This window comes from Euleptes europaea, chromosome 20, assembly GCF_029931775.1.
Source record: "Euleptes europaea isolate rEulEur1 chromosome 20, rEulEur1.hap1, whole genome shotgun sequence".
In the NCBI taxonomy this organism is placed as follows: domain Eukaryota; kingdom Metazoa; phylum Chordata; class Lepidosauria; order Squamata; family Sphaerodactylidae; genus Euleptes; species Euleptes europaea.
The window spans coordinates 8763088-8833556 of record NC_079331.1 but is presented as its reverse complement, the minus strand read 5'-3'; the positions used below and the strand labels follow the sequence as shown (position 1 = coordinate 8833556).

Genomic DNA, 70469 nt, shown 5'->3' with positions numbered 1-70469 from the left:
CCTTACAACAGTCCTGAAGTGCAGGCTAGTATGATCTCGGGTGGGGGAGGACTGAAAGAGCCTCATGCCCTCTTGGAATGCCGCTTTTATGGGGAACTCCGATCATGTTATATCTCTCCCCTTTTAACATATAAATCTAATGCCTCTGACATGATGCCTTTTCTATTAAGTGGCAGGGATCCCAAGGCTACATTGTCAGTGGCAAAGATTTGTTTCAGTCCTTATATCCCTCAAACATTAGATTTACGCTGCTCATGATCAATGGATCAAGGAGCTTCTAAGGGATAAAGGAAAGGAAACTGAAAGAGAGGCAGTGGCTTGCCTACTAAGTCATTCCCTGAGTTTGTGACTGGGATGAGATTTGAACCTGGGGCCTCTAGAATGCATCTTCTTCCTTTGCCTCTACTATACACCAGCTGCCCTTAGGGTAGGATCCAGAAGTCAATGCCTTAAAAATCCCTGGAAAGTAAAGTAGTTCTTAAAAAGGTAAAGGTCCCCTGTGCAAGCACCGGGTCATTCCTGACCTATGGGGTGACGTCACATCCCGACATTTCCTAGGCAGACTTTGTTTACGGGGTGGTTTGCCAGTGCCTTCCCCAGTCGTCTTCCCTTTACACCCAGCAAGCTGGGTCCTCATTTTACCGACCTCGGAAGGATGGAAGGCTGAGTCGACTTTGAGCTGGCTACCTGAACCCGACTTCCATCGGGATCGAACTCAGGTCGTGGGCAGAGCTTGGGCTGCAGTGGAGCAGCTTACCACTCTGTGCCGCGGGGCTCTTAAAGTAGTTCTTAGACACTGGTTAAATATTAAATAAATATTAAAGGACAAAACTTAATCACTGGAGAAGGGGGATGCTCAGTACAAAAAACAATCAGTTGTTGGGAGAAGGTTTTGACCACTCTGCCATTAAATCGATTGCCACTAACTCAACCAAGATACTTGCCCAAACTTTCCTAGCAAACATCCAGGGAAGATAGTTCCAGAGGGCAGCCGTGTTGGACTGCAGTGGAGCAGCTAGATTCAAACCCAGTGCCATTTTAGAGACCAACCAGATTTTTGGGGTATGAGCTTTCAAGGGTCAAAGGTATCAGACAAAGGGAACTTTGTTGAAAGCTCATAACCTGAAAATATTGTTGGTCTCTGGGGTGCTACTGGACTCGGATCTAGCTATTCAAGGAAGATGAATCCACCACCTTTCAAGGCAGCTTATTCCATTGCTAAATAGTTCTAGACGTTTTTCTCCTCCCCCCCACAAAAAAATCTAGGTCCCTCTAGAGTACCAGCCAATAGCGCCATTCCCCTATTGTCTCAAGAGAACCAGCCCTTTAATGAACAGTAAATATAGCTAGTTACTTAATTAATGGCTGTGTAAAAATGTTGAAGAGCTATCACTCTCTCTCTCTGCCTTGCAGAATGCGCTTCTGCCAGCAGGATTCCGGCAAAAGGACCAGACCGTCAAAAAGGCCTCCGGTCCTTATGACCGAGAGAAACTCCTTGCGTATCTGGAGAAACAAGCCCTGGAGCTTGAAGACAGGGAAGACGTCGTCCCGTACACCGGAGAAAAGAAAGGTAATTGTCAGTGCGAGGGTACAACGCAGTTCTTCCCACCATGCGCAAAATGTCACTTGCAGTGTAGGCCCTCTGTATGGATGAAAGAACCATGTTCGTGCGTAATCTCCCACAGTCATGCAAACGTGGTGCCCACCCAGCTGGACATGGAAGAGGGAACACTTGGTTCATAAGTGATACTGCGTGCTCCTGCGCCACACAAGCTGAGTCTTAACTATGTATTTCTGTTTCAAAAACCATCTGTACATTGCATTGTTCCATATGCACGTTGTTGTTTTGTTAAAATGATAGTGAAGCGTTGGTTGCTTGGCTCAAGGGGAACTGAGCTAAATATGTTTTCCGAGCCGCACACACCTGGCTGGATCCAAGCCACGCCTTTCGAGGCAGCTTACCGCGCTCTTCGAACAATGGAAACCACTTGTCATACAAAAATGAAGCAGGGAAGCGGATGCTGGTCCCGTGTCTTCGTGCCGGTCCTCCAGGTTTTCCTGCCATGGCTGTTCTGACTGAGGTTCTTCCTCTGTCAGCCAGCATGGTGTAGTGGTTAAGAGCGGTGGTTTGGAGCGGCGGAGTCTGATCTGGAGAACCGGGTTTGATTCCCCGCTCCTCCACATGAGCGGCGGAGGCTAATCTGGTGAACTGGATTGGTTTCCCCGCTCCTACACACGAAGTCAGCTGGGTGACCGTGGGCAAGTCACATTCTCTCAGCCCCACCCACCTCACAGGGTGTCTGTTTTGGGGAGGGAAAGGGAAGGTGATTGTAAGCCGGTTTGATTCTCCCTTAAGTGGTAGAGAAAGCCGGCATTTTTTTTAAAAAAAAAAACCAACTCAACCCATCTAGGCTCAGATGGGGGAGGCAGCCAAAGCAGGGCCTCTGGAGTGGACAGGTGGTTTCACGTGGGAGAAGGTGGTCCTTATTTATACAGCGCCGAGAGGCTCAGCTAAATTCAGAGAGCTGTGCCTTCCTTCTCGTTGATGCAAACCGTCGACGTGGCCAGGGCAGCTCACACCGCGTCTCTCCCGACCCACACCAGCAGCCAGACTGGTTTGCAACGGTGTTTGATGTCAGTCTGCAATTACCTGCCCAATTACTTTTCCTACAAAGAGGAAATTAAAGACCGGGCAATAATTGGAATGGTGATTAGTAGGAAGGGATTGCTTTTTCAGAGGAGGCTGAGCTATCCGCCCAATTCATACATTGCTTTCGTGGAGTAGTTTTCTCTGGAAATTGCACTGCTGTTGTTAGTCTCCCACGGTGCTTTGCTAACCTCTGGAAACGTTAGTGTCTTGTGGCTCTGAAAACCGGGTGGTTTAGAGAAGTATTTCATATATCTTTGCTTCTGTAGTGTGGAAGAACTGCAAAAAAAGAAAGGAAACATGTTCAAGGAGTATAGCAGGGTGTTTCTAGTTCTTGGCCACGCTTCCTCTAGAGTAAAAAAGCCCATCTTTGTGATTAACTAGTTGCAATAACTGGAACGGCCCCAGTTGTTGATTGAAAAAGACAATCGGGCATTGTTGTCCAAGAGAGAACTGATGTAACTTACTTCCTTTCATGCAATGACATTTACAAATATAAATTTCATTAATTCAACAATGGTAGCCTTGTGGCTTTTAGGTCAGCAAATATCAGGGTAGCATGTGAATTTAATTGCAAGCTAGGACCAAGAGTTTGCAGCCCTCGCCTCTCCGTTCACATCTGCTTGGAAGCGAGTCCCACAAAATTCACTGGGACATAGTCCTGTGTAAGTCAGCAGAAGATGGCCAGCCAAAGAAACCTGTAGCCACAACTGCCTGGGCTTAGGAACTGAAGAGTTCTGTATTTTTAGACCGTCCATCTCCACATGAACACATGAAGCTGCCTTATACTGAATCAGACCCTTGGTCCATCAAAGTCAGTATTGTCTACTCAGACCGGCGGCGGCTCTCTAGGGTCTCAGGCAGGGGTCTTTCACATCACCTCCTTGCCTGGTCCCTTTAACTGGAGAGGCCGGGGATTGAACCCGGGACCTTCTGCATGCCAGGCTCTACCACTGAGGCCGGGGATTGAACCCAGGACCTTCTGCATGCAAGGCTCTACCACTGAGCCTCAGCCCCTCCCCCAAACATTACAATCTGCAAGTTGTGTTTGCTCAGTGGTTTCATTGCTTTTAGTGATTCATTTCTTCCCCACAACACAGTTTATAGGATTTGCTGCCCCAAGATGTGCCGGCATTAGTCCAGGCCCCAACTGTGTATCACGTTTGTAACTCATAGGGTCAAGTTTCCCCCCAGTCTGAGTCTGGCAGCTTCAGGAGTGAGGGGAACTGTTTTATTTGGAGGGGGTCTATGTTGTGAGGGCAGAAGGGGTTTCAGTCTCCTTCCTGCCCCCTTTTCATGATCCAGGACAGCCCCAGGGGGCATTATATACGCCACTGATAGACTGCACATGTACTGATGGACTGCACATGTACATGCAGCCCTACCAGTAGGGCAAATAACTGCTTCCTGGGGCCTTTTCAGTTCGGAAAGTGCCAGGAAGGGAGACAGAAGTCCGTCCACCCCAGCCATGGTTCTGATCTGAATCAGGGCCCTAGGAACTTGAAAAAGAATAAAGAGAGTTGGGTTTTATAACCCGCTTTTGTCTACCTTTAAGGAGTCTCAAACTGGCTTACAATTGCCTTCCTTTCCCCACAACAGACACCCTGTGAGGTAGGTGGGGCTGAGAGAGTTCAGAGAGAACTGAGACTGGCCCAAGGTCACCCAACAGGCTTCATGCGGAGGAGTGGGGAAACCATCTCGGTTCACCCGATTAGAGTCTGCCATTCATGTGGAGGAGTGGGGAATCAAACCTGGTTCTCCAGATTAGAGTCCGCTGCTCTTAACCACTGCACCACGCTAGCTCTCAAAACAAGTCTCCCCACTCCTGACTTCTGGTGGCAAAGTCAGGTTGGGAAAACACATTACAAATACTAACTTGTAGTTTGGGCCTTAGGTGGCTTTCAAAGGGGAATGGATGAATTTATTGAGGCTAGAGCTAGCAGTGGCTGTTAGCCACAATGGCTAAAAGGAGGGGCCATAGCTCAGTGGTAGAGCATCTGCGTGGCATGCAGAAGGCCCCAGGTTCAATTCCCAGCATCTCCAGTTAAAGGGACCAGGCAAGTAGGTGATGTGAAAGACCTCTGCCTGAGACCCTGGAGAGCCGCTGCTGGTTTGAGTAGGCAATACTGACTTTGATGGACCGAGGGTCTGATTCAGTAGAAGACAGCTTCATGTGTTCATGTGACTCTTCTGGTTCAGCATCAGAGTCTCTCTGAATGCCAGTTACTGGGGTGGGAGGGATGCTACCTTCATGCATCTGATTGGCTGTTGAGGAAACTGAGGTTGGACGAGAGCGTTATAAAGCTGTAGGTGTTAATGATTGTGAAACGTTGACTTCTTGAAAGGGGCTATTCCGCTTCTTCTCCTAACTCTTCGGCCTTGCTTCAAACGCGTCTAGATCCCGTTTATTTTTCTGAGCCTCGCTTCTCAGTACTCTTAAAAAACTTTAGCACATGAAGTTGAAAGCCGTCCTCGTGTATGTTTGCATATCTGGGGTGACCCCGTGTCAGCTGGCTTAGCGTTCGGTCCGTTTTTAAATGTTTTAAGCATTAGGAATTGTTCTTTTGGAAAATCCCCAGCTGGCGACCACAGCCAAATTTCCACTTCATCCGTGTGGGTCTGTTTTATATTTGTTTTAAACAAAGCTTTCAGGTAACTTGCGAAATCAGAAGAGGACTGTATACCTCTCAAAAATTCCTTTTGAAGATTCGTTTAAGTGCCTACAGGTGTTTCAGGATAGACCATCTCTGGCGTGGTGTAATGGTTAAGAGTGGTGGTTTGGACCGGCGGAGTCTGATCTGGAGAACCGGGTTTGATCCCCTTCTCCTCCACATGAGCGGCGGAGGCTAAACTGGTGAACCTGGTTCGTTTCCCCACTCCTACCCATGAAGTCAGCCAGGTGACCTTGGGCTAGTCACAGCTCTCTCAGCCACACCTACCTCCCAGGGTGACTGTTGTGGGGAAGGGGAGGGAAGGTGATTGTAAGCTGGTTTGATTCTCCCTTAAGTGGCAGAGAAAGTCGGCATATAAAAACCAAGTCTTCTTCTTCTTCTTCTTTTGGGCTTCAAGCTCCCACCCTTCCACAGGGCAGGTGAGGGGCAGCTCAGAGCAGGCTCCTGCGTCGGGGAGGGTAGGTGGCCAAAAAACCCCATCCTTGCTGTAGGGACTGCTTGAATGGGGCCAGCACCAAGGTGAAGGAAGGCCCCGCACCTCCTTTTGCAGAGTTGGTAATTTATTTGGGAGGGGGGGGCAGGTTGCCTCTTGTCATTTCCATTGTGATGTCTACACAAGACACTGTTCCTCCAGATGGAATGGATTAACTCTGTGGTTTTTAAAGTGTTTGGTTTTTTTTCTGCAAACCTGCATTCACTGGGGGAGCCCTGCTGTCTAATTTTTTGGGAGGGAAGGTAGATGGATTCTTCTCATAGCTCCCTCAACTTTGTTCAGGCACCCACTTAAAGTTGTATTTGTTTTCCAGATGTTCGTAGCCTTCCTGGCCCTCCAAAGCTCTTACGAGAAGTTGTTAGACTCAGAAGTGTTTTGCCGGTTTCGAACAAAATAGCCAGTCATGTGTCCCTATGTGATCTCCTCTCGAAGTAAATGCAATGTTCTGAAATAATCTGGAAAAGTGACTTCTGCGGCCCTTTCTGAGCTCATGTACAGATATGTCCTTTTTGAAAATGCTTTTACTGGCATGTGTTGGGGCGGGGGGGAAGAGGGCTCTCCCAGAGTGATCTTGGCCGTCCGCCCAAAAGTTAGGTCATTGTTTCCAAAGACTAAAGAGATCTTACCCGTCAAACTGCTGAACAAAAAATTGAAGTTTAGCTATCTGCTCATCACCTGGAAAGGAGGATGGTTGAGTTTGAATGCTGTGTGGGTTGAGCCATCAGAAGGAAGTAGTGAAGGTAGCTCATAATAGGTTCTATTGCAGCATATATTTATCATTTGGATTGTTTATAGTCCACCTTTCTCATTTGGACTTAAGGTAGATTACACAGAGTCAATATAATAGACAGGATGGGACATTCAGTAAACAATACAATAGGATTATGGTTGTAGAACCAATCAAATAAAAAAACCCAGAACTGAAGCAAAGCACATGAACACATGAAGCTGCCTTATACTGAATCAGACCCTTGGTCTATCAAAGTCAGTATTGTCTACTCAGACTGGCAGCGGCTCTCCAGCATCTCAGGCAGAGGTCTTTCGCATCACCTCTTTGCCTAGTCCCTTTAACTGGAGCTGCTGGGGACTGAACCTGGAACCTTCTGCATGCCAAGCAGATGCTCTGCCACTGAGCCATGGCCTGTCCCCATGAAGCTGCCTTATACTGAATCAGATCCTTGGTCCATCACAGTCAGTATTGTCCACTCAGACCGGCAGTGGCTCTCCAGGGTCTCAGGCAGAGGTCTTTTGCATCACCTACCTGCATAGTCCCTTTAACTGGAGATGCCGGGGACTGAACCTGGGACCTTCTGCATGCCAAGCAGATGCTCTACCACTGAGCCACGGTCCCTCCCCAAGGCATAAGGTTTAACATGACACATTAAATGATGCAAAAATTACTTAGAAGGATCCCAGTTTCAGCAGGGTACACACAGTAGTATAGACCACAGTCCCTAACTATTTATCCAAGTAACTTTGTGAATCATCTAGGGCAGTGCAAGACCGTCTGCCAACGTTTAAAATTCCCGGACGGGCATCATCGATAGGACTTTTCAGAGGACACTGATTCATAGGTTCGCCCTGAATCGGAAGCGACTTGACAGCACTTAACACACACACACACTCTGGGAGGGAAAGCTGGCAGCACATTGATGCTGTTTATGCGCTGGCCTAGCCCGCACAACGCTACTTGGACTATAGGATTTGGAGTCGTTCACAGAACCTGGAATACTTTGGCAGGGGGAAAGCCAGAAAGGGTGCAGTAATCGGTTGTGAAACTTCCGTTCTTAGGGAGCAGTTAGCGCGGTGCCAAGTTAAATAATGGAAAGGAATCAACAGGAAAAGCTCAGGCCTGGGCGCTGGCAGTTACTCCTGGGGGAAAAACTTCCCGTGCCCGACTGCACAGTTGCCATTCTGTTGTTGAGGGGTGGCAGCTTTTGTGGGTGTGTGAGAGAGAGTGTGTGTGTGTATCCGAAAAATTACCACGGAGCGATCCTTTCCTTAAGCCAATTCTGTTTTAATAATGGAATGCATCCTATTGCATATCATATCAACTCCAATCAGAAAAGCAATTGTAAAGGCAGTTGCACACAGAAAAGAGAGTGGGAGAGGGGAAAAAGAGCAAATGTACAATCTTGTTGAGCAAATATACAATCTTGTTGCAACTGCACACAGAAAAGGGAGAGGGAGATGAAAACGCCTTACGCTGAAAGGGTCTGCGGATGTGGTGCAGGATGTCCTGACTCCCTGTCTCATATTCTTTTGGACTGCCATCTTTATGATTCCCAAAGAGGAAATCTAATAAAACCCATAGTTTTGAACTCATCAAATAATACCACAATACTTTACAATCTATTAGTTGATAAGGATCCTGAGATAACCAGAAATGTGGCAAAAATTTTGACAATAGTAGTCAACCGATGGGAATCTAGTCGGAAGTAGAATCACAGCATTAAGGAATGATTTATTTTAATTTTATTTTACTCTAACTTTTATCCTTTTCTATAATGCAGATTGTACTATGCCAATAAAGGTATTTGAAATTTGGAGAGGGAGAAAAGAGCAAATGCACAATCTTGTTGAGCAAATATACAATCTTGTTGCAATTGCGCACAGAAAAGGGAGTGGGAGAGGAAGAAAAGAGCAAGTGTACAATCTCGTTGAGTTCACTCATGTATATCCCTGGAGCAAGTGGCAGTATGTTTCTATATGACATGTAGCAGATTTATTTATTTACTTACTTCATTTATACCCTGCCTTTCTGCCCAGTTGGCGACTCAGAGCACCTTCCATTGCTCTCCTCTCCTCTGTTTGAGCCTCACAACAACCCTGCGATGTAGGTTAGGGTGAATGTGTGTGACTGGCCCAAGGTCTCCCAACCCAGCTTCCATGGCACAGTGGGGATTCCAACCTGTGTCTCCCAGGTTGTAGCCTATCACTCTAACCCAGGGGTCCCCAATATGGTGTCTGTGGGCGCCACAGTGCCCCCCAACACCTTTTCCGGTGCCCACCAAGTGTTTGTAGGAAGTGGGTGGGGCCAGGTAGGGCTTTTGCCCAGCGAAGTTTCTGATTGACTATCGGAGATCTGATTAGCTGCACAGATTTATTTAAATGTTGCTTTGGCAGCAGCTGCCGCCACAGCACCAGGATCTATTCTACACTGTGTTGCTGAAGTTAAGCTGTGGCATTCATTTTGCGGCTGGCTCCGCCTCCTGTGGCAGCCATTTTGTTGTTGCGCCCACCCTGCTGTGGCAGAATTCCAAATGTGCCCGCAGGCTCATAAAGGTTGGGGGACGTCTGCTCTAACCACTACACCACACTGGCTGTCTTTTATTGTAGAAGGTGTTTCAGAAGAAGAAGAAGAGTTGGTTTTTATATGCCGACTTTCTCTACCACTTAAGGGAGACTCAAACCGGCTTACAATCCCCTTCCCTTCCCCTCCCCACAACAGACACCCTGTGAGGTAGGTGGGGCTGAGAGAGCTCTAAAGAGCTGTGACTTGCCCAAGGTCACCCAGCTGGCTTCATGTGCAGGAGTGGGGAAACCAACCCGGTTCTCCAGATCAGAGTCCACCGCTCCAAACCACCGCTCTTAACTACTACACCACCCAGTCTTTATGTGCTATTGGTAGTTCTTTTGCAAGCCATGTTCAGGATGGAAGTCATGAACGTATTATAATGATTCAGGCCATTGGTCTATCCAGTTCACTCTTATCTCCCAAGATAAGAGTGGGAGAGGGGCCGTGGCTCAGTGGTAGAGCCTCTACTTGGCATTCAGAAGGTCCCAGGCTCAGTCCCTGGCATCTCCAGTTAAAAGGACTAGGCTGGTAGGTGATGTGAAAGACCTGTGCCTGAGACCCTGGAGAGCCGCTGCCAGTCTGAGCAGACAATACTGACTTTGATGGACCAAGGGTCTGATTCAGTATAAGGTGGCTTCAAGATTGGCAGGTGTTCTCCAGGGCCTTTCCCAACCCCTGCCACCTGTGATCCTTTAACTGTAGGTGCAAAGGATTGATCCTGGGAGGTTCTGCATACAGAGAAGGGCCTTTACCCACTGATCCACAGCCTTCACGCTGACAGTTGAGAACCCCAGCTTAAGCGTATGCTTCGTCCAGGGTAGAAGTGGGTTTTTGAGTCCATTCTCCCAGGTGCAAGTCCAGCTCCTCTAGCTCATCAGCCACCAGTTCCAGCACCAAGTATTCTGCTGGCTTCCAGTGCTGTAAAATTGCCAGGAGGGGTCCAGACATTTTGGATGCTTTTTATCTTTGCGTTGAAAGATGAGGGCTAATTTCTTGCCAAGGTATGTTACATGCAAGAAGTAAATATCTAACAAACCAAACCAGATGGTGGACAGCCGGAAAGCAGGCTAGAAAGTTGTGTTTGCCGTTTCCCCCTTTTTTGTGGTAGGAAGATAATTCTTCCAAAATTGAGGTCCATTCTGAGTCTGAAACGCAAAGCCAGAGAAAGGCTATCCCCTAAAAAATTAAACCAGACTATGTTTTTGCAGAGTACATGCAAGCTGGTCTGCAAAGAAATTCCAAAAAAACACAGGGTTGTGTAATGTGTGTGTGTAAAGTGCAGTAAAGTCGCAGCCAACTTGTGGCAACCCCTTTTGGGGTTTTCATAGCAAGAGACTAAGAGAGATGGTTTGCCAGTGTCTTCCTCTGCACAGCAACCCTGGTATTCCTTGGTGGTCTCCCATCCAAATACTAACCAGGGCTTACCCTGCTGTGTAATACCAACCAAAATATCACAAAACTGTGTGACACGCAACAGTGTGCAAGGTTTCGCATTCCCACAAACTCTCCATCAGGTTGGATGTTCAGTGTGCAACAAAGAACATGGAGTGGGGGGAGAGAAATGAGGAAAAGAAAACCAAATGATTCCAGCATGCTGGCAAAGCCCCAAATCTGCACTATTAGCCTTAAAATGGAATACAAATGGACTGTGGGCTATATGGGTAGAGACGGTACTGCATATGAAACAGGTTTTCAAGTTGCACCGAAGACTGCTGTGCCAAAGGAGGGGGGGAATGATGTATCCCATTATTGAATAACCAAAGGCAGCTGTTAATCGAGTCTCTTTCCATCACTGAATGAGACATGCGGATCCATCCTAAGGCAATCAGAGAGCCAATCAGTGGTGCCAGCTTTTTCTGAATGGATGCTGTCTGCAGGCACAAAGACCTGAGTTCCTTTGAAGCGCTTCCTGCTCCAGGGAGGCAGAGGAAAGTCGGGCCTGGATGTTTGCTTCGGGGAAGAGACGCTTTAGGAAAGAAGCGAATGGGTGCTGGGAAACTCAGCAACGGATGCCGGGGTGTCGTCAGGCAATCCCTGGTGTCTTCAGGCAGTCACTGATGGCCAGCGTGGTGTAGTGGTTAAGAGCAGTGGTTTGGAGCAGTGGACTCTGATCTGGACAACCGGGTTTGATTCCCCACTCCCTCCACATGAGCAGCGGAGGCTAATCTGGTGAACTGCGTACGAAGCCAGCTGGTTGTCCTTGGGCTAGTCTCAGCTCTGTTAGAGTTCTCTTAGCCCCACCTACCTCACAGGGTGTCTGTTGTGGGGAGGGGAAGGGAGGTTGATTGTAAGCCGGTTTGAGTCTCCCTTAAGTGGTAGAGAAAGTCGGCATGTAAAAACCAACTCTTCTTCTGATCTCTGTCATCAGATGGGTGAGTGAGAGCCACTGATGGGTAACATTGGTTAGAATGCTGGACCACCAAGCTGCGCTCTTCACTGCTCATGAAAAAGGGGTTTGAGAGGGATGGGAAGAAATAACTTGGACACCAGTGATGGACCAGGGTGGCGATTGTACTTTGGAGGGGGAACCCCTTCAATTGGTTAAAGCTGAGTGTGCCATCCAAACGAGGGGGAGAAAAATGCTTTTTCTTGTTTTCTTTTTGCACAGGGAAAATATTCATCCCCAAGCAGAAGCCAGTACAGTCTTACGCAGAAGAAAAAGTGACTCTTGATCCGGAACTGGAAGAAGCGTTGACAAGCGCTACGGACACCGAGCTGTGCGACCTCGCAGGTTGGTGGAGGCATTTTTGGTTTGAGCGCGCATGCCGTGGCTGTGCGTGTCCGCGAGGCCACCTCTGGCAGAGTGTGGCATGGAACTTGGGACAGCAGGGCAAAGAAGGCATTCACCACCACTCCGTTTGAGATGTATTTTCTGTTCCTGTTCATCTTCCGTTCCCCCCACCCATCTATTTATGTTTAAGAAACCGCCTACTAAGGCTCACATGCCTAACTGCATAATTTTTCCCCACTACACACAACATGACCAGCTCCATTTTGGAATAAACTCTGCAGTAAACACATCTGCTGTGTAAAGGGCCACAAGTCACAGAATCATAGAGTTGGAAGGGGCCACCAGGGCCATCTAGTCCAACCCCCCTGCACAATGCAGGAAACCCACAACCACCTCCCCCCTACACCCCCAGTGACCCTTACTCCATGCCCAGAAGATGGCCAAGATGCCCTCCCTCTCATGATATGCCTAAGGTCGTAGAATCACAGGTGAAAGCACACCTATCTATGCATAGCCACAAAGTACACAAATTCGCATAGTGAAGCCACAAAATGACAGCCAGTGTTACAAAATATATTTAGCAAATGTGTTACAAAATATAAAACCAACTGCCTGACAAACCCTCTAGTGCACACATATAGATACAAATCCAGTAATATAGAATATTTTTTACATTTGTAGTTGGCTGTTCTGCCTAATATTTACTTGTCAATAGACCAAAATGCAAATACAAATATCCACTGATGGCATTGTGCCTATAGATAATCAGTCCAGAAATATACGCTAGCCAGTCCAAGAACGTGCACAATTCTTCAGTTGTATTTTGTTCTTTATAGTTTCTTGGGTTTCAAGTTGCATGTATTCCTATGCAAGCCTCTTACAATCTAGCTTACAACTTACAACATCTCCCTGCTTGGATACTTGTTTGCCTTATCTATAGGCACAATGCGATCAGTGGATATTTGTATTTGCATTTTGGTCTATTGACAAGTAAATATAAGGTCATAGAATCAGCACTGCTGACAGATGGCCATCTAGCCTCTGCTTAAAAACCTCCAGGGAAGGCTCACCACCTCCCGAGGAAGCCTATTCTACTGAGGAACCGCTCTGTTAGAAAAGTGCAATAGCCTCAGTTGGCCGTTGCTAGCACCGCACTAAGGAAAGCTTCATTTCCCCTCTCAAAAATATGAAGATGCCCCCCCAAAAAAAGCCCTATCGAGACCAGTTCTGAAAAAGCATGCTCGTCCTACATTTAGGTTTGGCATTTTAAGAGTTTCCACAATGGTGAGGTTTTGAAAATCCTGCTGCAAACTCTCGTCTGCCTTGTTCAAGAAACAGGAAACTGCAAAACAATTTTTCCTCTCCTTTTCCTGATAGCTATCCTAGGAATGCACAACTTGATAAGCAACGCTCAGTTGTGTGATATAATGGGAGGTAGCAACGGTGTCGGCAACGAAGGTTTCACAAGTAAGTATTCATGCTGGGGATTTAGATAAAACTCAGGGTTCTGTTTCTTCACTGTCGGATCGTTTGGGTACTATAAACTGCAAAACACTATCATGCATTGGGTTGTAACCCATACAACTTCTGTTCAAATAGCTGGGACTGAAGAGGCTTCAGCTCAAGCATTCCAGCGGATGTGGTTTTCTAATGCAATAAAGCACATGCATGCTTTAAACTTGTGCTGCGGTCATGAGAGTATGTTAAATATTTTTGGGTAATAAACAATGGCATTGTAGCTTCTGACCTGTCCTTTGAGCCAAAGATTGTGGGGAAACATTAAGAACAGACACGTTGTTTTTTGCTCCAAGGGCAGCTGTAAATTCATGGGAACATGGCTAAACCACTTGACAATCTAAAGCAGAAATTGCTGTTGAAGTAAAACATGAGCTGAGCGTTTTAAGGATTAGGTTTCTTTCTAGATTATATTGGTGTGGGTGCTACTGGTGAAAGGAAAATTTACTTTATATTCCATTTTTAGCCTGTTCGTCCTCCAAAGAGTCTGGGGCCATGCATACAGCTGTTTGAGTCGAGAAAGAAGGGATGGGGGCAAGATCACCCAGTGAATACGGCTGAGGAGATCTGGAATGGGTCTTCCCCAGTCAAATTTTCTAACCATTATGCTAGACTGGCTACATCTTATTTATCTTGCTTTATCAACTACACTTCCGTAGTACAGTCTCTTCTCCACGCTCTTTCGTCTAATTCCTGTAAAACAGTGGGAAATGTTGTTATTATGGAGAGGGGGCGTGTAATGGCAGGGTCTGTGCTTAAGAACTAGCGTTATTTGCAATTCATTCAGACGTTGTCAAAGGGGAAAAGATCATGCCCATCTTCGATGAGCCGCCCAATCCTACGAACGTGGAGGAGAGTTTGCGACGGATAAAAGAGAACAACCCTCGTCTCCTTGAGGTTAATCTGAACAATATAAAGGTAACTGTTGAGAGATTCCATTTCCACGTGCTCTTTTGGAGATAAACGGTGCGTTTTGAAGGATAACCTTGCATTTGTGGGAACATTGTTTAGAATTTTTTGACTGGAGAATATGTATAGTGACACATCCGTTTCCACGCTGAGATAAAGCTCTCGTGTTGTCACTCATCGATGCAAGAGCCTAATGCTGGGCTTCCTCCGCCCCCCTCTTTCTTCCCTTAAAAGAGATATTTGGGAAGAGCTGAAGTGGGGGGAAAGGGGACATGTCGCTATCAGTAAGATTTTCAGTGAAAAAAATACTTGCTGTGTCTTTATTCCAATTCAAGAATATCCCTATTCCAACGCTGAAAGAGTTCGCCAAGGCCCTGGAAACAAATACCCATGTGAAAAGTTTTAGTCTTGCCGCTACAAGAAGCAACGACCCCGTTGCTGTGGTAAGTAAGCCACCCGATGGTGTGGATGGACCGTGTGTTGGGAAGGGGACTTCTTAAAACATTTTAGTTAAGTTAAATGTGTTTGAAACACCTACAGAGCTGGGCTGTTTCTCCTTTGTTTGACAAGAAAATGGACATCCAGCAGGGGCTTCAAAGAAAAAAAATGGGAAATCTGTGATTGTCTTATAATTAACGTCTTCTGATATCCCTTTCGCCAAGAGCTTAGATGTTTTGTACTATTTATGAAGTGTTTTGGTCAGGGACCTACAAGCTCAACAAGAGTGGGTATTTTTACAGCCAGAAGCTTTGACCTGCTTGCAACCAATATTTATTATTATTATTATTACGGTCCTTAGACCAAACATAAAATGTTTGCAGGTACATTGCCCTACCCAAACCGGCACTATAAAACAATAAATTTTGGTTAAAACACTATACAAAATATTACTCTCTCTTTAAAAACTGGTCAGCAATATAAAATTAAACAATCCACTCTACAACTCTTCATTTCTATTTCTGTTTAGATTTCCTATAATTAAATACTATTCTACAAAACTTGGCCAATAACTTTGTTAGGTAAAGGTAGTCCCCTGTGCAAGCACCGGGTCATTCCTGACCCATGAGGTGACGTCACATCCTGACGTTTCCTAGGCAGGCTTTGTTTACGGGGTGGTTTGCCGTTGCCTTCCCCAGTCATCTTCCCTTTACCCCCAGCAAGCTGGGTACTCATTTTACTGACCTGGGAGGGATGGAAGGCTGAGTCAACCTTGAGCCGGCTACCTGAAACCAACTTCCGTTGGACTGAACTCAGGTCGTGAGCATAGCTTGGACTGCAGCACTGCGGTTTACCCTTTTGCGCCACGAGGCTAAAATTCATCCTTAAGAAGGATGTTAACTCTAACGAATTTAGGATTCTTAAAAGAGGGCCAAGAATCTTCTCAATCTCCTCCTTAGTAACTACACCTAAGAAAGACATGTTCCAGCGTATCTGGTTCACCACTGTGTTTGCAACCAATAACATACTTAAATAGAGCCCCGTGGCGCAGAGTGGTAAGCTGCAGTAAGCTTTGCTCACAACCTGAGTTCAATCTCGACGCAAGTCGGTCTCAGGTAGCCAGCTCAAGTTTGACTCAGCCTTCCGTCCTTCCAAAGTCGGTAAAACGAGTGCCCAGCTTTCTGGAGGTAAAGTGTAGACGACTGAGGAAGGCAATGGCAAACCAACCCGTAAACGCAGTCTGCCTACTCAACATCAGGATGTGCCGTCACCCCATGGGTCAGTAATGACCCAGTGCTTGCGCAGGGGACTACCTTGATCTTTTTTCCTTAAAGTACCCCTTCCTTTTCCTTGTTCACAGTCATAATAGGAAAAGGGAGACTTTGGTCAGGATAAATATAGTAAGGCTGACAGCGATCTTGCAAACACAACCCTGAACCAGGGGGAACACGTGAACACATGAAGCTGCCTTATACTGAACCAGACCCTTGGTCCATCAAAGTCAGCATTGTCTACTCAGACCGGCAGCATCTCTCCAGGGTCTCAGGCAGAGATCTTTCACATCACCTACTTGCCCAGTCCCTTTAACTGACGATTCCGGGGATTGAACCTGGGACCATCTGTATGCCAAGCAGAGTCTCTACCACTGAGCCACAGCCCCTCCCCTAATTCAGTAGATGGAAGCATTACCATTTGAGGGGCAGGAGCACCAATTGCAACCAACTTTTTAATCACAAATTTTCCTGTTTTAAAAACAAGCTCCTGTTCTTGAAATGGAAGCTGTCGTGGTCCCATATTATTTAAAGCTGGCTTAAAAAAAAGAAAGGAAAAAAAAACAACCTTTCGTGGGTGGAATGTGGTCCTTCCTGTCTATAATGCTGCTGCTGTGGATGGTCCTCTGTACACCGACCCGTGTGCGCCATGTTCCATTAGTTTTCATGGCTTCCTCTCTTGTTTCAAGGCTTTTGCAGACATGCTGAGAGTGAACAAATCCCTGAAGAGCCTCAACGTGGAATCCAACTTCATCACTGGAGCAGGCATGCTGGCACTGATCGATGCCCTAAAAGAGAACGAAACCCTGATGGAAATCAAAGTCGATAACCAGGCAAGTTGTCATTTCCCCCCCATAGCTGTAGGTAAGGACTGAAAAGAACGGTGAGGCTAGTTCTCTGAGCTCAAGAGGGAGTGTGGGAAGCTTACGCCTTTATCCCAGAGAGTGCCCCATTCTTTCTTCATGGCAAAGCATGTTAAAACATTAAAAACAGAAGACTGTTTCGAAAACAGTTGCAGTGAGGCACAGGCTACGTTGCATTTGGTATTTCTCTTCTTTCAGCCCTCCCCTTGAAGCATAACCGCATGGATTGGGGAGTAGTTATCTTCTGGAGGCCGTTAATCCTCTCCTAAGCGACTGTCTTTGGTCCGTGTAGCACTATAAGAATAGACATACTCCTTTTTGTTTGAGTTTTATGTCACACCATTCCTCCATTAAGAAGAAGAAGAGGAGTTGGTTTTTATTTGCCGCTTTTCTCTAACTTTTAAGGAGAATCAAACCAGCCTGCAATCTCCTTCCCTTCCTCTCCCAACAACAGACACCTTGTGAGGTGGGTGGGGCTGAGAGAGCTCTAAGAGAACTGTGACTGGCCCAAGGTCACCCAGCTGGCTTCATGGGGAGGAGCGGGAAATCAAACCCGGTTCTCCAGATTAGAACCCACCGCTCTTAACCACTGCACCATGCTGGCTCTCTATTTCTCCATTTTATCCTCACAACAACCCACTGAGCAGGTTAGGCCGAAGGAGAATGTGTGGCCCAGGGTCACCCAGTGAGTTTCTTGGCACATGGGGACTTGAACCTGGCCTTGGCCTCCAGTGTCCCTGCCTGATTGTTTGCTACTTTATAATATTATCATGTCTGCTGGTTATAACAGAGGCAGCAGTTCGGAACACCCGTGGAAATGGAAATTGCAAAGATGCTTGAAGAAAACACAAATATTCTTAAGTTCGGATACCACTTCACGCAACAAGGACCACGAACTAGGGCAGCAGCTGCAATTACGAAAAATAACGATTTAGGTAAAGTCTTTCTGCTGCATGGTTACGGAAGGAATAAGCCTTGCATGGAGAGTGGAGTTGTTCTGCATTCTGATAAAAATATGCTCTCGGTGGTACATTTGCAAACATAAACTTCACTGAGTTGTAATTCATTCATTAGGAAATAGTCTTGCAAGTCAACCTGCAGACTCTCTTCCCCCCCCCACCTTCATTTGCCACTCAGATACTGAAGACTTTCTGATTCCTAAGAAACTGCGGTTGGCTGTGCCTTCCAGCTCAGACAAAAGAACAAACCGCAGTTTGTCACTTTTCTCCGGTTTAGATGTGCCAACAAACTGCTGAGTTCTTCAAAAGTCTGAGCCGTGCGTGAGGGAGGTGGAACCTGAAGACTTCTGAAGATTGGTTTTGTAAAGAACAAACCATGTGTCAGTTATATTGTTTTTGTGAGGCTCTGTTAAATGTGAGCTGTTAATGCTTGGGTGTGCTGGTTGGAAACGTTAGGCTTAAAGTTTTTCAATGGCTACTAGTGTACCATAAATCTGAAGGGTTTGGTGGGAGGGAGAGCAAAAGGGGGGTGTCCAATACAGCACCGAAGTTCTAGGTTTTGCAGACAAAAACAAGTTGGACTTGTGCTTACTGGAAGTCAGTCCCACGGAACTAAACTGGCCTGACTTCCCAGCAACCGGGGTTAGGATTGGACTGCTCCTCTTCATTTACCTCATCAAAAGGCTTCTCGGCTTATCTTAAAGCTTTCCTGTATTTTCCACAAATTCCAACTTGTTTCATTGCTGGGGCGTTGTTTTTTTTAATATCATCTACTGATACCTTGCTTTTTTCTCTCCCCTCGCTTTCCTAGTCTGGCGTATAGGAGTAAAACTTACATCCAACGCCCTTTCATCTCTTCAGCGCTGAATCTTCTGAGGCAGGTTATTGCACATGCCCCTTTGGGTGTTGAGCGCCACAAAAGAAATTGCTTTACGATCTCTCCTGTCGCCATCTCCGTATGTTTCTCCTGACAAATGTGTGTGTTTCCTCCATGCTTCTCTCTCTCTCTCTCCCTCCCTCTCTCTCCCTCTGCTGCATACCTGTTTTCTTTGCCAGAGGCCTTGGGATTTATTTCTAACTGCATCATTTACTAGGAACTCCAGCAAAAAATTATAGTGAACTGCTATCAAGCTTGTTCTAAAATCAGTTTTGCATTTGCTGATAGAATGAATCTTTAAGAACTGCAGCAATATTTTTGGCTGCTGAATAATCCTATTTGTAATAACGTGTTCAGTAATGTCCCGGCGCTTAACGATTCAAATTGCCCTTTAAAAACAAAAAGGCTTTGCTTCTGAACAAAGTTACTGACATACTAGACTGTCTTAGTGAAAAAAACCCAATTATTTTAAGTGGTTCAACCTGCCCTCTCTCTCTTTTTCTCACTGTTAGAATGCAAGCTGCTTTTCAAGTTCAACACATCTTTAAAGACTGGCATGAAGGGTGGAGTGGGACTGATATGCATTAGGAAAAAACATTCCAGTTTGCATGTCCACACACACACATGCATAGAGAGGGAGGGAGGGGGAGGAGGGAGAGCGCAAGCTCTACTGGACTATAACGTGGGGCCCCGATCCAGCTAGCTCTTTTACAAGTGCAGGTCTGCTGGGAGGATTTTACCTCTGGTAAAAGGTAAAGGTCCTCTGTGCAAGCACCGGGTCATTCCTGACCCATGGGGTGATGTCACATCTCAACGTTTACTAGGCAGACTTTGTTCATGGGGTGGTTTGCCAGTGCCTTCCCCAGTCATCTTCCCTTTACCCCCAGCTAGCTGGGTACTCATTTTACCGACCTCAGAAAACTGGAAGGCTGAGTCAACCTCGAGCCGGCTACCTGAAACCAACTCCTGTCGGGATCGAACTCAGGTCTTGAGCAGAGCTTGGACTGCAGTACTGCAGCTTACTCCTCTGCGCCATGGCGCTCCTTTTACCTCTGGCTCTGTCCCCAAACAACCCTCTCTTGACATACTGCAGCTGCTTTTGAAAAAACCCTGAATATAAAGCACAGTTTCTGTGCCCTAGTGGGGAAAGCCCCCACGGTATGCGCAGATCTCCCGAAGTGGCTCTTTGCATCACAGCAGCAATCTTTGCTTCGGAGATATAGCTCCTTTAATACCAATGTGTAAAGGGATGCAGGTCCACAAAGCAACCGAGTCGTGACTGACCCCTTTTTGTTTGTTTTCTTTCTTCCGGACCCAGTTCGCAAGAGAAGAGTGGAAGGAGATCACCAGTAAATCTTCTTGGTGCCCGACGTGCGCAGTTTGGAGAATTCAAACCTTCTCGAGGCATATCTGCTTAGCTTGGGCAATCTGAATCTTTTTTACCTGGGTAGAAGGGAAAAGACTGGAATCACCGTTCCTTTTATTATTATTTTTGTATAAAGTTGTATTGATATGCGTGGTAACCAACACATGTATGTTCAAAACCTTTTTAATCACGCCTGCCTGAGGTCTGTTTTTTGAAAACAGTTAAAGACTTTGGTCAGTGTTTTCCACCAAGGTAAATACCAATTCTAAAATATCTGTGGTAGCTATCTAATAGCCAATTAATGCTCAGTTTGTAAATGGTGAGATGGGGGGGGGGGGTCAGTCAGGAAATCCGGAGTCCTCTTTTAAACATCCTGACTTTGTATATTTTGAAAACACTGTTTTTAGTGAAAAAGGGATTCTTCACATGGAACAAAAGTCTCTTATAATACTTCTTTTTCCCCTCCTTGTTCATTATACAATGATAAATCATTTACAGTTAACCCCTTTTGTCTTTAACGTGCTCCGGCCATTTATAATTCTTTCATGATAACAGAGATTAAAACTTGAAACTTGCAAGGGAAGATTGTTCCACTTAAAAGGGGTGCTTCCGCTCTTTGCCTTTTGGGATAAGCTACACTGATCAAAGTGGAGGAGTCTTTGGCGTTTTCTGACTGATGCTGGTTTGGGTGGCTTATTTTTTTCTTCTGTTACCATGCAGAACAAGACACTTCGGCACTTTGTTCTGTTAATGCCTGAACTGGATGTATTTATGGACTTTAGTCTTTTGTTCAGTCTTTCGTTAACGTGGTGTTGGGTCAGGTTCCTAGAAACATAAAGGTTATCGATAACTGTTTGAAGCCTCGGCGATGGGCCTGTGAAATGCAAGGCTCTCGGGCCGGACGTGCCAGTCGTAGATTGCAATGCCAGATGTGTTGTAAGCCCCTCTGGTCTGCAAGTGGAGACATGGGCTCTCTCGTTGTGTTTGATCTTCTGGCAGGCACCGTCGTGCATTCTAGGACACCAGTGACTTTCGCGTACAGGCGCACCTGGCAATTTGCTCGTGAAATGAATGGTTTTAATAGGAAATGCATGCTTGATTCACTCTTTTGAACCATCGTCCTGACAGAGGCTGATACTTAAGATGGCTCCTGAACGTTACAACTGGAGCTTCATAGCCACAGTGAAATATAGCTTAGGTTCGAGTTGCCGCTACGTTCATGCCCACTGCTGATTTTTACCGCGTCACATTTTTTCACGTTGGTGTGCAGGACACAGTCTGTGAAGCGGGTCTTTTTATAAACTAGTCTTTATATGATATTGGAACACAAGCAGTAGCATCATGTGTTGGGTTGAACCCACAGACTCAGACAAATGGAATAAGACTCTCGGGCAGCAGTCTGATGAAACAACCAACCGTGGCTTACCATTACAGGAGTGAGCCTTGGAAGATCCCTCGGCACCCATGCTCCCTCCTCTTGCCATACAACTTCGATAGTGAAGATTTCCTTTGTTTGCAACAGACCCCAGTTGCCCTTTATGTCCAAACCACGGTTTGTAGGCAAGAAACAAGCTATAATTTAGGGTTCAAGAAGAACGACCAACTGCGGTTTGTTGTAAACCAGGAAGATGGCAGCTTCGGAGTTGTGCATGAAGGGGAGGCAACCCAGGGCCTTCCGAGGCTTATTCTCATCTGAATGCAGCCAAAGAGTTAGTTCCGACTCATTCAAGTTCAAAGTTTGTCTTTGGAAAAATTCGGCGACAAACGTGGCCCCCACTTCAAGCACATGTCTTTTCTTTTTCTAGTTAAATGTTTTGACTGTGCCGTTTGATGTGTATTGAACAAAACTGCACAGAGTAAAAACATCAGGTCACAACGCAAGCATTTTGAGTAGAGACGAGTTGCGTATATTTTTTATAATCGATACCTGCCTGTGACTTCCTGTTGTATATAACATTGTCTCTGTGGAAAAGGTTTCTGATCTTCTCCTTTACTTTGAAGTAAATTTCCTTTGAGACCAGTGGGACTTTCTGCCAAGTCACTGACTTGAGCATTGAGACAATAGTTGTTTTGCTACACAGCCAAGGGTAGGCTGGGGCATCTTCATGTACAAGCATATTAAAACGTTTTTAATTTTTGCTGTGCCCAGCTGTATGCAGATAGAAATCACACTTGGTTTTAAAATGATTTTGGAAAAACAAATTCATTCTTTTCTTCACTTGTAAAAACAGTTCTGACAAAATAAGGAATAAAACATAGTTCCACTGCATCAATAAATGCATCAATAAATGCAGTTCCACTGCATCAATAAATGCTTTTGAAAATGTCCGTCGCATGAATAAGAACCTGCGTCATTTAAAAGGGCTGGGGTGACTTCTTCTGAGAAACCAAAGATTGCCAGTGTCACATAGCACTTTTAGTACCATAAGTAGCTCCTTTTCTTGGTCTTGATTTACAAAATACTTGTCAGCTTTTGCGGTGAGTCCCGTATGTAGGCTGCAACCTGCCAAGGACTTGACCACCTATTTTCCGTGGCCTAACAAACCTGAATTTATCAAGCCCAAGGTGGGTAACCTACAGATTGTAGCTGGCGTGCCCCAGAGACAGCAAAGCTCCAGCTTTGATTGACCATGTTTTTGCTGATGCCCTGCAGGTTGGGTTCCCATTTTCTGCATGCACGTTAAAAAAAAAAAATTAGGGCTGCGTTCCCAGACCTAGATACTTCTGCGCCCGAGTCTCATAGAAATCGTTAGGATTTAATCATGCCTGGGAAGGATTGCACTGAAAGAGTCTCAAGCAGGTGGTGCTATACTGCTTTGACCAAAGCATGAGAGTCGCTTGTACTATATTGCAGCGTTTGGAAAAGGGGAGAAGATCCATTGAGCGCGGCCACAGCACAACTTCCATTCATTCCAGTGTGTGTGTGTGTGTGTGTGTGTGTGTTGGGGGGGCTCATCCACATCCTATTAATCAACCGTTGTCGCACAACCGCACTCCTAGATGGCTGATCGCAGCACCGAATACTATTTCAGAGTTGTCAAAGCGGCCAGGGAATATTTCTCTCTGTTCTGCTAGGCAGGATCTGTGTCGTCAGCGGTTTGGTCAGTCTTGTCTGATCTGCTTTTTGGTATCATGACTACTAGTATCACGTTTGCAGTTGAAGCTAATGGAAGCTGCTTGTTTGGCTAAGCTTTGTCCTCCTCTGGGCTAGCCATGTAGCGCCATGGTAGTAGTCTGGGAATTTAATGGCACACACATACCCTTCATTGAGAAGTAGTGTGGGAATTTAACATCACACACGTGCCCTTCAAAGCCCACATGCAAGATTTCATGATTTTTGGGAGTGTCATAGTGGAGGAAAACAGGCATCCTTCACTCCAGTAGCTAGGTCCACAATAGAGTAAATGGAGCTGAAAAACAACTTTATCCATAAAACTACCCCTCCAAGTAGGGCAGGAGGAATATCCAAATCGTGGAGATGCTTTAGGAGCGTAATCTGTATTTGATCTGTGGAAAATGAAGGCTTCCGAACTGTTGGTAACAGGATTTTTCTGACTTTTGAACACATGCTGAGGAAGGAGTGAAGCTTACTTTTAAGGGCATGTAGGATGATGTAACCCTGCGAAAGATGCTGGTTCAGCAACCAAACCGACACAAAGCTGGGCCGGTTTCTCAAGAGGTGAAGCGTTTGGTGTATTTCGCAGCCGAATGTTTCATGAGGAAAATTGCTTTTTATTTAAAATGTGCTGTTATCCTGTAAAATAATTAACCTTGTATTTTTGTCAATCCTCTTAAGTTCTGCTTTTAAGATAATGAATACAACAATACTATACTACCAAATAATGTGCTTACACACTTAATACTGTTTACAAATGTTATCTTCTCTGTTTTTGATACAATATTGTTTGTAAGCTATCAACTATAGATTCTGTTTTGGATAAAGTGTCTGTCGAAGCAACAAGAATGCATCAGAATGCCAGCGCTATATGCTGTTGTTATTGTAATAAAAAAATATCCAAATGACATTTCTTTCCCAAGTATTATTACCACAAAAGTAAAGCATGTATTTATTCAATGTATTTTTGGTCTGCTTTTCAAGCCAAACCTTTTGTGTGTGTGTGTGTGTGTGTGTGTGGGAGAGGATATTTTTGGAGGGGAATAACCTAGGAATAGTGGCTGATCCTGGAGTATGTGCAGAAAAAAAAATTCTTTGATCAGCTCAGCTTTACTTTGAGGGAGGGAGAAGGAAATCAACCTGCAGGGAATGCTCAGTAGCCTTCATGAAGGTCAAGTTATTTTAAAGTTCATTCTGTTATGTAACAGGTACACTATGTTAAGTCTCTTGTTATGTTCCTAAGCGTATGCTTTGAAATGCCTATTTCCAAGCCAACTTTTTGATGTTTTAATGAATTATGTAATTTGGCTCAATAAATCTTTGAAGTTCTCCAGATGCTGGGCAGGGGGACGATTACTATAAATAGTTTGAGATGCTCCTAAAAGATTTGGAAAGATATTGAAACAGGCATTGCTTTCTCCATATACCTTTCTCCCCATTCTAAAGCATTTAAAATATACTTTGCTATTTAAAAAAAAAGCCTGCAACCTGTGTGTGTATGCCTTCCTAGTTCCTAAGATTTTAGATCTCTCTCTTAACTAAACTCAAGGGGATGAAGAAAACTTTTTTTCTTTTTTAAAAGATCTGGAGAAGCGGGTTGGATTTCCCCCACTCCTCCACATGAGCGGCGGAGGCTAATCTGGTGAACAAGGTTAGTTTCCCCACTCCTCCATGCGAAGCCAGCTGGGTGCCCTTGGGCTAGTCACAGCTCTCTTGGCCCCACCTAGCTCACAGGGTGTCTATTGTGGGGAAGGCGGAGGTGTTTGCAAGCCGGCATGTCAAAACCAACTCTTCTACTTCTTCTTCTTTAGTGAAGCTGGCCTTTTTGTTGGGATGCACAGAGGTCATTTTGCTGGGACGCAAAGAGAAAAGGGGAGTCAAGCACCTCCCCAACCCTAGACTGTAATTCCCATCAAAAACTGAACAGGCACAAAAGGGCTCATAAAGGATTTCGCTCATAAAGGATTTTGCCATAGTGATGCCTAGGGTTGCCAACTGCCATGTCCTGGTATCCTCTCGTCGTGGCTTTGCTTCTTTTGCCTTGTGTCCAGCCGTTTGGAACCTTAATCTACAAAAATATCAAAAACATATAAGATTATATTTCAACAAAGACCTTAACGGACAGTATATATACCTTTTTGACTTACCTGTTGAATTAGGATCTGTGTTATCCTTCCTTTGGTCATTCTCATGCTGGACTGTATATTGTAAACAAAAAAAAATTGATACTTGTATCTAGTTGTACTTTAATTTGTACATCATATTTTGTATATATTTGTTACTTTATTTCACTTTTGCACTTTTATAAAATTCACTCTGCTTTCATAATTATTATCGAGCGCTGTTTTGGGTTGTTCCAACCGCCAGGTAGTAGCAGCCGATAGAGATCAAGTCACCTGGAGAAAAATGGCCGCTCTGGCCATTGGACTCGGTGGCATTGAAGTCCCTCCCTCCAAAGAACCCCGCCCTCTTCAGGCCCCGCCCCCCAAACCTCCCGCCGGTTCAAAGAGGCGACGGCCAGAGACGCGCTACTTTTGCATAACCGGAAGTTCGGGTTCTGCGCCGCTCTAGCCACGCCCCTCCCCGAAGGTTTTGCGGAAGCGGCGCTCCCGCTCAGCACGCGCCTCTCGTCTCCCCCGCCCCACCTTCTCGTCGCCGCGTTTTTGCGTCAGCGGACGGCGCCCGCTTCCGCTTCAGCCCCGTCGGCTCCCGCTCGGGGCTGAGTTAAAGCGGGCCAGGGTACATCGGCTTCTCTCCCCCCACCCACCCACCCCCTTCGCCATGGCAGACATGGAGGAGCTGTTCGGGAGCGACGCCGACACCGAGCCGGAGCAGAAAGGTAGGGAGAGGGCTGAGGGAGGGGGGGGGGAGCTCATATCGCGCATGCGCGGGGGGCGCCTGTGTTTCCCCCCTCTCTCTCTCTCTCTCCCCCCCCCTTTTCCCGGTCTCCTCTGGATGCTCTTTCCTCGAGGGTCTCCCCGCCTTTCGTGTCCAGGCGCCCCCAGGCCCTGGGGCGCGACCCTGCCTCGAAGGCCGTTCATGCACGGGAGGTTAGGCGAGGAATAGGGAACGCAGCTGCTGCTCTCCTGCTGCCCTTGTGCAAATCTGTGGCGAGACCACACTTGGAGCACTGTGTACAGTTCTGGTCACCACACCTTAACTAACTAACTAACTGTATATATATATATGTATATATGTATATATGTGTGTGTATGTGTGTGTGTGTGTATATATATATATATATATATATATATGTGTGTGTGTGTGTGTGTAGATATATAGATATATAGATATATAGATGGATTGACTCAATAAAGGAAGCCACAGCCTTCAATTTGCAAGATCTGAGCAAGGCTGTCAAAGATAGGACATTTTGGAGGACTTTCATTCATAGGGTCGCCATGAGTCGGAAGCGACTTGACGGCACTTAACACACACACATACATATATATGTGTGTGTGTGTGTTAAGTATATATTTTGCAGAGCTTGAGTATATATATTTTGCAGAGCTTGAGAAGGTGCAGAAAAGAGCAACCAAAGAGCTTGAGAAGGTGCAGAAAAGAGCGACCGCAATGATCAGGGGGCTAGTGATAATGCCTGTATTATTGTATCAATTCCCAATGATGATAACACAGTCGGAGGTTGAGAGTTCAAAGCAGTTTGTTTATGAGGCCAGATATACGCACCGGGTGAGAACTGCCTCAAATGCGCAGGACAATTGACACACCAGCACAAAGGATTGCAACAACGTTTATAACTTCTGGTCAGGGGTGTTACAAATGCGTAATATAGTATTTGTTGAGGTGAGTTTCAGGTGGGCAGCCGTGTTAGTCATAAGAACATAAGAAAGGCCCTGCTGGATCAGACTGAGGCTCATCAAGTCCAGGGGTCTGTTCCCACAGTGGCCAACCAGGTGCCTCCAGAAAGCCCCCAAGTAAGACGACTGCAGCAGCACCATCCTGCCTGAGTTCCAAAGCACCTAATACAGTTAAAAGTGTGACTGCTAGGCTGTGAGCTTCCCTTCAGCCTTAACTTCTAGGCCTTAACGGTTTGGCCCTGCACAAAGCATGCACCCACATACCACTTTGGAGCGCATGGCAGGGAGGTAGATCATCTTTGCACAATTCCAGGAGTAGTTTTCATTTCTCTGAGGGTGTACTGAACTAGATTAGGGCTTGATTTCATTACATTAAACTTTTGGTAGTTCATTTGAAAGAAAAACATTCTACAATCAATTCTTAATTTCTATTAAAATATTTTCATCTAGCAGAAGAAATATACAATGATAGTAGTAGTGTGTGTGTGTGTGTAAAGTACCTTCAAGTCGCAGCCAACTTAAGGCAACTCCTTTGGGGGTTTTCATGGCAAGGGACTAACAGAGGTGGTTTGCCAGTGCCTTCCTCTGCACAGCAACCCTGGTATTCCTTGGTGGTCTCCTATCCAAATACTAACCAGGGCTGACCCTGCTTAGCTTCTGAGATCTGATGAGATCAGGCTAGCCTGGGCCATCCAGGTCAGGGGTGGTAGTAGTAGTCGTTTATTGCTCATTAAAGTCATAAGCATATACATATAATACACAAATGCCTAAAATGTATAAAATACATGAAGTGTATATAGCGTATAATAAAGTTATACAAGTTCAACAAAATCTCTTAGGTCATTTACTAGGATAGTTTTAAAACCATTACCTGGGTTAAATATTTGGCAACCTGATGGATTTTCTCGATATCCACCTCTAAATCCGATAGGAGAAAGGGAACGATCCAGGGTTCAGATGGAAGATTGTACTTTGTTAAGATAGGTGTGATCCATGTAGTTCTCTCCTTGTTCCAGTTTTTACAATGATAGTGATTCACTGATTCTTGACATAATCACTTGGATTTATTTTATTAATTGCAGATTCTGATTCTGGGTCCGATTCAGACTCTGATCAGGAAAACGCAGGCTCTGCTAGCAACGTTTCTGGCAGCGAGAGCGACAGAGATGGCGACAGAGAGACTGTGCAGCCCAGTAACAAAGAACTGTTTGGCGACGACAGCGAAGACGATGCCGCTTCTCACCACAGCGGGAGCGATAATCGGTCCGAAAGGTCCTACGATCACTCTGAGGGCTCAGGGCATTCTGACCACAACGATAACGACCTGTCAGATATTGAACAGCATAGCGGCTCGGAAGCTGCTCGAGACGAAGACGAGGATGAGGATCGCAGGTCAGATGAAGCCAGCCGTCACTCTGAAGCCGAAGGATCCGAAAAAGCCCACTCGGACGACGAGAAGTGGGGGAGAGAAGACAAAAGCGACCAGTCGGATGATGACGAGAAGCTCCAGAACTCGGACGACGAGGAAAGGCCGCAGAATTCCGACGAGGAAGAGAAGCTGCAGAACTCAGACGACGAGGAGCACCCTCAGGTCTCCGGCAAGGACAGGCTGCAGAACTCGGACGACGAGAAAATGCACAACTCGGATGAGGAAGAGCTGCCGCAGGTTTCGGACGAGGAGAAGCTGCAGCATTCCGACAACGAGGAGAGGCCGCGGAATTCCGACGAAGAAAACATGCAGAACTCGGAAGACGACGACGAGAGACCGCAGCATTCCGACGAGGAGAAGATGCAGCATTCGGATGATGAAAGGCCCCCGCGTTCCGATGACGAAGAGCACAGGCTCTCCGATGACGAAGAGGAGCAGGAGCGTAAATCTGGTAAGAAAGTCTGGGAATGATGATGCCTAAAGTGTAAGCCCCTTACGGCAGCACTCTTCGCCCCTTTGGTCAGGAGGACCCTTAGATAGGTTGTGGAGCTGCACGTTGCAGGGTCATAAGCCAACAGGTTTTTTGCTGCTTTCTAGGAGGAAGTTCTGCTAGAATGCACGTGTACATATATCTCCTGGTTTATTTGGCTTGCTTTTCCTGTCCCTGGCCAGGAAAAGCCAGCATGGTGTCGTGGTTAAGAGCGGTGGACTCTACTCTGGAGAACTGGGTTGGTTCCCCCACTCCTACACATGAAGCCTGCTGGGTGACCTTGGGCTAGTAGTCACAGCTCTCTTAGAGCTCTCTCAGCCCCACCTACCTCACAGGGTGTCTGCTGTGGGGAAGGGAAGGTGATTTTAAGCCGGTTTGATTCTCCCTTAAGTGGGGAGGGGTGGTGTCTCAGTGGTAGAGCATCTGCTTCGCATGCAGAAGGTCCCAGGTTCAATCCCTGGCACCTCCAGTTGAAGAGACTAGGCAAGTAGGTGATGTGAAAGACCCCTGCCTGAGACCCTGAAGAACCGCTGCCGGTCTGAGTAGACAATACTGACTTTGATAAACCAAGGGTCTGATTCAGCATAAGGCAGCTTCATGTGTTTCATGTGTGTGTTTCAAGTGGTAGAGACAGTTGGCATATAAAAACCAACTCTTCTTCTTCATCATCCTTAGTCCTGGCCTTGACCCTGGTTCTTCAACTTCCTGTCACATGACTATGATGTCATGTGATTGGAGTTCACTGAGCCCCATTTTGCTACCTGGTGATTAAAACAGGTCCTGGAAGTGCTGAAGTTCATTTCTACAGCATCTTTGGATCATTGCAACTTTCTACAAATTACTTTTTTGAGACTGTTGGGGATCATTCAGATGTCTTGCCTTTCTTTGATGTTCCTCCCCTCTAGACTTGGCTCTGGTGCCCCCAGAACGGAATCGTTTAAAATTTGGCGCCTCCTTTTTTTTTAACTGACTTCTTTACAGTTCCTTCCTGATTGTCTCAGGATGGGTAAACACAAGGAACAGGGCCCTGAGTTACAGATGAAACAAGGCCGGGCAGCAATCCATCTCATTCTGGTGGATGTCCAATAATATTTATTTCTGCTGTGGATGTAACCACAAGCAGGGAGGGGCTGTGCCTCAATGGCAGAGCATCTGCTTGACATGCAGAAAGTCCCAGGTTCAATCCCCGGTATCTCCAGGTAAAGGGACCAGGCAAGTAGCCGATGTGGAAGACCCCTGCCTGAGACCCTGGAGAGCCGCTGCCGGTCCAAGTAGACAATACTGACTTTGATGGACCAAGGGTCTAATTCAGTATGAGGCAGCTTCATGTGTTCATGTGTGTTCAATGGCTGTGATAATGGTTGAGCCAGACACCAGCGACCCAGCCCCCAAATGGCTGCTATGACAGCTGTCAGTTGCCTGCCGCTGATTGGCTCTCAGCCTCTTGCAGATGACTCTCCTCAGTCGTTTCCATTTCTGTTGCTCCGTGTTAACTCTTTTCACTTTGCGTGGTGTAGTGGTTAAGAGCGGCGGTTTGGAGTGGTGGACTCTGATCCGGGTTTGATTCCCCCACTCCTCCCCACGAAGCCAGCTGGGTGACCTTGGGCCCATCCTATCCCATCAAATTTTATCTCGATAGCAATATCAGCTCTGAATAAAAACCAAAGTCAGGTTAAAATAATAAAAAGTTGACGGTTCTGGGAAGGATGATTTGAAGAAGAGGAGAAAAGGTCTTCTACGGGGAAAGGTTTTCCATCATCTGTTTACAAAGACCAGAGACAAAATTGGGCAACTTGAGTGGTTGTCTCCCGAGAGGAGTCTGCTAAGAGAAGGGAAACGTTCTCCTTGGGCTAGTCACAGCTCTCTTAGAGCTATCTCAGTCCCACCTACCTCACAGGGCGTCTGTTGTGGGGAGGGGAAGGGAAGGTGACTGTAAGTCGGTTTGATTCTTCCTTAAGTGGTAGAGAAAGTTGGCAAATAAGAACCAATTCCTCCTCTTCTTCCTCCTCTTCCTCCTCCTCTTCTTCATGCTCTTCCTGTCTACTTGCTCTTTCTTCTTCTCCCCCTCCCAACTGTCCTCAACTGACTTTTTCTCCCCTTCCTCTCTCTGTCCGCCAAGCATTCTATTCCCCTCCCTTCGCCCTTCCTGCATTCTGTAACGTTGGTGGGGAGTAGGTATCACATCATAACAAGGTAAGACCGTGGAAAACTTGGGGGAAAGGCCAAGGGAAGAAATTTTCTTTCGGACACCCCCCCCCCCAAAGTAACTCCCCATCCATAATTCTGTATTATTTCAATGGCCTAAACCAGCGGTTCTCAACCTTTTTCCGACCGTGGCCCACCCTCTTCCAACCCTGTTTCCTTCCTGTGGCCCCCCCTGTCCTACCGGTAGAAAGGTAGCTATTTAAATGTTTCGTTTGCAAATAGCCAAGGAACAAAGAAGCACAAACCGCCACACAAAATGCACACATGCCGTTCTTACTGGGAAACTGCAATTTACAACAACAAAAAATACCCCACAAAAAGGGAATACAACACGCTAATAAGCAACAGTGTTCACATACAAGGGAGAACAAAGCCTCTACCGCCATTGCACAGCGATACAAAAATCCACAGTTGCAAATGATGCATAGAAGTGCAATGAAGAAAGTCATGTGTTAGGTTTTCATGTGTTCCTGTTTTCTTCACTTCTCACTTCCCTCTGTGGCCCCCTAGTCTCGTGCCGTGGCCCCCCATTTATGCAATTTTCACCTGTGGCCCCCTTGAAATATTCTGGGGGTCCCCGGGGGGCTATATGGCCCCAGGTTGAGAACCACTGGCCTAAATGGACCCATCTCTCCCCTCTGTTCCCCTCCCCCTTTAACTGACTCCCAACCCCTTTCAGAACATTTTGGTTCTGGGGCATTCTCGGTCCTCATCAGGTTACTTGGTGTAATTTTTGTCCCCTGGGTGCCTATACAGAATCTCCCACCTTTTCTTGATGGCGTAGTTGATCGGCATGAGCCCCCCCAAAAAATTAGGTACAGACATTGTTTTAATTCAAAAACAAAAGGCCATGTGTGTGTGTTAAGTGCCGTCAAGTCACTTCCCACTCATGGCAACCCTATGAACCAAAGTCCTCCAAAATGTCCTGTCTTTGACAGCCTTGCTCAGATCTTGCAAATTGAAGGCTGTGGCTTCCTTTATGGAGTCAATCCATCTCTTGTTGGGCCTTCTTCTTTTCCTGCTGCCCTCAACTTTTCCTAGCATGACTGCCTTTTCCAGTGACTCTTGTCGTCTCCTAATGGGACCAAAATCCGACAGCCTCAGTTTAGTCATTTAAACTTCTAGGGTCAGTTCAAGCTTGATTTGATCTATAACACTGATTTGCTTGTTTTTTTGGCAGTTTAGGGTATCCATAACACTCTCCTCCAACACCACATTTCAAAGGAATCTACTTTCTTCCTATCAGCTTTCTTCAATGTCCAGTTTTCACATCCATACATAGTAATAGGGGATACAATGGCATGAATTAACTTAATCTTGGTGGCCAGTGACACAAACTTACACTTCAGAATCTTCTCTAGCTCCTTCATGGCTGCCCTTCCCAGTCTCAATCTCCTTCTGATTTATTGGCTGAAGTCTCCCTTTTGGTTGATGATGGAGCCAAGGAATAGAAAGTCTTCCAACAATTTCAATTTCCTCACTGTCAACCTTAAGGTTTGTAATTCTCCTGTAGTCATTACTTTTGTCTTCTTGATGTTCAGCTGTAGTCCTGCTTTGGCACTTTCTCTTTTAACTTCCAGCAGTAGTCGTTTCAAGTCTTCGCCCCCCCAATTAGGCACAGTCATTGTTTTAATCCAAAACCAAAAGGCCATCAACAGTAATACCATTTATTAAAAGTCACCAAAATGACCCAAAACCAGTGTGCAAGTTTTAGGCTGGAAGTTAAAAAATGAAAGTAGAGAAGGAGGGGAAATTCTTTCACATCCGCCCATCACTTGATGCGATCTTCTTTATGTTGCATCGTGTATCTATTTGACGGCAACGGCAGACTCCTACACTGTGTTGTACTCTACACGTGGATCGTGAGACCCGTGAACGTTGAATTGTCGAGTAGCACCGGTGTTCACCTTAAGATCGCTAAAGACAGCTGTTCCCCTTTCGCAGAGTCAGCCAGAGGCAGCGACAGTGAAGAGGAAATCACGCATGTGAAGCGCAAAAAGCACATTGCATCAGACTCCGAGATGGACAGCGATGCAGAAGGGCAAAAAGGTAAGAGTTGCATTTGGCCGCCTCCTGCTGGGACTGAAATTGGATGATGGATTTCCATCTACCCTTAACGTCCTCTGGTGCGAAAAAAAGCAAACGTGTCTGCGTAACGTGCCTTCAAGTCGCAGCCAACTTATGGCAACCCCTTATGGGGTTTTTCAAGGTAAGAGAGTAGCAGGTGGTTAGCCACTGAAAGAAAACAGGATTACGGATGGGGAGTTACTGAGGGGGGGGGATCCAAAAGAGCGATGGTTTGGAGTGGTGGACTCTGATCTGGAGAACTAGGTTCGATTCCCCACTCCTCTACATGAGCCGCAGAGGCTAATCTGGTGAACCGGCTTGGTTTCCCCACTCCTCCACATGAAGCCAGCTGGGTGACCTAGGGCTAGTCACAGCACTCTTGGAGCTGTCTCAGCCCCACCTACCTCACAGGGTGTCTGTTGTGGGGAGGGGAAGGGGATTGTAAGCTAGTTTGATTCTTCCTTAAGTGGGAGAGAAAGTCGGCGTGTAAAAACCAACTCCTCTTCTTTGCATATCAAACTTGGTATTCCTCGGTGGTCTCCCATCCAAGTACTAACCAGGGCTGACCCTGCTTAGCTTCCAGGATCTGATGAGATTGGGCTAGCCTGGGCCATCCAGGTCAACAGCAAATGTAGTAACCCAGAATTGCATGAACAGGTTAATCAGAGCCGCTCTGCACACTGGCGTTGGTCGTGCATTTCAGCGCGCCTTGAGGTTGGGGAGGTTTTGGTTCACCTCACACCAGTTGCTTCACCGGCGGCCTGAAAGGAAGTCAGCGGGAAGAACTCTAATTTCCTGCCTTTTTGTTTTCTCTTGGCAAGACAATAGGGATGCGATGGATCTGTTTGGAGGTGCAGATGATATTTCTTCGGGGAGCGACGGAGAAGACAAGCCCCCGACTCCAGGGCAGCCTATCGTAAGTACATTCGACTACTGCTGGCGCCCGGCTCTGTGTTTCAGCTTTTGGCTTGGTCAGCTAGATTTGCCTTGGAATACCAAGCTGAGAATCGGGAACCTAAGTCTAGATCCACAGCTGAAAAAGACAGGATGCGATCCCATTCGGCCACTGATGAGGCTCTGCTAGGAACCATGGGATTGCCATGGACCAAAGCCACGTGGAACAAAGCCTGTCGTAAGGAGGGGAACTGGGTGAGACTGAATAGAAAAAGCTGGCTGGATCCAGCCCAGTATTTGTATTTTTTATTTCATCTAGTTATACTGGGCACTATAAATGCCAAATTGTTAATCTGTTCAGAAGGGGCTTCCTGGGAAGTTTGTTCCTCGGTTTGCCTTGTGTTAGATGAGACAGTGATCCCATGAGGGTCTTACCGAGAGCAAGACCTGGAAAGTTTGTGAAAAGTTTGAAGCCATTGGGGTGGAGTGGGGGACTCTATCCCCAATATGGAAATGTTGGAGAAGATGGAAATATATGCAATACTTACCTCTGATACAAAACCCAAACTTGTTATGACTTTAAAGCAGTGAAATGTACATGTGTCACATAGTATTGTGTGTGTTTGTTTGACATATTTATGGAATATAAAAGTATAGTTAGCCTTAGTTTTCTATGAGTCCGTGAATATATAGGGTTTGTGTGTGTATAGATACACACAATACTATATATATATAGAAATGAAGGGTGGGTGCGGGGCAGGCAACCTACCTAAGCTCATATATCTTAATTTTAAAAGTTAGCAGAGGAATGTGAGCTGCAATCCACAAACATAACAGTGTATTGCTCATCTAATGACGTTTGTTCCGTGCTCCCCAAAACTCCCAGTTTTTCTGTTGAAACCTGTTTGTGGGGGTGATGAGGGCTGGGAAATTTTCAGGGGAAAACAGGGTTTTTTTCTGGGTTTTCACATGTCAAGTCCCACTGAATTTGGTGTATCTTTCTTCTGAGTACCCGTGGGACAGAACTGCCCATGGTGTCTGGTGCGTGTGTGTGTGTAAAGTGCCGTCAAGTCGCAGCCGACTTATGGCGACTCCTTTTTGGGGTTTTCATGGCAAGAGACTTAACAGAGGTGGTTTGCCAGAGCCTTCCTCTGCACAGCAACCCTGGTATTTCTTGGTGGTCTCCCATCCAAATACTAACCAGGGCTGACCCTGCTTAGCTTCTGAGATCTGACGAGATCAGGCTAGCCTGGGCCATCCAGGTCAGGACATGGTGTCTGGAGCAGTGGAGAAATTGTTTGGCACTGTACCTGATTTGGCGTGGTCTCTGTCTACATTAGGATGAGAATGGCCTGAACGAGGACCACCAGGAGGAGGAGCCCATTCCGGAGACCAGAATCGAAGTGGAAATCCCGAAAGTGAACACTGACTTAGGAAACGACTTGTACTTCGTGAAGCTTCCCAACTTTCTCAGTGTGGAACCCAGGTAAAAATCCTCACCCCCTAGTCCTGCCTTGGTCTTGAAAATCTCGGGTACTGTCCCTAGGAGAGTTGTGGCTAAGTGTGAAGATCAGGCGGTGGGTGATGCGAAAGACCTTTGCCTGAGACCCTGGGAAGCCGCTGCCAGTCTTAGTAGACAATACTGACTTTGATAGAGCAGAGATCTGGCTTGGTATAAAACAGCTTCAGTTGTTTGGTCGGAATTAGAGGACAGGCTGTAGCTCAGTTTGCAGAGCATCTGCTTGGCGCTCAGAAGGTCCCAGGTTCAATCCCCGGCATCTCCAGTTAAAGGGACTAGGCAGATAGTTGATGTGAAAGACCTCCGCCTGAGACCTTGGGGAGCCTTGGAGAGGGGCCATGGCTCAGTGGTAGAGCCTCTGCTTAGCATGCAGAAGGATCGGGTTCAGTCCCCGGCATCTCTAGTTAAAGGGACCAGGCAAGTAGGTGAGGTGAAAGACCTCTGCCTGAGACCCTGGAGAGCTGCTTGCCGGTCTGAGTAGACAATACTGACTTTGATGGATCGAGGGTCTGATTTAGTAGAAGGCAGCTTCATGTGTGTTCATGTGTTCAATAGTGTCGCCGTGTGACAGCGGACCATTCTGTATTGCAAATGCCATTTCTGAAACACAGGTACGTCTATGGCTATATGGTCATCGAATGCCTGATATGTATTTCAGACCATTTGATCCTCAGTATTACGAGGATGAATTTGAAGACGAGGAGATGCTGGATGAAGAAGGTAGAACGAGGTTGAAGCTGAAGGTATAACCTGAAACACTTCCTCTCCCCTAATACTTCCTCTCCTCTCCTAACCGTGGAGATAGCAGCCCTGCATTGGCTTATTCGTTATCTTGCTTATTGAAAATGCTTGCCTCTCACCCCTCCGCTAAACGATCGGCACCCTGAAACCTGCATCATAAAAACAACAAAACCAGTTCATAAAATAAACGTACCATTTAAAAGCAGCAATACCAAAAACATCCATTTTTTAAAAGGCAAGCGCTACAAAAAGGAATCAGAATATTCAGCGGGAGCTTTAGAACTCATTATTTGTGGGGGGAACCAATGTGGAAAGGGGGAACACCCCGAGTTCAAACTGTGCTTCTACTGTGAACATGGGGAGGAGAGGTTGGGGGTGATAATTGTGCTCAGTCATACAGGACTGTTGAAAAGATTTCTGCAATAGTGTGCGTGGAACGCTTTGACAGTTCTAAAGCGCAATATAAATGTTGGGTGCGATTGTTGCTGGTGCTCAGTTACGTGGAATCCCGATGGCTCAGCCACAGTCCCTCGGCTCCATCCCACGATCATTTCCCACAAGGATCGTGGATCTTCCCTGCAGCCCTTTCTGACCCCCCTTCCACAAGGGCCAGCAGCACTGACGCGAGTGGTAGGGGGCGGGTTTTGCCCCCTCGCCCTAGTGCAGCGTTCCACCCCACGCAGATGTCTGTTCAGATGGGTCCCAACAACCCCGGGAATCAACTTTCCCAGGGACAGACAGGAGTGCTGAGGGGGAGGCAAATGTGGGAAAGTTTGGTGACCGTCAGCACCTTTTGCTGAGTGGTTTCAGGGTAGAACTCCTTGTCTGTGACAGTAGGCGTTTATGTCTTTCAAAGTTCCTTTTTTTGTAATTGGGAGGAGGGTAGGGTTGCCAGCTCCGGGCTGGGATTGACATGGGTTGGATAGCAAAATCATTGCAAAGTAATCCCGAAAAGGTGGAAATATTACTGAAAGCATTATCGGATCATAACCCATTGGAATTAACTTGGACATTTTTACCAAGAGGGCAAAGAATCTTCTAGGCACTGGAGGTGTGTGGGGAGGTAGTTGTGAGTTTCCTGCATTGTGCAGGGGGTTGGACTAGATGATCCTGGTGGTCCCTTCCAACTCTATGATTCTATTATTCTATGGACGATGGAGGTTGAATGACAATATCCTATTAAAGGGAGAAGTAATAAGCCAATGTAAGAAGGACCTGAAGGAATTTTTTAAAATCAATAATAACACCGGACATGACACAAGCAATAACTTGGGATGCCAGTAAAGCATTTATGAGAGGGAAATACCTGGAGATTTGGGGGGGGGGAGCCTGAGGAGGACGGGGTTTGGAGAGGGGAGGGACTTCACTGCCATAGAGTCCAATTGCCAAAGCGGCCGTTTTCTCCAGGCGAACTGGTCTGCATTGGCTGGAGTTCAGTTGTAATAGCGGGAGATCTCCAGCCACCACCTGGAGGCTGGGAACCCTAGGGGAGGGGCACCTTGGATATATGTCAAACAACCTTGCTGCCGGATAGGCAGAATATTAAAGGTTAGCGATTGATTAATACCACATGTTACCACTCTTCAGTGCCAAGAGCACTACATCACTGCAAGCAGCATTTCCTCCCTCCTTTGCAAGTGGCTGACGTCGTCTTTCACTTAAGAAATCCTTTCTCGCTTGCTGCTTCCGTGCCCCAACAGGTGGAAAACACGATACGTTGGCGAACACGCCGAGACGACGAAGGAAGCGAGGTCCGAGAGAGCAATGCGCGGATCGTCAAATGGTCCGACGGGAGGTGAGTTTGCCCGATGTGTCCCTGTTTGTTTTTTGTCGTGGGTCCCGCTTCCCACATTTCATTTCTCCTGCGGGCTCCCGTCTATTCAGCCTGCAGTCTATATGACAGGCTTAGGAAACTGGGCATTTCTGCGAGCTAGCCAATTGCAAGGACCTGTGTTGCTGAGTAAGATTTTTTTTTGTCTTGGTAGCGATGCTCCAGTACAGCGGTTCCCAAATTCTTTGAGTCATGGAGCACTTTTCAGGAGAAAAAATAGTCACAGAGCACTAATTTTCACTTAGCACCTACCGTATTTTTCCGTGTACAAAACAATGTTTTTTCTAAGAAAAATTTAGAAAAATTTCAGATGACGGGCAGGGAAGAGAGAGGGCGGGGAAGAGCTCGGTTGCCCTGGCCAGCGTCCGGCCTTCTGATGGTCCCTGCTCACTTCCCTGCCCGTCAGCTGACGGGCAGGAAAGAACCCGGTTGCCCTTGCCGGCCGGCGACTAGCCTTCTGATGGTCCCCGCTCTCTTCCCTACCCATATTTTTCCATACACGCCCCCATATATAAGATGACCCCTTATTTCTTAATTTTGGGTTCAGAAAAATAGGGGTTGTCTTATACACAAAAAAATACGGTATATACTAAACCGAATGGCAGTAGTATTTTTCTTTCCAGTCTCTTCGCGGAGTACTAGGAGATGTTTCACAGAGCCCCGAGAGCTCCGTGGAGCACAGTTTGGGAACCGCTGCTCCAGTAGAAAGCGTTTAACGTTTCAGAATATGCTACACTAACAAACGTATTTTCCCACTTGTACGCCTTCTGCTTACAAGCTGAGCAACTTGGCATCGATTCTTGGTTTATGCACTAATCAGGATGCCCTCCCCTCTTTGTTTTGAAGCATGTCGCTCCATCTGGGGAACGAAGTCTTCGACGTCTATAAAGCACCCCTGCAGGGAGATCATAACCATCTCTTCATCAGGCAAGGGACGGGTCTTCAGGGGCAGGCTGTGTTCAAGACAAAGTTAACCTTCAGGTAAGATTCTTGGGTCACCTTATTTATTTATTACAGCTGAAGGCCAGCATAAAATATAAATTCTATGATGAAATTATACAGCTCCCACTTACAGCATCTTGTCCATACTAATTAATCAGAAGGTTTGCCCATAAGGTCTTCGGTCTTCGTAAATGCATTCTGTTTCCAGCAAACATAAGAGCAAAATTTTGCTACGGAATATGAAATATAAGTCACCCTGTCTTCTAGTAGATACTCTACCAAGGAGGCCTCAGAGGTGTAGGAGTGTACAAATCGAGATAGGAGGGGAGTAATTATACGATCATCATCAAGTTCACAACGGAGCAGAATATGCACTAGCGTCTCCACCGTATCCATGGAACAAGAGCATTTGCGTGTCTCTCTTGGGCAGTGAAGAAACCTTCCCGAAAGTACAAGCAGATGGAAGGGCATCAAATCGGGCCCTAGAAAAGGCCCATCTTAATGTTGGGGAAGTAATTGAGGTTAGATAAGGGCCTTCATAACTGCCTATCCGTGACCTGAGGTTTTTAAAGTAGGAAGAAGAGCATTGTCATTTTGAGATGCTTGGGTCATATTCAAGTCATAAATGCATTAAACTAGTACAGCATTCCAGCGTGATGTAACAGTTTGTGTGTTAGCCTAAGGAGCCGGGACGTTTGGGTTTCGAATCCCTGTACCACCATAAATCTCCTTGGACAACTTTGTGCCGGTCACTCTCTCTCTCTCAGCCTAACTTATTTATTTATGTTGTTTATAGTCCGCCTTGCACGCATTTGTCAGGGGGTGTAACCGTGGGGGGAACACAGCCAGCAGAAGTTTTAAGAGGAGTCTGGGCTTCGTGGTCGTGCGTTCCCTGGCCTTTACGAACCACAAACTCTCGGTCTTGCTTTCTCTGTCGGCATTTGCTGGCACCGTTTGTTCTCTCTGAAGCGCAGTGCTCTAAAAGAGGGTTTTAACCAGGCAACCCTTTTGTTAACAGGCCTCATTCGACAGACAGTGCCACCCACAGGAAGATGACCCTGTCCCTTGCGGACAGGTGCTCAAAGACGCAGAAAATCCGCATTTTGCCCATGGCTGGCCGCGACCCAGAGTCCCAGCGCACGGAAATGATTAAGGTAATTACGGAAATGATTGGGGAGGGGCCGTGGCTCAGTGGTAGAGCATCTGCTTGGCGTGCAGAAGGTCCCAGGTTCAGTCCCCTGCGTCTCCAGTTAAAGGGACCAGGCAAGTAGGTGATGTGAAAGACCTCTGCCTGAGACCTGGAGAACCGCTGCCAGTCAGAGTAGACAGTACTGACTTTGATGGACCAAGGGTCTGATTCAGTATAAGGCAGCTTCATGTGTATGTGTAGCCATGTGTAAGGTATCATTTGTCCGGGATAAGGGAAGAAACTCTTTTCTAAGCCTATATATTTTTTTTTAAAATATGGGCAGCTTGCTTATTTTATTATAAATTGCGAGAGGAAAGGTACCGGCTGGATATTAGGGGGAAAACTTTTTACAGTAAGAGTTGTTCGACAGTGGAATCAGCCGCCTAGGGAGGTGGTGAGATTCCCCTCACTGGCAGTCTTTAAGCAGAGGCTGGACAAGCACTCGTCAGAGATGCTCGAGGTTGATCCTGCATTAAGCAGGGGGCTGGCCTAGATGGCCTCTATGGTCCCTTCCAACTCTGTGATTCTATTCTTATTTTCCCCACTGGGGAAGACTTGCAGTTTCTACAACACAAGAGCAGGCATAATAGCCACTCGCTACTCTGGAGTGAGGAGAGGCCAAAATACCACAGAAAGCAGCCTGCTGGTAGATGACGTGGCCTGCCTCTCTCTGGGTGTGGCCCCTTGGGGTGACTTTCCACCTCGGCCTCTCCTGTGTTCCCTTTATTATTCCTTTATTCCATCCTTTACGCTTGTGGACCAACAGGTCATTAGCAAAACAAATTCAGTACATTCCATAATACATCAATAACCAAACATACAAAAATGTAATATCTAAACAGTACAGTTAAAAAGAGGTATCCTTAAAAACCATAGTTAAAATTTTTGCCACAGCGAGGGTTGCATTTGGGTCGGTATCATCCAATAACTTTGCAACTACATCTTGCTTTAGGGCAGGTCCCCACCTCTGAATGTATATTGCGATCCATTTGTCTCTGGCGAGATCGTGCTTTTTGCACTCTACAAAAAAACGCCGAACAGTGTCCAAACTCCCTGATCCACAATCACAAAGTCGCTCGGAAAAGGGGACCCCTGAAAACCTGCCTGCTGACTACCCAAATAAACAAGTCCCCAGCTTGCTGGGGGTAAAGGGAAGATGACTGGGGAAGGCGCTGGCAAACCATCCCGTAAACAAAGTCTGCCTAGGAAACATCGGGATGTGCCGTCACCCCATGGGTCAGGAATGATCCGGTGCTTGCACAGGGGACATTTATCTTTTAACTCCCCCAATGGCAGTACATTTAATCTGGCTTTGGAGAAAAGCACTCTGGCCCCTTCCTGGTTTCTGGCAACCCATAATAGCCCGGTTCGGGCATAATGGGAGACCACGTGTTGCCCTAAATTGGGGAGGGGGATAACTAGGTCCTGTGAAGCCCAAGGCTCATTCGCACAATGCCGATAGCTTTCAGTGGCGTCTGAAGCGAGACCCCGAGTCCTTTGGGGCTGGAGTCTGAAAAGGACTGGGGAGGCGGAGGGATGGGGAGGAAGAGGTCCGGGAAAGGACTGCTGGCAACCGGGCTCTGGCAACCGATCTTTGTAAATCGTTTTATTGCAGCGCCAGCACAGTCGGGTAAGAATGAACCTCTGACTCCACCTGCTGTATGAAATCACCCTCACTGGGTGTAACCCTAGAGTTGGATGGGGGTGAAAATAATTCCATGCCCATGCAGAAACCTTCACCGGTCCCACAATGCTTCACTAGGTGCTTGCACGCAGGGAGTTTTTCATGTGGGAGAGCACGGGAAAATGGCATGTCTCACTGAAGAAGAATAGTTGGTTTTTATATGCCGACTTTCTCTACCACTTAAGGGAGAGAAATAAACCAGCTTACAATCACTTTCCCTCCCCCTCCCCACAACAGACACCCTGTGAGTTAGGTGGGGCTGAGAGAGCTGTGACTAGCCCAAGGTCACCCAGCTGGCCTTATGTGGAGGAGTGGGGAAACCAACCTGGTTTACCAGATTAGAGTCCACCGCTCCAAACCACCGCTCTTAACCACTACATCACGCTGGCTCTCAGGCCGAAGCGGTACGGTCTGCCCCGCCCGCCCCCTTTTCGATTCCTCCCCCTCGCTATACCGCTGAGAACACATAACGGCCGGATTGTGGGTGGGAAGCGGACCGCCACAGGCATTCGTCAGGGCCGGAACCGAGCCCCATGTGCGAGTCTTCCGTGTCTCCTTTGCCCCGCAGAAAGAGGAGGAGCGGCTGCGCGCATCCATCCGCCGAGAGTCCCAGCAGAGGCGGATGCGGGAGAAGCAGCACCAGCGGGGGCTGAGCGCCAGCTACCTGGAGCCCGATCGCTACGACGAGGAAGACGAAGGCGAAGAGGCCATCAGCTTGGCAGCGATTAAGAACCGGTACAAAGGTGGGATCAGAGGTAGGCCCCCGTCTTGCTGTTCGGTTTTGGCTCACCTCGCCTCATGGCAGCATGTGGATTTTTTAAAATTCTTCCGAAGAGGGTTGTGTGTGTGTGTGTAAAGTGCCTTCAAGTCGCAGCCGACTTATGGCAACCCCTTTTGGGGTTTTCATGGCAAGACACTAACAGAGGTGGTTTGCCAGTGCCTTCCTCTGCCAGTGCCTTCCTTAGCTTCTGAGATCTGACGAGATCAGGCTAGCCTGGGCCATCCAGGTCAGGGCCCAAAGAGGGTTAGGGACATTCAAAGGGGCAAAGATACTTTGGAGGATTCTAGCAGCTATGGCCAAGAAACGCAGCGAGTTTACAGACATATGCATGCAATAAAGAAGAAGAAGAAGAGTTGGTTTTTATATGCTGACTTTCTCTACCACTTAAGGAAGACTCAAACCGGCTTACAATTACCATCCCTTCCCCTCCCCACAACAGACACCCTCTGAGGTAGGTGGGGCTGAGAGAGTGTGACTTGCCCAAGGTCACCCAGCTGACTTTGTGTGTAGGAGTGGGGAAATAAATCCAGTTCACCAGATTAGCCTCTGCCGCTCATGCGGAGGAGTGGAGAATCAAACCCAGTTCTCCGAATCAGACTCCACCACTACAAACCATTGCTCTTAACCACTACGCCACACTGGCTCTCTAAAATGGGCATGTATAATATTAACACTTGCTTGGTTTGCATCTTTCAAGTTTGGTTAAGAAAAAATCTTCGTAGCGAGTGCCCTAATTTTTTTTTCACTTATGCCCCACCTCTCTCCCCAAAATTCTCCCTACCTCCATTTTATCCTCACAACAACCCTGTAAAGCAGATTACGCCAAGAGCGTGTGTCTGGCCCAAGGTCACCCAGCAGTCTTCCATGGCGGAGTGGGGATTCAAACCTAGATCTCCCAGATCCTAGGCCAACACTCTCTAACACCATGGAGCCTTAGGCTCAGTTTACTACTTCTGAACAGCCATTTTTAAGCTACAATTGAATTCTTTTTTATCATAATCGTGCTTGCAATTTGAATGTTCAAAAAACATTACGGTGTGTGTTTTTCCTTTCAGAGGAGCGCGCTCGGATTTATTCTTCAGACAGCGATGAGGGGTCAGATGAAGATAAAGCGCAGAGGTTGCTGAAGGCAAAGAAACTCAGCAGTGACGAGGTGAGAAAAGCCATTTAATGGACGGGGCTACGTTTGACACACGCACACCCCTCCAAAATTCTGCTTCCTTTTCTGCCCTCCATTTTAAAAAGCTGTTTTCTTTGGATGCTGAAATTCACCCGGTTGCCACACGGGGGCACTTGGAAGTTTTAAAAAAGCAGAGACTAGTCTCTCAACAATTAATACAAATGGTGTCCCTGGTTTAGCCTTTCGTCCATTGTGAGTCCCCATCCAAAGACAGGCCGAATCCCGAAACGATTAGGCGGTGCGTTAGATCCTACCAGTTTTCCAGTGGCGTAGCGGGAGAGGGGTCCCTTTTGTCTCCCCAAAAGGCTGTGCTGGGAGTCGTGGGACAGGCAAGAACAAACACATGAACACATGAAGTTGCCTTCTACTGAATCAGACCCTTGGGTCTGAAGCGCAACCCAACCCCTTTCTGACTATATATTACTCTTCCTACACACTTGACACTGAGAGACACTGTCCTTCAGAGTTACTCCTCTGAAGATGCCTGCCACAGCTGCTGGCGAAACGTCAGGAAAGAAAATACCAAGACCACGGTTACACAGCCCGGATAACCCACAAGAACCAATGAACTCTGACCGTGAAAGCCTTCGACAATATTCAGTATTGTCTACACAGACCTGCAGCGGCTCTCCAGGGTCTTAGGCAGAGGTCTTTCACATCACCTACTTGCCTAGTCCCTTTAGCTGGAGATGCCAGAGATTGAACCTGGGGCCTTCTGCGTGCCAAGCAGATGCTCTACCACTGAGCCATGGCCCCTCTCCATGGCTCTCCAGGGTCTCAGGCAGAGATCTCTCACATCACCTACTTGCCTCGTCCCTTTAGCTGGAGATGCCAGGGATTGAACCTGGGACCTTCTGCATGCCAAGCAGATGCTCTGCCACTGACCCACGGCCTCTCCCATTGTGGGGCTCAGCTGGAGGGGAGTGGAGCAGAATCTTCCTGTTGCCCCAGCAGGGAAAGCTGGCGGGATGGGACCGTTCACTCTCTCTCACGTTTCCCCTTGTGCAAGAGCTTTAGCGCAAGTGGGATTTTAGCGCTGGATCCGACCCTCCATACGGGAGGTGCTGGGAACTTGGAGTGGCTGAGTCCAGCCACTCCTGTTGGCTACTAGCCGTTAGAGGTCTCCCAGCAGTCGGGAAACGGGAGGGCTGGGCTTTTCTCGGAGCTCCTTTCTTCAAGTTTAACCCGGTCTCTCCCACAGGAAGGTGAGCCCTCCGGCAAACGAAAAGCGGAAGACGATGATAAGGCCAGCAAGAAGCATAAGAAGTACGTGATCAGCGACGAGGAAGACGAAGATGAAGAAGCATAGCACGCGCAGCCAACCTAGATGCTTGATGATAGAACTTTATATAGAGACTGTACAGGTTTTTTGGCTACCAAAATGTAAGTAAATCCTAAAAAGGTGGCGGTGGGGGGGGGTTGTTTGTTTGTTTGGACAAAGGAGACGTGTTTTCACATCTGTAATGCGTGAATAAAAACTTTTGGTGTTCCTCCTTTTTTAAAAAAAAATTCTTGAATTTGGTCAGGCTTGAGAACATAAGAACATAAGGTAAGCCCTGCTGGATCAGACCAAGGCCCATCAAGTTCAGCAGTCTGTTCACACAGTGGCCGACCAGGAGTCTCCAGGAAGCCCACAGACAAGATGACTGCAGCAGCACCATCCTGCCTGTGTTCCACAGCACCTAATATAATAGGCATGCTCATAAGAGCATAAGGAAAGCCCTGCTGGATCAGACCAAGGCCCATCAAGTCCAGCAGTCTGTTCGCACAGTTGCCATCAAGGGGCCTCTAGGAAGCCCACAAACGAGACGACTGCAGCAGCACCATCCTGCCTGTGTTCCACAGCACCTAAGATAATAGGCATGCTCCTCTGATCCTGGAGAGAATAGGTATGCAGCATGAATATGGCTTGCTGCACCCTCCACCCCCACAACCAATCCCTCATCAGAGCTAAATGTAATTTAGAAGCAAAAGAGGTCTTACGATGCTCTCTCTTTTTAAGCCAGAATCCATTACCCGATAAGTGCCTGCTAGAGGCAGCTAAAGTCATCTTTATGTAACAGCCAGTGAAGTGTGCACGGACAAAAGGGTTTCTAGGGCATCATCCGTATTTGGTCTGCTAGCTCTCTGAATCAGTGCAGAACTTGTGCTTTCCGCTTCAAAGAAGAAGAGTTGGTTTTTATATGCCAGCTTTCTCTACCACTTAAGGGAGAATCAAGCCGGCTTACAATCACCTTCCCCTCCCCACAACAGACACTGTGTGAGGTAGGTGGGGCTGAGAGAGCTGTGACAAGCCCAAGGTCCCCCAGCTGGCTTCGTGTGGAGGAGCGGGGAAACCAACCCGGTTTTCCAGATCAGACTCCACCCCTCCAAACCACCGCTGTTAACCACTACACCACGCCCACATCATTAACTCCTAAAGTGATCCAGGATCTGGTGTAGCTTTACTGGGGCCCGTTTACCGTGCTTGTTTGCGTTTTGTTCTGACTCTTTCATTTCCGTTGTTTGTTCCTGCGCTGTTCTTAACGTGTGTTGACAATATACAGCCATGGAGGTCGGTACCAAGAGTGTAAAGGGACATGCGAGAGCTGTGTCGGGTAAGAGAGAAGAGGTGACAGCTATGTGTCATCCATCGATTCGGTCGGTCCGAGTTGCCAAGGCGGTATGAAGGCCGGAGTATTGGACTTGGGCCAGGGAGAGGAGAACAAGTCATCGTCTCTGAGTAAGAAAGTTAAAATGAGAGTTGACCGTGAGCTCACATTCAGGAGGCTCCCCAGTCATATGAACGGCGATATTCCCTGTATCTCTCCCAAGCATCGATATACACATGAACACATGAAGCTGCCTTCTACTGAATGAGACCCTTGGCCCATCGAAGTCAGTATTGTCTGCTCAGACCGGCAGCAGCTCTCCAGGGTCTCAGGCGGAGGTCTTTCACATCACCTACCTGGCTGGGCCCTTTAACTGGAGACGCCGGGGATTGAACCTGGGACCTTCTGCATGCCAAGCAAATGCTCTACCACTGAGCCACGGCCCCTCCCCAATGGGTCCGAGTAACAACACATGGCCCTTCCACATCCCACCCAATGTTCGTTGCATTCCTCCTTTGTGTCAAAGTGGCGTGGAGACCCTTCTTTCCGCAGTTTTCCCGAAGAAGATGAAGAAGAACTCGTGCGCAGTTAAGATGCGTGAGAAACTCGCCTTGTGATTTTCCTTTTCGCAAGTGTCGCTCCGTCTAAAAGTTCATGCATTCCCCCGGGCGTTTCCCTCTCACCACCCCCCATCCAAAAAATAATGCTGCTTTTTAACCCGCTGGAATTTTGTCCCAGTAATCTGCTTAGCAGAGTGACTTCAGCGCAGAGATTGATCCCCTTCATAAGATCACCAGGCTATTGCTCTGGCCTTTCTTAGATCTGAATTTATTTGCAAAGAAGACCTGGCTTAATTATATGATACAGATTTAATGTATGAAGCTGCCTTATACTGAATCAGACTGTTGTTCCAGGACGGTCAGTATTGTCTAGTCGTCCCGAAAGTTATCGGGTTGCAGGGAGGAGACCCAGAGGCCGGTCAGTGGCTACTATTCATGGTAACTAAAGGGAACCACCATATTCAGAGGCAGCGAACCACTGAATCCCAGTGCCTGGAGGCAACATCAGGGGAAGGCATCGGCCTCTATGCCCTGTTGCTGACCCTCCAGAGGATCTGGTTAGCCAGTGTGTGAGACGGGATGCTGGAATAGATGGACCATGGGTCTAATCCGGCAGCCAGCGTGGTGTAGTAGTTAAGAGCAGTGGTTTGGAGTGGTGGACTCTGATCTGGAGAACCAGGTTCGATTCCCCACTCCTCCACATGAGAGGCGGATGCTAATTTGGTGAACGGGATTTGTTTCCCCCACTCCGACACATGAAGCCAGCTGGGTGGCCTTGGGCTAGTCACAGCTCTCTTAGAGCTCTCTCAGCCCCACCTACCTCACATGGTGTCTGTTGTTGGGGAAGGGAAGGCAATTGTAAGCCGGTTTGATTCTTCCGTAAGTGGTAGAGAAAGTTGGAATATAAAAACCAACTCTTCTTCTTCAAGTGGAGGCTCCGCCCACTGGATCAAACAGCTTCTCTCAGAGGAATTGATCTGTACAATCCCACCTGATATGCCACCTTGAAGATGCTCATCCCTCAAGTGGTCTGCAGCTAGCAACTGATCTTCCTTGAGGATTTAAGCTTCCCAAGGGATCTCTTTTGGCTTACACGGCTACCATCACAATACGATTATTTTTGCCTGCCTGATCATTCCATTTTAAATTGCTAGACCTTGTGGGTTAACACATTGATCGCTGTGCTAATTGACCCGAAGTCCTTTGCTTGTGTATCTGGAAGTTACAAAATTCCTGCATGGTTTGGTAAGGGACACGATGTGGAATTCGTACAGGATTGTGGGGGAGAAGCTGTGGCATACATGCAAATCGCACGGAAGGTCCCAACTTCGAAATCTGGCATCTTCGGTTGAAGAACCTCAAGTAAGTGTTCGGAAAGACCATTCTGTGCCCAAGATCTTGGACTGCCTATGCTACAGAGAGTAGGCAGTATTGAGCTGGACTGACAAGTGGAGTGGTTTGTGACTCACTAAAGCAGACACTGAAATAAATGTTAAAATTACTACTGGACTTCTATTTGGCTACCCTTTGCAGAGACCAATAGTCTGAGTTGGTATAAAGCAGCAGTGTCCTGGGTTCACAGCCGAAATTGTTCCGTCAGTCACAGATAATAAGAGCCCCGCTGGAGGTTATGCATCATTGCCTAGGTGAAGTTTTTGAGGCTTCCTGGAACATTTAGTTTCGACAACACTCCTGTTCCAACCCGGAGAGCCTCGTGGGCAGACAGGGCAAAGGGGAAAGGAGATATGGAACTGATCAGGGGGGAAGAGATCGGGGCAGAGCGCGAGGTGCCATAGAGACCAGAGAATCCTAATGCAATGACCAGATAAGAGGCAGAAAGTTCAAGGCATCCGCCCTTTGCCCGAGACACTTGAACGACAGAACATCCCGTCTGAGATGTTCTCCGAAGCGATAAGATAAAACCTGCGAGGGGAGTTTTGCGATTGTTTTATTAGCCGCTTGAATCTTCAGGGCACCGTTGAAGCAGGTCGGATCTTTAGCGCCAGTTCAACTATACCATGTTGGCTTCCCCCCAGAGAGATGCTCACCCTTCGGGAGAATGCGAAACTCTCTTCTACCTGCGTTTTCCCCCCCCCCCCCCCAGATTTTGGCGGGGTTGTGTTGCATTTTGTGCAGGGGGTTGTGTGTCCGGGAGGAAGGAACAGGGATCGCGAGCCAGAAAACCATAACCAGGGTGACTTGTTATCTCTTGTTTTTCCTCCCTCTCCTTCCTTACACACAGGATTGCTTGGAAAAACAACAAATACCAAAGGAAAACTTATTCTGGGGCCTTCCAACCTTGTGCATTCCAGATTCGATGCCCGATAGTGCTATTATTTCAGTGTCTCACAAACAAGCTGACCTTTTGTGTGATTTCTTTTTAAAAGATGCGGGCGACTGGATATTTTAACCTATAGCTGCTCAGATTGCCCTCTTCAAGATGTCAGTGTGACATGGTTAGGAAAGCATTATTCAGAGCAGTTAATGCAATTTACTGTGCATTAGCCAAGAATGGCAGGTCCCTACCGCCGAGGGACTTGGAAATTCAGACATCTTCCAACAGGTTGGCTTTCTAGCTGGTTTCTTGGGAGACGCAGGACTCCCCAAAAGCTTATTGTGGGTGGGGGGAGTCGTCAGTTGCAAGATCAGGAATGGCAGATAAGTGTCCCCGGAATACAATTTACAGCAGGCTTGCCAACTCTGAATTCGGAAACGCCTGGAGATTTGGGGGTAGACCCTGGGGAAAGGGAGGTATAATGCCATACAGTCCATCCTCCAAAGGAGCCATTTTCTCCAGGGGGACTGATTCCTGCAGTCTGGGGATCAGTTCCAATGACGGGAGATCTCCAGGTCCCACCTGAAAGTTGGCAACACAGAAGTTAGACCACAGCCACACAAGACCTGCGTTACCCACCCAGCTGCTTGGAAACGTATGCGGTTAGAAGTCCTTGTGTTTCCCGCCTTCCTTGGAAGGTGGCACGCATGGGGTTATCCTGTTCTAGCCTTCCGACATCCCTAAGAGGTAGGCTAGCCCAGGAGCCGGTGGTTTGGCCAATGGCATCGGGAATTTTGTGTCCAAGGCCTGGCCTACGAATGTAGCGGTAGGATGGGTGTTCTCACTTGGGGGTTGCCAACCTCCCGGTACTAGCTGGAGATCTCCTGCTATTACAACTGATCTCCAGCAGACAGAGATCAGTTCCCCTGGAGAAAATGGCCACTTTGTCAATTGGACTCTATGGCATTGAAGTCCCTCCCCAAACCCCACGTTCCTCAGGATCTGCCCCAAAACCCTCTCGCCGGTGGCATTAGTATTGCAAGACATGAGGCCTAATTCTCAGTGCATTTGTTCTACTTTCCCCCCTTCTGGGCAATTATTAATGAGGGGAGCTCAAAATGGTGCTCCCACCCCCCACCCACCCCACAGTCCGGAGCGGTACGGCCCACTCTGCCCCCTTGTTAACCACCCTGCTCAATGGGGCCTCACAGCTGCAGGGGGCGGAGGGGAAGGGCAGCGAGGGGGCGTTAAGCCCAAATAGCCGAAGCACAGGTTCGAATCCTCGCCAGGTTGGGTAACCCTGAGCCCTTGCTTCGCCCAGCCTACCTCGCAAGGTTGTGAGGGTAAAATGGGGCAGAAGGGCCATGTACGCTGCCTTAAAGTCTTTGGGAAGGGTAAAAAGAGAGGGGTGTTTCCCTTAGTGGAAGTTTTCCTACTGGTTCTTCCAGCTCCTGGCCTGGAAGGGCAAAAAGGGCAGTCTGGGTTTTTAGCTTTGGCAGCACGCAGCTCTTTCTCCGCAGCTGTCCATGGCCCAGGACTGACTGACTAAACCACTTGGAGTCCTTTGCAGGAAAAATATGAGGTTAAAATCTCAAGAAATGGAATTCCCCAGTCTAATGCTACCTCTCTGCAACGTAGTTCGTATTCATCTTCACTACGATAATTTAGCATATGAAGCGCGCCAGGCCCCTGGTCAACCGCAAACTCTTCTCACAAACACATCCCTTTCAAATATTTTCCGCCTCCCGGTTTTCCCCTCGCAACAGTCCCTGCGAGGCAGGCCGAGGAGAGGGGCACAAAGTCGCCCAGAGCAAATCGTGGCCGGAGTAGGAATTTGAACCCAGGTCCACCCCACGCCTAGTCCAACACAAAGGGATCTCCGCTTCCGGTTGCCGACGCCGGATTCAGAAATACCTGGAGATTTGACAGCAGAGCCCCGGGAGAATTGTGTTTAGGGAGGGGAGGGACCTTGATATTTATTTATTTAGTTTCTATACTTGTAGTCCACCCTCCCCAGGAAGCCGGCTCAGGGGGGGATAACATCATTTTTAAAAACTTTACAAGCGTATTATAACAACAATAAAACTGTCAATAAAATCGAACCGTAAAACAATCAGAGATGGGGTATAAGGTATAATGCCATGCAGCTAGGATTGCCAACCTCCAGGTTCTAGCTGGAGATCTGCTATTACGACTGATCTCCAGCCGATAGAGATCAGTTCACCTGGAGAAAAGGGCCGCTTTGGCCATTGGACTCTATGGCATTGAAGCTCCTCCCCAGACCTCACCCTCCTCAGGCTCTGCCCAAAAAACCTCCCGCCGGTGGTGAAGAGGGACCTGGAAACCCTACATGCAGCCCACCTTCCAAAGCAGCCATTTTCTTCAGGAGAAGTGGAATAAATGTGTTTTTTTTTAATATCGAAATAAGTGATTTATGTAGTCTGGAGATCAGTTGTCATTCCAGGAGACCTCTGGGCCCCCACCTGGTGGTTGGCAAATGGCAACCCTAACCAAGGTGTTTGCCAGTATATTTCCCAACACTTCCTTCCTTCTTCCCCAAAGTAAAGGTCCAATCCTGTCTTTCTTTTACCCTCCTTTGGGGCAGGAGCTGCTTCAGAAAGGTCTGCATGGAGCACTTATTCTGAAGCAGCTGCCTCCGTCTTTGGAGGTCTTTCAGCAGAGGCTGGATGGCCATCTGTCGGGAGTGCTTTGATTGTGGGATCCTGCATGGCAGGGGGTTGGACTGGATGGCCATTGTAGTCTCTTCCAACCTTGTGAACTTGTAAATAGGGTTGCCAACCTCCAGGTACTAGCTGGAGATCTGCTACTACAACTGATCTCCAGCCGATAGAGATCAGTTCACCTGGAGAAAATGATAGATCTCTAGCTCAGAAGGATCTAAGACTGGTGATCCGCTCCCTCCCGTGGACAGGAATAGCCTTTATTCTCGGCAGATGTGAGTTTGTTTTGCTGAGAAAAGGAAACTTTTTTCCCCCTTGCAGAAGAGTCGTTAGCTATGGAGCTGCTAGGACCGCCCAAGAAACTGTATTAACCCTTTCCCACTCGGGCCCGCACGGGGGGGTGGTCATCAGGGGCAGCAGCCTGCTTGGGGCTTGGTCGGCTAATTTTTAAGTTGATAATTTTGTATGGCCTGCGAATGATGTTATAAATATCCAAATGACCCTTGGCGGAAAAAAGGTTCCCCACCCCTGCTCTAAGCATTACGCAGCACTAGTCTAACTCACCCTTCTTTGCTCTGATAGACAGCGGTCCAGCATCTTAGGCAGAGTATAGGGCTACCAGGTGCCTCTTTGCCACTAGCAAGAGGTTTTGGGGGCGGAGCCTGAGGAAGGCGGGGTTTGGGGAGGGGAGGGACTTCAATGCCGTAGAGTCCAATTGCCAGAGTGGCCGTTTTCTCCAGGGGAACTGATCTTTGTCGGCTGGAGATCAGTCGTAATAGCAGGAGATCTCCTGCTAGTACCTGGAGGATAGGAGAAGAAAAAGGCACCTCTATACTAATACCAAATAGGTTAGGAAAACAGTACAGGGGGAACAGTCATGTACAAAAGGTGCAATTTATATAAGCTACTGAAGTGAAAACATGTACAATATTGTACTCAACAAGGTAATTTTGTACACAGAAACTGGATTGCTACTGTTACTCTGTTGAGACTCCTGAAAATTATTGCGGCTACTTGCTGTATATATTGTACATATATTGTACTGTATATATATTGTACATATTGATTGTTAGTTTGTTGTGTGGTTACCTTGTTGAGTACAATATTGTACATGTTTTCACTTCAGTAGCTTATATAAATTGCACCTTTTGTACAGTACCTGGAGGATGGCAACCCTAGCAGAGTAAAAGATTTCCCATCACCTGCTACCTGAGATCCTTTTGGTGGAGGTGCCAGGGATTAAACCCTGAGACGTTCTGCATGCTAAGCAGGTGCTCTGCTTGCAGTTGTAGGTTTCCTCTTCGTCTACCTTCCTGTTTTCACTTCCATGGTGAAGAATGCTTATTTTTGTAAAGAGGGATGTTTACAGAAATCTACTTGAATTGTGTCAATTCCGCTTCGTTCAGCTTCCAGACAGTCCTTTCCTACGGGACCAAAGGTGAGAAGCGGAGTTATCTGAGATTGTTCTCTGCTCCCTCCAAAGGAGTTCATGGCAGAGCAAGGATTTGAACGCAGCTCTGGCCCAGATTTTATTTACCTGAACCCCACTGGCTGGCAAAGGAATGAGTCTAATGCCTTCTGCTACACCTTGCAAACGTAACACGCTAAAATTGGAGGTAACAAAAATATATCTGAGTACAGCTTGTAAAGCGCCGTCAAACGGCAGCCGAGTTATAGCAGCCCCTGGCGGGGTTTTTAAGGCAAGTGATTAAGCAGAGGTGGTTTACCTTTGCCTTCCTCTGCAGAGTCTTCCTCGGAGATCTCCCTTCCAAGTACCGACCCAGCCTACTTCGGAGAGCGGATGAGATCGGGCTATACTATACCATCCCACATCCTGCGTATAGCTTAAAGACACGGGGGGGGAAGGTATGTAAACCAAAGTTACAAAATGTAAGAAAAGAGTACAGGAAACATAGGGTTGCCAGATCTGGGTTGTGAAATGACTGGAGATTTTGGGGGACGGAGCCTGAGGAGGGTGGCGTTTGGGGAGGGGAGGGACTTGAATGCCATAGAGTCCAATTGCCAAAGCGGCCATTCTCTCCAGGTGAACTGACCTCTATCGGCCGGAGATCAGATGTAATAGCAGGAGATCTCCAGCCACCACCTGGAGGCTGGCAACCCTAAGGAAATGTGTTTTTAACAGCTGCAACTAGCCACTTAAGCCAGAAGGCTAAGAGGATAACATCGCTCAGACAAGTCACATGTATCTGACCTTAAAAATATATATAATGGGGGGTTTTCTCCCCTCCTTTTCTTACCAATAGGAGTCCTGGTACCTTTTTGGGGGGCCCTTCCAAGTCCTGAGGGGGAATTGATGGAAATCCATGCAAGTTTTTATATAAGTACCTTTTGTTCTTTACAAAATAAGCACTGCGTCTAATCAGCCTGTTTCTTTGAACCACGAGGAAAGGCAGGACATAAATGTTCGAATAAAATAAATAAATAAATAAAAATTGTGCTTTCTCCTAATACAAACACTCGAAAGATGGAATGCAAGATATATGGCTTCAGGGAACTCAGCTATATGACATTGTGACCTTCTCGTGTTTTGCGGCACAACTGCAAAGAAAATGGTTGCTGCTATAGGGTTGCCAACCTCCAGGTACTAGCTGGAGGTCTCCTGCTATTACAACTGAGCTGGATTTGGAAATACCTGGAGATTTGGGGGGTGGAGCCTGAGGAGGGTGGGGTTTGGAGGGATTTCATTGCCATAGAGTCCAATTGCTAAAGTGGCCATTTTCTCCAGGGGAACTGATCTCTATTGGCTGGAGATCAGATGTAATATAGCAGGAGATCTCCAGCTATTACCTGGAGGCTGGCAACCCTACATTGAAGTCCCTCCCCTCTCCAAACCCCACCCCAAAAACCTCCAGCCATGGCAAAGGGGGACCTGGCAACCGTATGCTGCTGTGACATAGGCGTTTATATGTGATGCAGGTAAAAGCGTTGGCAATTCCTCTTAGCAGTTTCTCTTCCTAATTTATTTCCACTCCCTCGCTTCTGTGCAAAAGCTTAATGTAAATTACCTTTTTGGCAGCCGCTGGCGTGCATCCCTCGTTTTTTCTTGGAAATTGAACCAATCGTTTCCCTGAATACGCAATTGAACTTTTAGCATCTGCATCATTAAATACGATAGCATGAAGTTGCATATGGCTAGAAGCTGTGGCCTCAAAGCTCAAGTCAGATTCTCACAATTCAGAAGGTATCTGGGTTTTTGGGGAGGTGGGGGGAGCTCAGGTTATTTTCAGCATAAAATCCTGGATCAACCTCCCTTCCTTTTTCTTCCCCTTCATTATTCTATAACTAGGCCATAGATGACTAGGCATTGCTGGGAGAATGCAGAATGTTAATTGCACAGCAATTTTGGGGCCGGGCATACTTTCCAGGGGCTTAATTTAATTGTTGCAAACTGTACTTTAAAGCCGCATGAGGCATAAGGCAATTTCGGGCTGGAGATTATACCTCTATAGAAATAGCATTAGTGTGTCCCCCCACCCCACCACCCCCCAGTCTAGACATGTATAAAGCCTGTTTGGAAATCTTACAAAATATTCAGGAGTTTAGATTTATAAATGGCTGGGAACTTCCAGCGTTAAAGCCGTCTGAGCATGTGGCTCTTGCTTGTCGGTAGGCAAAATAACAAGGTGGACTTGTAAAGAAGTCCACAGAGATAAACATTTATCACTAGACCGGGGGGGGGATTTTGTTATCTTCTCCGCCTAGGGTTGCCAACCTCCAGGTACCAGCAGGAGATCTCCTGCTATTACAACTGATCTCCAGCCGATAGAGATCAGTTCCCCTGGAGAAAACAGCCGCCTTGGCAATTGGACTCTATGGCATTGAAGTCCCTCCCCTCCCCAAACCCCGCCCTCCTCAGGCTCCGCCCCAAAAACCTCCCACCGGTGGTGAAGAGAGACCTGGCAACCCTATCTCTGCCCTCTTCCTAACAGTGGGGGGAAGAGGAGTTACATTTATTTTATTTTACTTTATTTATATCCCGCCTTTCTCCCCAGTGGCTTACAGCATTCTCTTCCATTTTATCCTCACAACATCCCTGTGAGGTAGGGTTGCCAACCTTGCGGTACTAGCTGGAGATCTCCTGTTATTACAACTGATCTCCAACCGATAGAGATCAGTTCACCTGGAAAAAAGGGCCGCTTCAGCCATTGTACTCTATGGCATTGAAGTCCCTCCCCTCCCCAATGGCCAAAGCAGCCATTTTCTCCAGGGGAACTGATCTCTATTGGCTGGAGATCAGTTGTAATAACAGCTATTACCCGGAGGTTAAATGTACAAAGGTATCAAAGTACTTGTATTGTGCTTAATTAACAATAACATACAAAAGTGAAGTACATAAACTATGACTTATCACAAATATATACACTATATACAATACATGTTGGATGCAGTCGCTGTGCTACACAATGATGCAATCTTCTTGGCATATATTTGTTGCTAATGATAATTTGAAAAGTCCATAAGGTACAAACTTTAACAATCCCAAAGATTCACTTAACGGGTGTTGAGTAACTAACCCCATCAACTCCCATTAAGTGAATCTTTGGGATTGTTAAAGTTTGTACCTTATGGACTTTTCAAATTATCATTAGCAACAAATATATGCCAAGAAGATTGCATCATTGTGTAGCACAGAGACTGCATCAAACATGCATTGTATATAGTGTATATATTTGTGATAAGTAATTGTTTATGTACTTCACTTTTGTATGTTATTGTTAATTAAGCACAATATAAGTACTTTGATGTGTATGTGTGTGTGTGTAAAGTGCCTTCAAGTCGCAGCCGACTTATGGCGACCCCTTTTTGGGGTTTTCATGGCGAGAGGCTAACAGAGGTGGTTTGCCAGTGCCTTCCTCTGCACAGCAACCCTGGACTTCCTTGGTGGTCTCCCATCCAAATACTAAACAGGGCTGGCCCTGCTTAGCTTCCGAGATCTGACGAGATCAGGCTAGCCTGGGCCATCCAGGTCAGGGCATTTGATCCCCAGTGCTGATTTCCAAACCTTTCGGTATAGGCACCGAGGTGCCTCCTATTTGGAATTATTACCCGGAGGTTGGCAACCCTGCTCCTGGATCTCTGATACTGGAAAGGACCTCTGTAGTCTTTCACGAAAACTTCCTGTGTCGTGCTATGTTAATGGGAACAGGTGACCTTTCGTCCGTCTCTGATAACCTCTGAACCCGGTCTAGACTAAGGAACAGGCTGTGCAAAAATGAAGAACCAAATGCAAACATGAGATGAAGGGCTGCTGCTAGGGTTGCCAGCTCCGGGTTGGGAAATACCTGGAGACTTTTGGGGCGCAGCCTGAGGAGGGCGGGGTTTGGGTAGGGGAGGGCTGGCCACCCTATCCTGGAGGCTTTAAAGAAACAGATTTGAAAACAGTTAACTTACAGCTAAATGGCTGGATAAGGGTCCTTGAGCCCAATCATTATAATAGATCTCACCGAACTGTTGGATTGCGACGCGATGTTTTGAAGCAGGCTTCAGAGGAGAAGAGATGCCACTCAGAATGCAAATCCAAACGGTAACCAAGAGCCTTTTGTTTGGCTCATTCGTTCATTATAAGCTGAAAGCCACTCCAGGGGCTGAGATGAGAAGCGGGCGTTTTAACTCCCAGGAATAATAATCATCATTATTAATAATCCATTTTAGCCTACATTGTACAGCCTTCTGGTCTTTACCCAGCTGAACAAAGCAGTGAACTTTCCTTTGTAGGGATGCCAACCTCCAATTATTAGCTGGAGATCACCCGCTATTACAACTGATCTCCAGCCGATAGAAATCAGTTCACCTGGAGAGAATGGCCGCTTTGGCAATTGGACTCTATGGCATTGAAGTCCCTCCCCTTCCCAAACTCCACCTTCCTCAGTCTCCGCCCCAAAAATCTCCAGGTATTTCCCAACCCGGAGCAGGCAACCCTATTCCTTTGCCTTCCTATTTCTGAGAAGTCCTTTTGTGTGTCACACCAAAGGGAAGGGGCTGTGGCTCAGCATGGCATGGTGGTTAAGAGCGGTGGTTTGGAGCGGTGGAGTCTGATCTGGAGAACCGGGTTTGATTCCCATCTCCTCCACGTGAGCGGCGGAGACTAATCTGGTGAACTGGATTTCCCCCCCCCCACACACACACACTCCTACACATGAAGCCAGCTGGGTGACCTTGGGCAAGTTACAGCTCTCTTAGAGCTCTCTCGGCCCCACCTACCTCATAGGGTGTCTGTTGTGGGGAGGGGAAGGGAAGGTGATTGTAAGCCAGTTTGAGTCTCCCTTAAGTGGGAAAGAAAGTCGGCATATAAAAACCAACTCTTCTTTTTCAGTGGTAGAGCATTTATTTGGCACACAGAATGTCCCAGGTTCTGTCTCCAGCATCTCCATTTAAAGGGACCAGGCAAGGAGGTGATGTTAAAGACCCCTGCCTGAGACCCTGGAGAGCCACTGCCGGTCAGAGTAGACAATACTGACTTTGATGAACCAAGGGTCTGGTTCAGTAGAAGACAGCTCCATGTGTTCATGTGACGGTAGCCTGTGACTGCCCCCAGAGTTGGCATCTTCCAGGTAAAGATCTCCCGGAATGACAACTGGTCTTCAGACTACAGAGATCATTTCCCCTGGAGAAAATGACTGTTTTGGAGGGTGGATTCTACTGCATGTGACAAGGGTGGAAGTCGGCCAGCTGCTACGAAAAGTGCAAAGGCAGCTTTTATACGCATGAACAAACTGGCGTCGTCCCCCCCCACGGATCCGTCTCCGACGAGGGCAGGTTTCCATGCCTCTCTCTGCAGAAGCCGATACAGAAATTCTGCAGAAGCCGATAGAGTTGCATAACAGAACGATTTCGTCCAAAGCCACATGTTTTCCTGCTACAGAACCCGGTCATAAGAACCTGCAAGTTTCACACAAGACAAGAACTTTTCTGTCTGTGCTAATCTGCCCTGTTTCTTTCTGAAGCCCTGGAACCTGGTGGGGGACGTGAACTGGCTCATGCTGGCCTAAAGCAGGAGCGATCGGGAGCTTTTGTATAATAGCGCAGCCTTGCCAGTGAATGCACCCCCCCATACACATAATGAGGTCAATATCACATTTTCCACTGACCTCCGTTTTCTGCCTAGTCCCCGTCCACAATGCCTGTCAAGAGCGAAGTCCTTACCGAGAGTGAACTAAAGCCTATGCTCTGTGCATCATTTCCTGAACTTACGCAGACGCAAGGCATTTGCTTTTCATAGAATCATAGTTGGAAGGGACCACCAGGGTCATCTAGTCCAACCCCCTGCACAATGCAGGAAATCCACAACTACCTTCTCATCACACCACCAGTGACCCCCTACTCCATGCCCAGAAGATGGCCAAGGTGCCCTCCCTCTCATGATCTGCCTAAGGTCATAGAATCAGCATTGCTGACAGATGGCCATCTAGCCTCTGCTTAAAAACCTTTGGGGAACGAGAGAGCTCACCACCTCCCGAGGAAGCCTGTTCCACTGAGGAACCGCTCTAACTGTTAGATAATTCTTCCTAATGTCTAGACGGAATCTCTTTTGCTTTAATTTCAACCCGTTGGACAACTGAACAACTCTGCTTTATATTTAATGGGCCGTCATCTGGCTAAATTCATTGATCTCTAGTATTTTTTTTATATAACCCATCTGCAATGGGGAAAAATGCCCTAAGAACCATCTCTTAGTCATGATTTAGATCTGATTTCCAGCTAAGGCGAGAAGTGTATTTATTTAAAATATTTATATGTCCACCTTTCCAGGAGCATCTCTCTGCGTGACTCTGTACTGTTTGTGTTTGAGCAACTCCTGACAACTTGACCAATGTCTGTTGCATTGGGCTGGGAAACGTTTCCTCCCGCCCCCACAACATACTTTCTACAAGCTAGCTGCATTGCAAAAAAAGCTTGGTTATTCTGGATAGCACAATGCCCTCTTGGCAAAGCTCTGGTTTTCCAGCTTGTCTCTTTAGTGATGTCTTCAACATCTGTTTAATCAGGTGGCTTACCTGAGTTCGTCTGTAGCGGCAAAATAAACAGGAGTCCTGTAGCACTTTAAATACTAACAAAACGTGTTCTTGGGTAAATAATCGTGAGTCCCAGCTCACTTCGCTGGCTGGAGCCCAGGGCCAAAGACAAGTGATGGCAGGCAGGGGACCTTCCTAGGGTTGCCAGGTCAGTCTTCGCCATCGGTGGGAGGTTTTTGGGGTGGATCCTGAGGAGGGTGGGGTTTGGGGAGGGATTTCAATGCCATAGAGTCCAATGGCCAAAGCAGCCCTTTTCTCCAGGGGAACCGATCTCTATCGGCTGGAGATCAGTTGTAATAGCAGGAGATCTCCAACTAGTACCTGGAGGTTGGCAACCCTAATCATATCCCTAATAATAACTGATGTGAACATTGGGGCCCCAAATATCTGTTCCTCTGTCAAAAGATTTCCTTGTGTAATCCGCCATGAAGTTCAGGAAAGGCTTGTCACAGGGTCAGCCGGTTCATTTTTTATTCTCTCTCTCCGTGAAGCTGTTTCTTCTCGATTAGAATTCTTGTTTTTAGACACTCATGTTTCTTCTCAAGTTCTGGGTCGGTCTGTACTTTTAAAACATTTTTTTAGCAAGCATCCTCATTTACCGATGCAAATATTATTCCAGGCGCCGGTAAAATTAGCAGCTGGGGTAGACACATTCTTCTGATCGATCAGAAAGCCAGCGCTGTTGGCCATGAGGAGGTTATCACTCATATCAATTTCGTATTAGAATGTTCATTGATTTTGAAGATTGCCAACTTCGGGTGGGGGAAATCCTGGTAGGGTTGCCAACCTCCAGGTACTAGCTAGAGATCTCCTGCAATTACAACTGATCTCCAGCCGACAGAGATCATTTCACCTGGAGAAAATGGCTGCTTTGGCAATTGGACTCTATAGCATTGAAGTCCCTCCCCAAACCCTGCCCTCCTCATGCTCCACCCCAAAAACCTCCCGACAGTGGTGGAGAGGGACTGGCAACCCTAAATCCTGGAGATTTGGGGGTGGAGCCTGGGGAGGGAGGGCTTTGGGGAGAGGATGAGGATAGGGTTGCCAGGTCCCTCTTTGCCACCAGCGGGAGGTTTTGGGGGCAGAGCCTGAAGAGGGCGGGGTTTGGGGAGGGGAGGGGCTTCAATGTCATAGAGTCCAATTGCCAAAGCGGCCATTTTCTCCAGGTGAACTGATCTCTATCTTACTTTGCTGTCCATGTATACAAGGAAGGCACACTCCTTCATATATTGAATGAACTTAACACGGAAGGACTAAGAGCTTGAAAAAGTTTCATATGAAATGGAATTATACCGGATTTCCATTGCACCACGTTTTGTCTCCGTTGCTTGAATTTTGCAATCTACATGCATGGACTTGAAATTATGATATGCATTGAACACTTTTGCCTATATTTATCTTTGTGTAAAGCTTGTATGCTGTTATATTGAATTCACTTTGAACCTTTTGTAAATTTCCTGTTTGCTCAACCAAGGTTGTGCCTGTTAGTAATTACCTTTAATATACATCTTAAGAGCAATTTTGTATTGTAGTTACCTTATTTCAGGTTTACTTTTGCTGGTGCTTGCACCTTGAATTCTAAACCACCTGGAGATTGGTAACCCTAGATGAGGAGGGACCTGAGTGAAGTGTAATACCATAGAATCTACCCTTAAAATTAGCCATTTTCTCCAGGAGAACAGATCTCTGCACTCTGGGGATCATTTGTAAATCTGGGATAAGGAATGAAATGTGGAGCAGGGCAGGATCTTTAGAAGCGCTGAGGGGAAAGTGGGCCATTTGCTCGGCAAATAAAGGACAGAAGGTGTCTCCTCTTATGTATAATTTACGCTTCACTTTGTTTGACGTCACGCCACCCTTGTGAGGCGGAACCATTTCCTGTTTGTTTCCCCAAGCGGGGCACCATCCAGCTACAATGAAGGATCATTTCTGGCGGAAGTGAACTTTGAAGGCATGGCAATCCTCATTACCTCAACTTCCATGAATGCCCACGTTCATTGGAAGGATGCCTTTGTGTTGGCTAAGCTTAAAAAGATCCGGTATCTTCTTGGGCGTGAGCAAACAACCCAAAGCGTCAGATCTTTATCCAAACTCCTTGAGCAAACTGAAACTTCTGAAAGGGACAGTCGGCAGCCCTGGACAGTTTCCGTTTCAGTATCGTTCTGTAGGTCACTACGAATAAAATAGGAATAGGTATCGTAAGGGTTTTCAGTAGGGATGCTCATTAAATTCCCCACCGCTTAGCTCTGCCAGATTTGATCACGAAATGAAGAAGAAGAAGAGTTGGGTTTTATATGCTGACTTTCTCTGCCACTTAAGGGAGACTCAAACCGGCTTACAATCACCTTCCCTTCTCCTCCCCACAACAGACACCCTGTGAGGTAGGTGGGGCTGAGAGAGCTCTAAGAGAGCTGTGACTTGCCCAAGGTCACCCAGCTGGCTTCGTGTGTAGGAGTGGGGGAAACCAACCCAGTTCACCAGAGTAGCCTCTGCCGCTCATGTGGAGGAGTGGGGAATCAAACTCAGTTCTCCAGATCAGACTCCACCGCTCCAAACCACCGCTCTTAACCACCACACCACGCAGGCTGAAATGAAATGGATCCAATGCTAACTTTCCTCCCCTGTGCAGAATGACGATAGGACGAATGAGTCCTTTGTAGGAGAAAGGCAGCCTTAAAATGCCCTAAACGAATATACGTTTCTTAGATGTGATCCTAAACTGCATGTCAATGAAAATAAACACCACTGAAATTAATGGTACATGTAAATAATATGTTAAGCATCAACGAGTTAGGTGAGCTCAACAGTTTTAAAGAACTGGGTCAGGGTTTTCTTCCCTTGCAGCTAAAGCTGACAGCTCAGATGGGCTGCTGTGTACATGACACACACTTTCATGCCGGGATTAGCATGAAACTCGTATGCAGATCTTGGCATGTCCTAATGCTTTCTGTGCAGCTGGTGTACATAACTGCAATAAGTTGGAAGCAAAAGGGAATGTATGCCACATGCCTCCAACAGCCACGTGTACGATCGTCCCATTTTTTTCTACGTGGGAATTGTGAAACACATTGCTTTCCCACCCCCGGTGGTGCCACCTAAACGTATTTCTCACATCTGTGTTATGCATTTCCTCTGTGAGGCAAAATTTGTGAGCTGTTTAGAATCATAGAGTTGGAAGGGGCCATAGGGGTCATCTAGTCCAACCCCTGCTCGATGTAGGATCAGCCTAGAGCATCCCTGACAAGTGTTTGTCCAGCCTCTGCTTAAAGACCGCCAGTGATGGGGAGCTCACCACCTCCCTGGGTAGCTGATTCCACTGTCGAACAACTCTTACTGTAAAAAAGATTTTTCCTAGTATCTGGCCAGTACCTTTCCACCCTCAATTTAAACCCATTATTAAACCCATTATTAAACCCATTATTAAACCCATTATTAAACCCATTATTTCGAGTCCTATCCTCTGCTGCCAACAGGAACAGCGTGTTACTCGTGTTACTGTAACCACTCGAGTGGTGTGGTCTTTTGGAGCGGTGGTTTGGAGCAGTGGACTCCGATCTGGAGAACCGGGTTTGATTCCCCACTCCTCCGCATGAGTTGAGGACGCTAATCTGGCGAACCGGGTTGGTTTCCCCGCTCCTCCGCACGAAGCCAGCTGGGTGACCTAGGGCTAGTCACAGCTCTCTTTGAGCTCTCCCGGGCCCACCTACCTCCCAGGGTGTCCGTTGTGGGGAGGGGAAGGGAAGGGGATTGTAAGCTGAAAAGTCGGCATATAAGAACCAACTCTTCTTCTTCACAACCGTGTTATTCCCACCACAACCGCACTACATGGGCTTAAGAGTGCATGCCAGCTTCTCCCTCTCATTATTGGGCAGGAAAAGAGGTGGCACCAGGTTTGGAGGGGAGCGTTGGAAAGGACCGGGGGGTGGGGGGGAGGCAAAACAGCCGGCGTTCTCTTTCCTGTCAAATGTTTGTTCCTATCCCAGGCCTTTCCCTTTGTGACTCAGCACTGGCAAACTTTGTCGCAACTCCCGGCAATGCAAAGGGTTCACTGCTGCTCACAGGTAGACGAGGGAAAAAAACACACATGCAAAACCAAACCCACACACCCCGTCCTAATCCGGGAGCGATCACCTCGGTGTGTCTAAACAAACACCTTGCCAGGGCGGTTTCGTCTGAATCCAAGCGGACGGGAAACTGCCGCACGTCGAACGTTGTCGCGTTGCTTCCAGAAAGGATGGTGAGAGGGTATATTGGCACATACCTTTGTGCTGGTTGCAGAGCGTCTGACCCGATCACAAATAGAAAATTCTTCCCAATATCTATTGTTTTAACAGAGCGGTTGCTTAGTGGAACAGGCTTCCTCGGAAGGTGGTGAGCTCTCCTTCCCTGGGGTTTTTTAAGCAGAGGCTAGATGGCCATCTGTCAGCAATGCTGATTCTATGACCTTAGGCAGATCACGAGAGGGAGGGCATCTTGGCCATCTTCTGGGCATGGAGTATGGGTCACTGTGGGTGTGTGGGGGGAGGTAGTTGTGGGTTTCCTGCCGTGTGCAGGGGGTTGGACTAGATGACCCTGGGGGTCCCTTCCAACTCTATGATTCTATGAAAGCCATGAAAAGTTATGCAATTCCTTACATATTTATTCTGTCCTGGTTGTTGCCTGCTCTCCATGTTCACAAAGATGCCTGATAGCTAAAGGAAAGCATTCTGTGATTTAAAAAAAAAACATTATTATAATAACAAAGTTGCTGTGTGAATCTCCCCCCTCCCCCAAGATTTCCACCTTCTATTTTGCCAGCCTGTGAAGTTGCCTCCTACAGAGACTACTTGTATATCGAGGTCAGTATTGTCTATTCTGACTGGTAGCAGCTGTCTTGGGTCGAGGCTTTCCACATCACCTATAATCCGCCCTGACCTACATGGCCCAGGCTAGCCTGATCGCATCAGATCTCGAAAGCTAAGCAGGGTCAGCCCTGGTTAGTATTTGGATGGGAGACCACCAAGGAAGTCCAGGGTTGCTATGTAAAGGAAGGCAAATGGCAAACCACCTCTGTAATTCTCTTGCCCTGAAAACCCAACGGGGGTTGCCCTAAGACTTGATGGCACTTTACACACACACACATATTGTAATGTGTGTAAAGTGCCTTCAAGTCGCAGCCGACTTATTGCAACCCTTTTTGGGGGGGGGGGGTTTCATGGCAAGAGACTAACAGAGGTGGTTTGCCAGTGCCTTCCTCTGCACAGCAACCCTGGACTTCCTTGGTGGTCTCCCATCCAAATACTAACCAGGGCTGACCCTGCTTAGCTTCTGAGATCTGACAAGATCAGGCTAGCCTGGGCCATCCAGGTCAGGGCACACACACATATTACGTGGCCCTTTTTAACTGGGGATGCTGGGGGACTGAACCTGGCGCCTTCTGCATGCAAAGCAGATGCTCTGCCACTAAGCCATGGCTCAATCCCAAATGCCACCTTTTGCGGGACGAAGGGCCAGAGAGGTACAGGCTCTCCATGTAGGGTTGCCAACTTCCTGGTAGTTGTGAAAACCAACAACCTATGCTGCAAATAGGATAGACTAAAGATAACAGTCAGCAAGTAGACTCCACCATTACTTCCTGGTAGTAGCTGGAGATCTCCTGCTATTTCAACTGATCTCCAGCCGATAGAGTACAGTTCACCTGGAGAAAAATGGCCGCTGTGGCAATTGGACTCTATGGCCTTGAAGTCCCTCTCCTCCCCAACCCCAGCCTCCTCAGGCTCTGCCCCAAAATTCTCCTGCCGGTGGCAAAGAGGGACCTGGCAACCCAATCTCCGTTCCCTGGCAGAGGCTCCACTCCTTTTAAACAGCCGGAGAACACAAACGATACAGCAGGTCTCCTTATCACTGCACTCCTCTGCGGCGGAGAACTATATCTGCTCAAATTCTGCCTGCCACGCAGATCTTTCAAGACACAGAAAAGAAGCAGCAGCCTCATTAGCAAATGCCCCCGAGTTTGTCACATCATTAAACAGGCCTGGCTTTGGGCAAGCTTGAAATGTGAGATCTCAGCCCTTCTTTGCATGGGATCGGTTGCTCTTGCTCAGAGGACCAGAATTAAAAGACTTAAAATTAGTGAATTTTGCTCGGCTGAATTGCTGTCAGAAGGTGCGCCGAAGCCTATGAAGCATAAGCCGTGTGCCAGAGCTAGTCTGAAGGGATGCAGGGGGGGTTTATGCTTCAAGATCAACCATTCCCTGCTTTCCTCTGGTAGTTTAGAGATTCTGTATAATCAGCACCAATAAAGGCTTGTGGAGAAAGGGTGTGATGGGTAGGGTTGCCAACCTCCAGGTACTAGCTGGCTATCTCCTGCTGTTACAACTGATCTCCAGCCGATAGAGATCAGTTCACCCGGAGGAAAGGGCCGCTTTGGCAATTGGACTCTATGGCATTGAAGTCCCTCCTCTCCCCAAACCCCGCCCTCTTCAGGCTCCGCCCCAAAAACCTCCCACCGATGGCGAAGAAGGACCTGGCAACCCTATGCCTTTAGCATCTTTACAGGCAATCAATCAGTTCCAAGAGAGGTCATTCCCAACCATGCTAGGGGACTCAAGTGTGCCATGATAAAAATTTCCAGCACGCTGAGAAAGAAAAAATTAATTGAAAATACAGTGTTTGGACCCACAGGCGAGGTTGCCTGTTGCATCTCTTCCTGGATTACTGATCTGCGGTCCTTCCAATCAGCCTCTGCTGGGAGCTGGCAACGGCCACTCTAGCACAATGAGCTGTCCTCAGAGGAGGCTTCCTGGCGTGCCTTTGTGTGATTTTCCTCTTCCTCGCACTCTTGTCCTTCAGTGTGGCAGTCACCATGGCCATGACGGGGAGCCAGGCCTTTTGGGTGGTGGCCCCTCAATTCCGGAATTACACCCTTACAAATATATAACAAATCGGTGCAATCGTTCTCTTTAGCAAAGCTGTAATGTTCTTTTTCAGACAAGCCTTTTAGGCCATATGCTGCTGGGAATTGCTGTTTAAATGCCTAACTACCTCTCTCTCTCTCTCCCCCCCCCCCAGCCCATTTCTCTTGATTCTCTATGGAATGTTAACATTTTATCCTTTTTGTTTTAATATTGTTTTAGGACACTGTAAATTGTTTTGAGGGCAGCCATATAAAAGTGGGTTGTAAATGGTTAAATAATGAATGAGTGCTTTTGCTAGCAAGCAAACCACGTGGGATTTTTACTAGCAAGCAAACCACATGGGATTGAGAGCCTTTCACAGAAGGAAACGATCCAGGCCAAGACTCAAAGGGTTGCCAACTCTGGCTTAGGAAATTCCTGGAGATTTGGGGGCAGTAGGGACTTGCATTTGAAGTAGGGACTTGCATTTTGCCTAGACTCTGTGGTATACCATAGAGTCTGCCCTCTGAAGCTGCCATTTTCTCCAGGGGGACTGATCTCCGCTGTCTAGAGATCAGTTGTAATTCCAGAATGCCCGCTCCCACCTAAATAGGGTTGCCAACCTCCAGGCACTAGCTGGAGATCTCCTGTTATTACAACTAAATTATCAGTCCATCTGGAGAAAATGGCCTCTTTGGCAATTGGACTCTATGGCATTGAAGTCCCTCCCAGCGTGGCGTAGTGGTTAAGAGCGGTGGATTGGAGTAGTGGACTCTGATCTGGAGAACCAGGTTCAATTCCCCACTCCTCCACATGAGCGGCGGAGGCTAATCTGGTGAACTGGATTCGTTTCCCCACTCCTGCAAGCTAAGCCAGCTGGGTGATCTTGGGCAAGTCACAGCTCTGTTAGAGCTCTCTCGGCCCCACCTACCTCACAGGGTGTCTGTTGTGGGGAGGGGAAGGGAAGGTGATTGTAAGCCGGTTTGAGGCTATTACCGCACTTGTATTCCCAGCAATGTATTAAGAGTTTGAAAATGTTATAAAAAATACTGTTCGCACTTTGTTTGGCTCCTTTAGCTGTGAAGACGTCTTCCAACCATTTATAAGCCGTGGTATCCAAAAACCCTTTTAAAGCGATGTTTTTTACAACATTTTCAAACTCTTAATACATCGCTGGGAATACAAAGTGCGGTAACCCCCGGAGTCTCCCTGAAGTGGTAGAGAAAGCCGGCATATAAAAGCCAACTTTTCTTCTTCTTCCCCAAGCTCTGCCCCAAAAACCTCTCTCCGGTGGTAAAGAGGGACCTGGTGATCCTGCACCCCTACGGTCCTGTATCTTTAACAACAACGATGAGGGGTTGTAAAGGGACTGCAGCTTTTCCCCACCTCTGCCTCACAAGCGGTACTTGCAGAAATCCCTCCTTGAGCGCACACTCACACAAAAGCCCTGTCCTCCTGTTGCTTGTGGTCCCTTCCCCACCTCTGTTGCTTTTCTCCTGGGGACTGCTGTAAGCACCTGAGAAAGTCACGTTGCAGCAGACAGGCGTCATGTGCTAGAGAGGGAACTCTGAGCCACTACAGGTCTGGCCAGCGAAAGGGAGCACAGTGAAACGTGATGCTTCAATGCACACCCTGGTTGTCGGCTCTGAGGATTTCCCCCCCCTGCTTTAATGAAGCGAGCGAGCGACGGCCTGTGAATAATGGGCATTTGCAGTAAAGGCTGTGAGCCCCGTGGCGCAGAGGGGTAAGCTGCAGTACTGCAGTCCAAGCTCTGCTCACGACCTGAGTTCGATCCTGACGGAAGTTGGTTTCAGGTAGCCGGCTCGAGGTTGACTCAGCCTTCCATCCTTCCAAGGTCGAGAGAATGAGCACCCAGCTTGCTGGGGGTAAAAGGAAGACGACTGGGGAAGGCACTGGCAAACCACCCTGTAAACAAAGTCTGCCTAGAAAATGTCGAGATGTGGCATCACCCCATGGGTCAGGAATGCACAGGGGACCTTTACCTTTACAGTAAAGGCTGGCTTTGGGTGGTACGAGGATTGGGCATAGTTCCCTTAATGTGCACGAGGGCGGACTGCCTGGAATTATGATGCTCAGCTAAACCTGGAGAGCCATGCTTCTGTGCCGTATTGGGGAGGGGAGGGACCTCAGTGTGGGTCGCATTGTCTACATTAAGAGAATCCTCTTTCGTCTGCATCACCCATGAGGGTCTCTTAACACAGACGTTTTCCTGTGATTTTGGGTTAGGTTGTCAACAACAGGATGGGAAATTGCTGGAGATTTTGGAGGTGGAGGGTGGAGTTTGGGGAGGACAGGGACTTCCATGGGGTACGATGCCCTAGAGTCCACCCTCCAAAGCAGCCTTTTTTTCCGGGGAAATTGATCTCTTAGTCCAGAGGTCTTGTGTAATTCTGGGAGATCTCCAGGCTCAACCGGGAGGCTGACAACCCTAATTTGGGTGCCACGTTCTACCACCTTCAACTTTTCCTAGCATTATTCCACTTCATGGGGTTTTCAAGGCAAGCGATGAGAAAAGGTGGTTTGTCGTTGCCTTCCTTGGCATAGCAATCCTGGACTTCCTTGGTGGTTTCCCATCCAAGTGCTAACCATGGGTGACCCAGTACCTTCCAAGCTCTTGAGATCAGGCTAGGGCAATTGGGGCTGCTAACCACAACAGGATCGACAATTTTATTTTATTTCATTGCCCTGGCTTTTTAGTTCAACTGTGGAACTCCTTGCCCCCAAGATGATCTGATGGCTGCCAATTTGGAAGGCTTGAAGAGGGGAGTGGACATGTTCATGGAGGAGAGGGCTATTCATGGATACTAGTAAAAATGGATACTAGTCATGATGCATGCTTATTCTCTCCAGGATCAGAGGAGCATGCCTGTTATATTAGGTGCTGTGGCTCACAGGCAGGGTAATGCTGCTGCAGTCTTCTTGTTTGTGGGCTTCCTAGAGGCACCTGGTTGGCCACTGTGTGAACAGATTGCTGAACTTGATGGGCCTTGATCTGATCCAGCAGGGCTTTGCTTATGTTCTTATGGAGGATGGGGCTATCCATGGCTACTAGTCCAAATGGATACTAGTCATGTTGCATACCTATTCTCTCCAGGATCAGAGGAGCAGGCCTATTCTATTAGGTGCTGTGGGACACAGGCAGGTCAATGCTGCTGCTGTCGTCTTGCTTGTGGGCTTCCTTGAGGCACCTGGTTGGCCACTGTGGGAACAAACTGCTGGACTTGATGGCCCTTGGTCTGATCCAGGAGGGCTTTTCTTATGTTCTTATGAGCATGCCTATTATATGAGGTGCTGTTCGGACACAGGCAGGACAATGCTGCTGCTGTCGTCTTGCTTGTGGGCTTCCTTGAGGCACCTGGTTGGCCACTGTGGGAACAAACTGCTGGACTTGATGGCCCTTGGTCTGATCCAGGAGGGCTTTTCTTATGTTCTTATGAGCATGCCTATTATATGAGGTGCTGTTCGGACACAGGCAGGACAATGCTGCTGCTGTCGTCTTGCTTGTGGGC

The 70469-nt window shown here is 47.4% G+C and overlaps 2 protein-coding genes and 1 non-coding gene across 5 annotated transcripts in view; all 3 read left to right on the top strand.

The window, feature by feature from the left end:
- Positions 1 to 20087, top strand: part of LOC130491975 (tropomodulin-3-like) — a 20524-nt gene extending 437 nt beyond the window's left edge. The window contains exons 2-9 of one of the 2 annotated variants that reach the window (XM_056865746.1): positions 1414 to 1570; positions 11719 to 11841; positions 13219 to 13308; positions 14144 to 14274; positions 14601 to 14708; positions 16664 to 16807; positions 17628 to 17772; positions 19992 to 20087. In XM_056865746.1, the coding sequence (XP_056721724.1) occupies positions 1414 to 1570; positions 11719 to 11841; positions 13219 to 13308; positions 14144 to 14274; positions 14601 to 14708; positions 16664 to 16807; positions 17628 to 17772; positions 19992 to 20026 (933 nt within the window). In that variant the 3' untranslated portion in view covers positions 20027 to 20087. Of the gene's footprint in view, positions 1 to 1413; positions 1571 to 11718; positions 11842 to 13218; positions 13309 to 14143; positions 14275 to 14600; positions 14709 to 16663; positions 16808 to 17627; positions 17773 to 18607; positions 18676 to 19991 lie in introns of those variants that run through there. The other variant, XM_056865745.1, reaches the window with a different exon arrangement.
- Positions 20088 to 25933: 5846 nt separating this feature from the next.
- On the top strand, positions 25934 to 45246 carry LEO1 (LEO1 homolog, Paf1/RNA polymerase II complex component). Of its 2 annotated transcripts, none has more exons than XM_056865724.1 (12): positions 25934 to 25993; positions 28055 to 28852; positions 33041 to 33145; positions 33985 to 34079; positions 35398 to 35543; positions 36235 to 36319; positions 38018 to 38112; positions 38995 to 39129; positions 40109 to 40244; positions 42532 to 42718; positions 43800 to 43897; positions 45130 to 45246. In XM_056865724.1, exons 1-12 carry the CDS (start codon positions 25936 to 25938, stop codon positions 45196 to 45198), a joined length of 2007 nt encoding a protein of 668 aa, XP_056721702.1. In that variant the 5' UTR covers positions 25934 to 25935; the 3' UTR covers positions 45199 to 45246. The 2 variants fall into 2 exon arrangements, with proteins under 2 accessions (XP_056721702.1, XP_056721701.1); XM_056865723.1 differs by having other exon boundaries at positions 45126 to 45246.
- TRNAA-CGC (transfer RNA alanine (anticodon CGC)) lies at positions 29286 to 29360 on the top strand. The gene has a single exon. It is a non-coding gene; the product is annotated as a tRNA-Ala (tRNA).
- Positions 45247 to 70469: the final 25223 nt, after the last annotated feature.

Bases quoted from the DNA above. Each gene is read 5' to 3' on its own strand.
- LEO1 (XM_056865723.1), top strand. From the start codon at position 25,936: ATGGCAGACATGGAGGAGCTGTTCGGGAGCGACGCCGACACCGAGCCG. The intron at 38,113-38,994 runs GTGAGTTTGCCC...TTTGTTTTGAAG, and splicing joins GTCAAATGGTCCGACGGGAG to CATGTCGCTCCATCTGGGGA. The intron at 42,719-43,799 runs GTAGGCCCCCGT...TTTTCCTTTCAG, and splicing joins GTACAAAGGTGGGATCAGAG to AGGAGCGCGCTCGGATTTAT.